The sequence below is a fragment of the Corvus brachyrhynchos genome, unplaced genomic scaffold (assembly GCF_000691975.1).
Source record: "Corvus brachyrhynchos isolate BGI_N302 unplaced genomic scaffold, ASM69197v1 scaffold166, whole genome shotgun sequence".
In the NCBI taxonomy this organism is placed as follows: Eukaryota; Metazoa; Chordata; class Aves; order Passeriformes; family Corvidae; genus Corvus; species Corvus brachyrhynchos.
In genome coordinates this window covers 3,100,425-3,161,822 of record NW_008239671.1, presented here as the reverse complement: position 1 = coordinate 3,161,822, position 61,398 = coordinate 3,100,425, and the positions used below count along the sequence as shown (strand labels likewise).

General features: G+C 39.6%; 1 long non-coding RNA gene across 1 annotated transcript; it reads right to left on the bottom strand.

The window, feature by feature from the left end:
* Positions 1-2,980: 2,980 nt before the first annotated feature.
* Positions 2,981-24,849, bottom strand: LOC108448659. The gene is made up of 2 exons (XR_001864620.1): positions 24,604-24,849; positions 2,981-3,415 (listed from the first exon to the last, which is right to left on the bottom strand). It is a non-coding gene; the product is annotated as an uncharacterized LOC108448659 (long non-coding RNA).
* Positions 24,850-61,398: the final 36,549 nt, after the last annotated feature.

The following is a 61,398-nucleotide window of genomic DNA, read 5'->3' as shown; positions in this document are numbered from 1 at the left end:
CATGCTGCCCAGCCCAACACAGGATCCACAGGCTGATATGGCCTCAGCACAGAGGATGCAGCAGCACAAGGAGCTTCTGCATCAGGAGATGACACGGCTATGGCAGGAGGTTGAGCAGACCAGGTCCCTGGAAGAAGCCCTCCTCCATTCTGTGATTAAGAACTGGCTCTTTTGGGCCACTGCAGCAGCCATACTCATGGAGGTCTGCTGGCTGGCCTGGCAAAGGAAGCTTGCCTCCAACAGCAAGGAGGAGGATGACAACAAGGGGGAACAGGGCCTCAACCAAGCAAGCAATGGTACCAGACTTTTGGCTGAATCCACCCGATTACCAGTGCAGGACCTGCCTGACCCGTGCAGGAATCTGAAGCAGCTGGTGCGTGACCTCCTGTATATCAGCCGAGAGTTTTCCCGGAGGACTTTCATGCCAGAGATTTACCCAGACAGTGGAATAGATGGCAGCCATGAATCCTGGAGTATCTTTGAGAACAGAATCTTCTACCAGCTGCTCGTGTTCCTGCGGCCACCCCCTGGTCACTCTTTCATCCTGGAGCGGGACACTGTCAGGCAGCATCCAGAGAGGTGCTCTGACATCCGTGTGGTGCTGGAGTGCACATGCTCCATGGAGCGTCTGATGGGATATTCCTTGTGTTTTGTCCATCGCCGGGGCAACGAGCTCCTGCAGGATCACAGCTCACTGCTCCTAGAAACTCTCTGCACAGGCTCCTACTTAAACATAGAGCAAATCTCCACCTGGGTGCAAAACTTGCTGTTCTCAGCCTGGCTGCGTTTGCCTCAGTGGCCGCGCCGGTGTCTGATGCTGCTGCCCTGCTCCCGCTCCTGCAAGTTCCTGGTGAGCAGCCCCTCCAAGGAGCAGAGCTGCACTGAGATGTTCTTTGCAGTGCATGAAAGCAGCACAGGCAGCTTCATAGTCCTTGAGTAGGCAGAAGCTTCCCCATGGAGCAGAACACCTCAAGTGCCATCACACAGCTCGTACAGGACAAGCTTCTTTCCCAGTGCGGGCTTGGGAAAGACAGGTCCTGCTGGACACCCTGATCTTCTGTGGCAGGGTGCCTCACATGGAGAAGTGAGGGAAAGGCTGGGCTGCCTACACTTTAATAAAGGAGCAAAATTTAAGAATTTTTTAAATTTTTGACAAAGGCAAGGATTTTAGCATTTTTATGAAATGCTTAAAATGCAGTGACTTCTGCTGCACAAAACCAGTTTATAACTGTCGAAATAAACCACTGGTTGAGATTTCCCTTCAGTTCAGTGCAAAAACTGAATTCTGCTTCGTAGTGTAATAATATTGCCAGTTTCTGTTTTATTGACTTCTAACTTCATGAGAGCTTTCAGGTGATATTGCCCATGCATAGGGAATAAGGGAATACCCCAAATAAAGCATATAATCTGTGAATATTTGTTTCGCACATTAGTCTGTACTTGAACGGTGAGCAGAATAGTCCATGCCTAAGGGACTGGAAGCTGAAGGATCACCACATTTCTTGCCCTGTGCTGATGGGCAAAGGAGTTTTTGCCACAGCCATCATTATACAGGTGGGGCTGCATCATAATGCCATTGAGTTGGGGCTCAACTGCCCCAGCTGAAGTCTTGTCTATGCAGCATCTATTTTTTTCTCCAAGTAAATTAATGTATAATTTCATTCATTCTAAAGAATAATAAAGCTCAGCCCTTGCAGAGTGAGTTAGGGGGTTACACCTGCTGGTAGCACAGGCACATCTACATATTCACGGCGAGTACAGAGTGGAACATTCATGTAATGTCCTAACATTATATGAGGAGCAAGCTGCCTGTCTGAAGGGATAGAAATGCCTGGAGAAATTCTGCAATAAAAGTCACAGTGCAGGTTTTGGAATATTGGGCAGGATATCTCCTAAAACAAATCACAGCAGACAGATTTTCAATACCTACTGCTCTGGTAAGGCCCAAAATAGCACTGTTGTGAAGTTTAAGTCCATCATTTGTCAAGCACAGTAGTCCTATAGTGGCTAGTGCAGTGTAGTTCAGATTGTGAAATCAGTGCCAATGTGAGCCAAAAGCTTGGGGTAACAGGAAATTACCATACAGGAGAATTGCTTGTGATTGAACGCTGCCCAATAAAAATTCTTCAGCCACCTTGCAAAGAGCACTTTCGGAGAGACTGTGGCTTCATTTCAGCAAAGTGATTGCAACTGAGACTCACACACCCTGACTGGCATGAAACTGGATCAGGGGAGGTTTAGATTAGATATCAGGAAAAAGTTCTTCATCTAGATGGTGGTTGGGCACTGGAAGAGGCACCCCAGGGAAATGGTCACAGCACCAACCTGAGAGAGTCCAAGAAGCATTTGGACAAGGCTCTCAGTCACATGGTGGGATTCTTAGTGTTGTCCTGTGCAGTGCCAACGATTCTATGTTTCTAAACTACTAACAACCATTGAATAGGAAGGTGTAATCAGCTAATTTCTATATACAGCTGGATTTGGGTGATCTTTAAGGTCCCTTCCAACCCAAACCATTCTATGCTTCTAAGAAATCTCTTTTTCAAGTCTGTGTTTCCCCCAGTTTACTTAAACCAGCTCTTGAGTTTAGATAATTCAAGCATATGATTCTTTTTCCAGACATGGTGGCATGCCTTGTTCATTAGAGATCTGTATCAGTGTCTTTCTATGAGAACATCATCCACATTGATGTTAAAATATACATACATATAAAAATAAAAAGGTGAGGAAAAAGAAAAAAAAAATAAAAAGGTTGTCAGCCCAAGGAAAAAAAAGTTCAGGGATATTAATAAATATTTGTGTTTGAAAAAAAGCCTTATTAAGAAGAAGATAATCATAGAATCACAGAATGGCCTGGGTTGGAAGAGATCTTAAAGATCATCTTATTCCTTCCACTAGCTCACATTGCTCCAAGCCCCATCCAACCTGGCCTTGAACACCTCCAGGGATGGGGCAGCCTCAGCTTCTCTGGGCAAATGAAAAAGGACAATAATACTTTATTGATCCAGTGACCGTGATCAGAGAGAACAGGTAACAGGCTCCACTTTAAATGTGACACAAGTCAGAATGAAGAGTTCTCTTATGTATCCATCAGGATGAACAACTCAACCCTTGTTTTTATGAGGTCCAAATTCCCATTTTACAGCCCACAGTGGACCAACAACTTCTGCTGTGAGAGAAAATTCACATCCATACAAAGAAGAGTGATTCCAGGCTGTCCTGTGGATCCAGCCATGAGCAGGTGCTCCTCTTCTGTGCTTCAGGGCATTCAGCTACTAGGACAGCAAAATTGCCCAGAGGCTTTCCTGCCATCTCCATTAAGTGTGAAGAAGGAGGTCTGACAGAAGTTCCCAGGCTGTGGAATCTGCCAGTAAGTCACTAATTGACCTGTGACAAACAAAACATCTGCAAACACCTGTAAAAAAAAAGAAAAAAAGGTAAATGTGATTCAGCTATGGTGCAGACAAAGGAATAGATGACCTGCTGAGCTCTATTCTGTTCTCTTATAATTGAAAATGAAAGTGAACCACATGTAATAAAGGGTTTGCTTTATGCTTGTCTTAGTTATAAGCATGGGAATTTTTCTTATGTGAAGTGGCTATCATAGTCTATAGGGTGTTCTTTAAATAAGAAAAGAAACAAAAAAATGATCTATTTGTGTTTTTTTAATTATAGAGCTGAGTAATCAGGTATTGTTTTGGAAAGCACTGAGCATAAAGACAAATGTGAAACATACTGGGACTCCTTTCATAAAATTAATGAGAAAAAAAAAAGACATTTATTTCAGTAGTCCAAGGATTTCTCCAAACCCAGGGACACAAAATACACATAATGTTTTTTTGTAGTGATGCATCTGACTGTTGCACAATTTGCTGTGTAAAGGTGCGCCTCTTTTATGGAGAAGGGAAGATATTAGTGAGGTTTCAAGTACTGATGCATGAATTCCTTCATTCATGTTCTTTTACCAGTCACCTACATAGCATTTAGTAGAAAACTATTGTTTTCTACATCTGGAGAAAAAAAGATTAACATCACTTGCTTCTAAAGAGACCTGAAGAAAATGTTTACATACAATTTCTTCATAGGAAGCAAAAGCAGCAATCTAATGCCATTGGAAAGACTTGCACATTCCAAGGACAGCCTCTTCTGTCTACAACATCTCACAGCAGTGAGTCTTGTAATGGCAGTTCAGAGCTGACCTACACAGAGTATTAAAAATTGATTTCAGTTGAGATAAGACTATAAAGGTGCACATAAATCGTGCTCTTGGAATTGATAGAAACATTTCATTAGTTATCTGTTCTCTAAATTTGTAATGGTAGCACCCCTGGGATAGAAGGGGAGGCTGGTACCATCTGAAAATCCACATTCTGGCTGAGAGTATTTAAATAATGATTGACTATATTAATGTGAATATTATCTGGGGACGTTAAATCTCTTAGTCAGACTTCCTGTGGTTTGCATGCCAGTTGTTTTCTGAAATACAGAATTAGGGGTGTGGGTGGCATTCACTGGGAAGTCCATTTACATCAGGCAATTACTTTTTGAACAAAATCACACCTTTCATTTCACTGGGACCATGTAGAATTGCTCTTTTTCTATTGTCACAGCTGAATTATGTTCAAATTGTCCTCTGAGCAATGCAAGGAGTTATATCTTTTAAAATTTTAGATTTTGTTAGATAAACTGAGTCACATAGAAAAGTGAGTGATAAAAATTCTGTCAGCTATTGAGCCACAAAGCCCAGGAATTTCACCTTCTTCATTCATTTGCCCTGTTAATTATATAGACCTTAATTAAACAGATCTTTGGAGATGAGTTGGAGCATAGTAAACAGACAAATATAAGGATAAATCTACCACAGGGAAAGAATCATGTGCTAGCTGCTCTTTAGGGCACTTACCAGGCAATAACAAACTGTGGGGAAAAATTTTCTTGACAAAAAGAATGTAAAAATGTCAGTACAACTCAGCTGCCCAGAAATATGTACTCGGGGTTAAAAAAATCAAAGAAATTGAGCCAGAAGTCGTCCGCTCTTAATTCTATCTCAATCCTTGGGACTAATGTATCTCACTAATTAAGCCCATCTGGAATCCTGGAGCCAGATGATAAGAAGTATGGAGCACAGGGGTTCTGGCCAGGTAAATTTGGGCATTGGAAGGAGCACTGGCTGTCCATTCCGTGGGCCAGCAATCTGGGAATTTGGCCTAACCTGGTCTTTATGTTCTTCTCTTTTTTTTTTCCCCCCCAACTACAACAGCCAAGCATCAAAAAAGGAATGAACTGCAACTGTCTTAAATTTTTTATAGTGATGAGGAAAAGCTACAAGGTCATGGGGAATAGCATAGAAAGAAGTGTTTTGGCATGGTTTGTTTTAGAAAATTAAAATATAACAAAACTGCATAAACCCTAGTAAGGCAGGTGCCTGTGTTAGCATTCATAGAAGGTTTCATAGAATGAGGAACAATGCAAACCATTTTAATTACAGCTGGTGCATTCTGGTGGAACATTAGTTTTACATCATGAAACCCACCATCACTTTCAAAGCTGTGAGGTTACTAAAACATTGCTTTTCTGTTCAATTGTGATTGCCAAGTATGATGTGAATTTCCCCTCCTAATGCAATTTCATGCACCTTTAGGGCAGCATCTCTGTGAAAATTGACCTATAATTTGGGTGAAATATTATTGTAATATCCATGTTGGAAATGGAGCATAAAATTATACTAATATGTACACACAGGCCACATTTGGTTATTTTCAGGGCCTTGTTTCAAGACTATTGTTTTATCTACTAGATTATTTTCAATAGGAACCTTTTTGAATAATTTAGTAAATATCTGGAGTATTAATTTTGATCTGAGAAGATTGAAATCACTATGACTCCATTGCCTTTCTTATATCAAAGCAAGTGTCTTAAGAATCAAACCCAGGTTATAAACTCTAGAGATGCTATTTAAAGACACAGCTGGATTCCTCACTTGTAGCTGTGACATCTGCAAACACCAGAGTTTAAGTGTGTTACACTTTGCCCCTTTGAGGACCTCTTTTCTTTCATTTAGGACACTAAAACACTTTCTTAAGTATTGACCAGTGGAATTCTAGGACATACCCTCAGGGCTTTTATTTGTGGGGAGTTTTTTTACTAAAAATAGAAAGTTAGAATCATAGAATCCTAGAATGGTTTGGGTTGGAAGGGAACTTAAAGATCATCTGGTTCCAATCCCCTGCCATGGGCAGGGACACCTTTCACTAGACCAGGTTGCTCAGAGCCCCATCCAGCCTGGCCTGGAACACTTCCAGGGATGGGGAATCCACAGCCTCACTGGGAAAAGAAATCTTAAATCTCTCAGCAATCAATGAATACAGGCAGGTGCTCCTGTAGGATCCCTCATCCTGTCATCTCCAAGCTGCCTGAGAAAAATATTCTCCAGCTTCTGCGCAAATTCTGAATGAGCAACTTTTATTTCTAATGTTTAGCCCACTAAAGTTGTGTGAGATGAACAAAACCAGAAGTGTCCAGATCCAGAGAAATGTGTAAATACTTCAGTCTAGCTGAATCTCATAAATTTCAGAGACTTCGGGTTTGGTTTTGAACCCATGTAACTTTCTGGGAGAAACCTCCTTGTGGTTCCTAGCATGCCCTGATTGTTGTGCCCAAACCATAAGTCTTAACACTATACAACTGCTTGTGAAAAATCCCTGATGGGGAAATAAGTTAAGTCTGAGCAATATTTGCAAATCGCAGAGATGTTATTAATTTTTGCAAGCTTGCCTAAAACTTTTATTTGCTTATATTCCTAAAAATTCAACAGAAATAGAGACCCAGTGATCTCTTGCATGGCTACAATTTCCAAAGTCTTTTTCTGCCTTCCAAGAAAGTTTCTGCATATCACAGCAGGGCTGTAATTACTACAGCACTGCAGAAATGTGCTCATGCTAAAGAAAGAGCCTAATTATCCTCCTATTTCCAGCTTGTCTTTCTTGGTGCAACACTTGTGTCAGAGCATTGCCCATAATCACACATGATCAGTTTGGGTCTATCTTTAGGTCTCTTAGCACCTGTATTGTGTAACTGAGTTGATTTGAGGGGATGTTTTACATTCCAGGTATCTGAAACAGTGCATTTTGGACCTAAAAGACTCAAGGGAGAGAATGGATGATCTCCACATTCCATCAAGCTGGACAGGAAGTAAATATTTACAGGAAAGAATTGAATTAAGAACAAATAATGTGAATTATAATAAGAAAAGAAATTTCATTAAATAGGAGTCTGCTTGACAATAAGAAAGAAAAGCTCCTCTATCAAATTGTCCCTGTGGGACTGTAGCCTAATGCTCCTCAGGGTGAAATCCTCAAGCTGTGAACATTATTGTCTGTATAAGAGGGGTATCTATGCTCTGTGTCACCAAAATATTTTAGCAATGTGTTACTCAGCACTTTTTTTCCTGTTTCAACAAGATTTAGTCTTAACTTGGACTAAATTTAGGACACTTTAAATGAAGAAACTTTTTTCTCTGTACAAAGCAGAACTGTCACTGTAAAGTTGGAGAGTGGCTCAAACACTGACCCAAAGTGATGCCCTGAGAGAGAATTAATAGCAATGCATTTTTTCTGTCATACCAGCTTCTACATCAGATTTTAGAGTTGTCTCTAAATTTGAGATTTATCAACTGGATAGTGATTAAGATAAACACAAAGCAAAACATTCTGACTGCTTTTGCACTCAGACTGATCAATTCCTTCAGACCTTCAATCTTGGAGTATAAATCAGAAGAATTATAAAAAAAGGAAGGAGCTTCTCAGCACAATTTGAAAAAGGGTCTTCCTATTATACTTTAGTTTTTTCACCTGCTGCATCATTTTAACTGTTTCCAGCCTTCCCCGCCTCAGCATTGTTACCAAATATGCAGTGCATACTTACACAAATAAAATATACTGAAATCAGAGGACATTTATAAATTAGATTACTGAGTAAAACAGTCTTTATGGAAATCCCCTCCATGAGCAAACCTCATGCACATGGTTGACCACATTACAAGAATTTGGTGGACCTTTACGAGGGGCAATAGAAGTTAAAAGTTTATGAGTAGCAAATTGATTTTATCTCAAGTGCTTTAAATTCACCACTACTAAATGTCAGTTGCCTGTTGAATAGCAAATGGGATCCTTAACAGGAGTCAGTTAATCTTTGTGGTGAATTATTCTTTATATAATACTCAAATACTGTTAGTCTCTACGTAGACAAGGATGGTGAGGACACGTCCTCGCCTCACACAGTTCAAACTGAAAATCTGATTCTGGAAAATCACTCTCGCATGAATTTATTGTATCAGTCTCACTGAACTCAGGGTTAAAATTCTTCTATACATTTAAGCACACATAAAAATTTTGTATATGCATTCAAAAGTATCACTTGAATCTATTTTTTTATTCCATCTCTATTTGATTCCACCTCTGGTTTATTCTTTCTGTTTAAAACACCCAGACAAGGTTTTGGAACACAACCAATAAATTTGTGCCTTGTAAGTCTAATGCTACAGTCAATTTCTTTATTATTGAAAAAATGAAATGGTAAGAAGCTTCCTACAGTCAAGACAAATTACAATTATAGACATGCTTGGACTTCACCTTGAGGGGGTTTGCACTTTAAGGAATAAACAACATTTTTTGACATTCAAATAACAAAGGTGGATCCAGCACACATTCCTGAGTGACTGAAAACCTGGATCCTTCCCCTTCCTTTTTCTACCCTACCCTGTATTTCTTCCTGTCAGTAAAGGCATACATTTCTAGTTTGATGGCTGAAAACCAATCCCTTTAAATCAATAGGATCCTTGACACTGAATTTAAGAGGAATAGGCTTTGGCCTTGACTCTTTCAAGACAGGAATATATCATTATTTAAAGCCATCTCTGCAGAGGAAGTGGTTCAGGTGTTCTGATGTGCCTGTGGCTGAACTTCCAGACAGCAGACATTGAACCCCAGTACTCTGGATTTTAATGCATGAGCTCTCCTGCCTGAGGTATGGAAGGCTCCTCTATTTGCTCACTGACCTTTGTAGCTGGGCCAGCCAATATTAGCAGGGGAAAAAAAGGCACCAGCAGATGGGCTACAAAGGCCAGCACCAGCTTGGAGACTGTGCTTAGAGCTTTTATATTAACCAGAATTGTGCATTAAGAGGCAGAGGAGAAATGAGCACCCTAAGAACAAGCAGCCCTGCAGCCACTGCAGCGAAAGGGGAGAAAGAAGGGGAAGAAGGAATTGTTGAGGGCTGTATTCCCATTTACTCCAGCACTTGTCTGCATGTCTCTCTTCCCTGGTGGGATGGGAGCAGTGATGCTGCTTTGCTCTCCTGGATTCCCTGGTTTGTGAGATCCTTCCTCCAGCTCTTACAGGTTTGTTGGAAACTGCTGCATCAAGGAAGTAGCTGTGGTTTCAGAGGGCAGAGCATAAATGGGAGTGGCATTGGAGGAATGGATATCTCCAAAACTGCCCCTAGTCAAATCCATGCCCAGAGAATCATGGAATCATTAAGGCTGGAAAAGAGCTCTAAGATCATTAACTAACACTGCCAGGTTCACCACTAAACCATGTTCCTAAACACCTACATGAGTTTTGAGCCCAAACAATCTAGCTATTTCACCTAAGGCAATGTTATTTCTTTACCAGTGCTAAGGGAAATAAAATTAAATGATAAAGACATGAAGTGATTCAAGACCCTTTGGAGGCATCAAGTCCACTTTGAGAATCTTTTGTGCAAACCATCTAACAAAAACATTAGAGGCATTAGTTAGATAATGAGTACATATATGCTGTGGTGTGCGAGTTTATATATGTTCATGCACATCCACACATCCAGTTCTGGACCTTTTATTCAGACTTTCACAATCAACATATTTGAGAGAGTTATTCCCACAGAATCTCTTAAAAATAGTGCAAATTATGATACTCAATGGCCAGTTTTAATTTTTGGATGACAGCCTGCTTTCAGTAGATGTTGTTAATGTAATTAAGTGTAAGCAAAGCAGAAAGAGAGAATACTGGAGAAATTAAAAGAGTAATTTTTGTGCCATCACTGCAAAGCAAATAAAAATAGTATTTCCTTTTCATTTAGGAACAAAGAAAAGCATATCTTCCCCCACTCCTTGCAAGTCTGAAATGTACATTATTGCTCAGTCCACCTCTTGCGTTCATTTCCTTCTCTCTTTACTCCTTTGGCTTTGTGTTTTCAGCTGGGAGCCATCCTACCTAGTAGACCACTCACATATTTATAGCCTGGCAAATTGATTAATCCAGCAACCTGAAGTGTTGCCTGAGAGGCACAAAGATTGAACACTGAGGAAAGAGACCTAGAATGGGGTAAAGTGCATAAACCAGTCTGCTGCTAAGGTGGTCTTGGTAAGCTAAAAAAGTGCAGTACCCCTTGTGACTGTGATGATAAAAGTGAATATAAATTCCTTAGGCAATCTTCATCTTTTTATGCATTTATTTTCTTTTTCTTTTCTAAGATGTTTATTCTTGGCAATTAAAACCCTGGAATCTTTGATTTGCTTCTGTACATCTTCTGCAGGTATCATGAAACGTTCTGCTGGTCTCTAAGATTTAATGCAAAAAAACCCTAAAAACAAAACAATCATGACTTGGTTCTTATTCTGGTTGCTGGCTGTAACTTCAGGAAATTCAAAGTAGAGTCTTTGAAGAAATATTCACTAATTTAAATAAATTAAGAACATTGGAATTGTTAAATTTGGCATTCAGGGTTTCTGTTGGTTCCTTTGTTACCCAGACGGGATTGATCCTCCAGGAGGAAAGGTCAAGGCTAGGTGAGAGGCTTAGTCAAGGAGCTGAAATTGCAAGGGCTTTATCTGCATGTGAATAGCTTTTCTTTTCCCCCTCAGCACTAATGGTTTCCATTTCCAGCTGTCTGCCCTGCAGAGATGAGCCAGCTGTTAGTGAAGCCACTGCTTGAAATTACTGCCCCAGATATAAAGATAAACCAGCACTTGGGTCGTGTTAAAAGCCTGAACTCCAGTGGGGTCAGCAGTTGCTCTACATGTAAATCAGTTTTCTCAGAAGCAGAAATGGGGTCAGTGAAGGCTTGTGGGGGAGAGCAGAAAAGGGGACCACCACAGATGATTCATGGTGTGTTGTGATTAAAATGGGTGATCTATGCAGAACAGAGATGAGACAGATGAATAAGATGAAATATTATGAATACTAAAGAAAGAGATAAGGACATGTTTGTATATATTAGAGCAGTCAGTATCACTGATTTCTAAAGAGTGCCAAAGGCTGTAATCAAGTAGTTAAAGGTTGCTGCCTTCCTTCTTTTTTGGTGAGATATATTTGCATATTTATTTTGCAAAATCTCTTGCAAAATAATTTAGGTCTACCAGACAACACAGAGAAAATGATGACGTTTGATAATAGTGGATGCAATGAAACAATGAAATGTAACAGACACACACTTGCATAAATATATTTATACAAAACTTACTACAGTGATTCTTCAGCCATCCTCTTCACTTGGATGGATTAGAAGGAAGATTTGACAGACACTGTCCCTGTGGCTGTAGCTTTATGACAATGTGCTCACACATTTTTGGGACACGTTAGGGCTGTGTCTTGTAGGTGATAAATATGATCGAGTCTTTAGCACTAGACAAGATTTTGCTTATTTTCTGTGAAATAAGATTAGCACTGACACCAGTGAGCAGCCCAATGCAACAGCACCAATAGCAGTGAAGCTGCTTTTATTGAAATCCTGACAATTCCCATGTCCTGCAGAGAGCAGCAGTCGCTGCGAGAATAGTGTTGAACATAAATAAAGTGAAAGTACGGAATCCGCCTTATGAAAGGTTTTCCATGTTCTGCCATTTTACACACCAAAAAATATGCTTTATGTATAGAGCCCCATATGTAAAGAGTCCTGGGAAGAATAACCTCACTGATCAAAAAGGTTGAACTTTTGGGCTGACAGCTCATGAGGCATTGCCCCATCCCTGGAAGTATCCAAGGCCAGGTTGGATGGGACTTGGAACAACCTGGGATAGCAGAAGGTGTCCCTGCCCACGGTTTTTTACTTAGATTGGCCATAATAATGTTTGCCACCTATTATTGTTACCAAAAAATTGAAACAGAATGTCCTGGTGACACCTCCAAATAATTCAATCTTTCCATCATCACAGGATGGAATTAAAAACAAAACAAACCACAAAACAAGGAACATCTTGTCCTTTGTAATTAGTGCCTTTTCCTGTTTCATTTATATATAGAAACATTTCTACATAGAGAAGTTAAAAAATAATGTAAGGGATATAAAATTGGAACTGCTGCCAGGTTTTAAAATGTAGTTATGATATGCCCTATAATTTTGAAATCCTGTTGTGAAAGAGTATTTGTTGTACCATCAGTTTTGTCACTTGTACTTTGTCTTGTATATTATCACGTGATAGAAAAATAAAAATCATATAAAAGTTCAACTTTGAAAAAGTGAAAATGGAATAATGTATATTTCTCTCTCCCCTCCAACCCAAAAATTCAAAGGAAAATCAACTTTTTTTGGATCATTTCCATTTTGATGGAATTGTGGCTTCAAAAACCAAATGGTTCTGTCAACAAATTTCACACTGGCTCTATTGCTAAATCAGTCATTTGAAATTAGAAACTGCATTATGAAGGAACTCTTCAGTATGATCACACTCTAATTCTGTTTGGGTTTCTGAGTTTTTTTCTTTTCCTGCAGAGTCCCTGCCCCTTTGAAGGTACAAAGTGGCTGTTTCAGATGCCTTCTCCTTCTTCATTGCTTAAGTGCATTTTCTGCTTGGCCTTGAAGGCAGAACTATTAATTACTCACTGGAATTTTCATGTTTTTTTCAGCCATCTTACATCTGTGTTTCTCCTGAAAAACATGAAGAAACCTTTGTGACTTCCCCAAGAAATAAGCAATGGACTGTTTTACCATCATAAATTTAAAGAACTAATAGATGAAAATATTACTGATTATTTTGAATGTCTAATTTAAGGAACATAGTTGTGAAGCTATTAGCACTTTGGAGAATTAAAGAATAGCACTTATTTTGTCCCAAACCATGACTTAAGAGTGTACAATTCTTCTGAAAATCAGACAGTTACCAAATCAGACACCAGAAAATGAGGCTCAGAGCACTGTGAAATTTTAGTTTGAGTATTTTGACAGCTTCACACTTGGTTTCAGGAGAGGGTTCAGCATCCAAAGAAACTCCCTGCCCAAATCACCTCCTGCTTCTCCTCATGGGAGGTGATGAGCCCTCAGGACAGGCAGGGCACAGCACAGCAGGAGCAACACCCTGCCCCTCTGACATGGTACTGGCTCACAGCATTCCAAGAATGGCCTCAATCAGTTTGTGCATTTCGAGAACTCTCCTTCATGTGAAAGCACTCTAAAGTGAAACTAATCTTCATTTTATTACATCTTTTCTCCAGTGGTATTTGGCAAAGAAATCTGTGTTTAATAGCAATAGGAACAGCAATGGTCAAGCTACTCAATCTGGTAGTCCCACCTTGGTTCCTCGTTTTTGTGAATGCATGTGTGGCTTTAAAAAGAAGGTTGGAAGACTGTTGTGTCAGTGAAATGTGTCATCCTACAGCCTCCAAGGAACGGACACACTGACAGGCTATCACCTGTCACTGGTACCTTCCTAAACATCATCATTTTGAGACAGGAATAAGACTCACAACTGCAGCTATGTCCATTAGAAATGAAGGTAACTTCAGATGTGGAGAGGCATTTAGGGTGTGAGCAAAAGTCCATGTTTCTGGACAGTGTGAAAAGAAGACAAATGGGCTCTCAGTAAAATCAGTAGGATATTGATTTTAGGACTTCTTGACTCAGCAGGTAGTGAACTTCTGAATTTTTTTCTTACTACACAGAGTTGTGAAAACAGTCTTTTTAGATTCGGGAAAGCTTTGTGAACAACAGAGGGTGAAAGAAATGGACTTGGATGTAGTTTCTAACATCACCAATCAACTGGAGAAGGACATATGAGAAGTGACCAGAGCACCTTAAAGAGTCTGTGATATTGCATAGTCCTGGACCAGATGGACTGTTGGTCTTATCAGAAACACACTTCTCATGTTCTCAGGGATAAACTGCTGTACTTATCTTCTGGCTTATCTGAGCCTCTGTGTCTGTATGGCCTTTTCATGTGGACAAAGAAGGCAAAGTCTCATGACCGAGTCCAACCATCTTTCATTACAGACTTGGCTATGTTATAGCACCTCACCTCTTCTGAGGTTTTGAGAGAGCAGACAGGAAATTGCCACCACTCAGAGGACAACAATACCTTATTGTAGCAAGGAAAATTGGTTGCAGGTGAATTTGAACAGAAAAGATCCCATTTGTGGTCTCCAGGTGCATCCACACAGGTAAATTATTCCTTCTTCACATTCTGGGGCACGTGTGGCTGTGTACTTTGTGCATCTCAGCAATGACAGATTCTCTCTGTCACACAGCATTGAGGAATCCTCAGATTTTTTCCCAAGATTAGGTAATGAGATCCAGCTCTCTTGCAGTGCCCCTTTTCAGTGCACTGAGATTTGTTCACCCACTCTTGAAATAGATAGAATAATTCTTTCAGGAAGACATTTAAGGACTCAAAAGGAGCTAGTTCTTATTCTAGCCTTAGTCATCTATCCTTGCTAGTCATTATAAATGTACTTAAAATGCTGTAGAGTCTTTACAATTTTCTAGCAAATCTTTTCCTTAATGACTCAAAAATTTTCTCTCACAAGAAAAATACTTCAAATTTATCTGAATTAACCTCATTCTGTTTTGATTGGATTCATCCACTTCTCTCATTCATTTATACACTGTTGCAATTCAGCCGTTTTCTGCAGTTGCTACTCACTACATTAGTCCAAGAAGTCAGCCAAAGTACTTTTTTATTATTTTTACTAAATGACATATAAATAAAGATGTGTAGTTATATATGCAGATGATCTCAGTTCTCATACTAAAGATTTATACTGAGAAGTCAAATGTATCTGTGAAGTTTCTTTTTTCCAGTGGAATTCACAGTGCATGGAAGATAGTAATAAAAATTTTGCAAAAGAAAATGGACTTCTTTTTGTCTCCAAGCAAATATTTCTATGGACAATGTTTGAAATAGGTTCTTCTTTTTTTTTTTTTTTAATTCCTCCTCCAGAAACAGTACTTCACAAAAGCATTTGTTTTTCTATTACTTTATATAGCAGTTGAGAAACAATTCATGGCAATTCCTTGCCTCGCATTTTGATACAACTCACTATTACCAGCTTTCACAAAATGAATATACAGCAGGTTCTCTGGCCAGCTCCTGTGGTTAGTAATCATCAAATCCAAGAACATTTCAGTGGTGAACATTATAACAAATCTTCAGGGCCTAATTTCTTTAACTCCATCTCTTTTTCTTTCTTTTTAGAGGTGTCCTGGGCATATTTGTTGTGTCAACTACCTGCAATCTAAATTCAATGACTCTTCCCTTAAAATAAAACCTGGTGCTAAGATTTTGTTGGAAAAAATTGAAAATGGGTTTTGATATGAGAGGATGAGAAGAATGAGAAGGAAGGTATCTTAACTTTTTCTCAGCAGATTAATTGTTCCCAGTTTTCTGAACAGCCATTGAATACCATACAAAGAGCCCTGGGAGACTTAAATCTGACTTCCCACATGGCTGCCCTGTGCTGCTGGGATAGGTGTTGATATGAAAGAGCAGAAATCTCTTCCCAAGAGGCTCATGAGTCTGTTTTTCCCTGAGCTGATAGAAATGCCCAACGTGACCTTGTGATACTTCCTCCAGTTTTTTTCACAGATTGTCTCATTTATTGGTTCATTGCTCACTGATTCTGTTCTTTCCATGGTTAATAAAGAGCAGTCTTTTATTGGAGAGCATTCACTGCTGTAATGCTGACCTTCAGGTTCCTAAATACATTTCTAGTAAAAGAGCAACATCTCTGTCAACAAGCCAGGAACCACACCACTAACATTATCACTCAGATCAGGTAGCTCTGGAAATATCAGTGGTTTTAGAATTAGAATTTATGCCAGCATCTGGTAGCAGGAATTTCATTACAGCAAACAGGTTACTCTAAGAAAAGACGATGTAATTTTGTCTCTCCCTCCACTGAAAACTCAATGAATTGCAATGAAAATAACAGAATTGCTTTCAGTGATGTCAGGGTTCTCACCTCTGCAAATGAAATGAGCTTCAGCCTGACTCATGCAGGGGCTTATCAGCATTTTGTGGCAGTGGTGGCTTTGGAGATTGCATGAGGGAACCTGCTGAGTGCAAGTGAGGAGTGCCTGGCCTGCTTCTACCCCTGGCTTCACTCTGGAGCTGCATTTATAGATATTTACCAAAACTTCTTCCATGCCACAGTGAAGGGGTGTGGAAAAAATGACAGGAGAAATTCTCTACTGGTTAAAAAATGAGCCACAGAATTTCTTTCCTAGGGATAAAGAAAATGTGAGATAAAATGTACATCCTCTATCTGATTTCAAGTCTGTCTAGGGCGTATTTAAAGAATTCTCTGGTTTCACTCCACTACCAACAGCCCTAATTGGCCCTGAGGAGTGATGACCTGCCTCAGCTTTGTCACAGCTCTGTCTGTACTGTGCTACCTCCTCTCTCTTCCTCCTGTACCTCATCCTGCCCACTCCTGGAGTAGAAGGGACTCTGCCAGGGATCTGTGAGACAGCTCTTGTGCAGCAGTACGGGCATCCTGCATGAAATTCCTCTCTGATATCTCTTCATACTCCTAGATTCGAGCGGGATCCTCATAAAAGGAGCCTGGCAAGTACAATAGGAGGGAACCTCCTCCTTCACACGCCTTTCATTTTGGTTTCAGAGGAACAGAAAAGAGGAATTATAAAGACATAACAAATCTCTCTTTACTTTAGCCTTGATAAATTCACACAAAAACCTGAATGTTTTTTGATCTTCTGCTTTGTATGGAAACAGCTGGGCTTTGAAATTGCACTGTACCTTCCAGCTTGATGTTCTTTATGAATAAGCAACTGTCACCAAATCCACCACTGAAAGAAAATTACCTGAGTGGCACTTCTTAGGGCCTTGTGGAAGTGAATGCTCCTGGACAGTTTCCAGGTGTGTCCTCATGAAGGCATAACTGAGTATCTGTGGCTACAGAACACTTGAATAATCTTATTGGGAACATCAGTTACATGTTTCAAATTGTGAAATAAAATTAGGTTAAAGCAAAGAAGCCAAAAAAGTTGAAAGAGTTAACTGCACATCTCTTACTGAATATCAGCTCTTGATGCTTTTGCAATTCTCATTTACATCTCTGGTTGAGTACAGACAATGTGCCATGTGCAGGTATTGTCTTTGCAAAAAAATATAACTCCTTCAGACATTTAGCTACCCTGCATTCTCTTTTAATTCAGTGTTAGACCATATCTCAGGAAAGCTAAGGCTTGACTTAAGACTGATGCAAAAGGGGCATGGGGACTGTTAGAATAATTTTTAAATTACCACAATTTGAGTGAGTAAAGGGGAGCTACAGAAAAAGCAGCTACAAAATACACCTTTTTCTAATTGCTTTAACTTATTTTTAAAAACATATGAAATTCAAATACCTGAGTTTATGCTGTTTAATTTACATCTCAATAGAAATTGTAACTGCAACATTAGAAAGAGGTCTTTAACACCACGACTGCCAGGCACTGTCATGCTACAAGTTGCAAGCTCTAATACAGACATAAGGAAACCCACAAAGCAGATGGTGCAAGATTAAGGAACTAATCCACGAGGACAAGCTCATTTTTCCCTTCCTCTTTTCCATTTCATTCTACCTCTTCACTTTGATCCTTCTGAATTCAAGGTCTAATTTTTTTTTGGTAGTAAAATCTTCAATGCTTACTTGTTAAACCTCTGGTGTATATACTGTTAAGCACATCTGTCAGGACATTATATTACAGGACAGAAGTAGACTTAGAGCTGCTATAAATCACCCTAGATCTATCAAACCAGTAAAAAGTGCTAGAGAAATTTCATGTCTGAAAATCTAGCCCTTCCATTTTAATATTTAGTTTTCATTCATCTAAAATAATGAAACAGGATATATCAATATTAAAAAAAAAATTCTGTATGTGTGACCTATAGAAAATAATTGATGTAAATTATTGTGGATTAAAGTTGTCTGCACTGGATCTATCTGACACAGAAGTGAATAAATTTGAATGACTATATAATCAACCTGCACCAGCCCAGACTCAGAAAGCAAAAGGTTCCCACCTGAGCTGGCTCAAATTGCCTGCAATACAGCAGTGTTTGCTGCTCCTGCCTCATTTAGGTGTTTAAAACTTTCTTCTCTCCCACTTCTTTCTCTTTCTCATCCAATCACCCCAAAAACACACACACCTTCCCTCCCTTCCCCTCATTTTATTTTCAAAGAATTAATGGGAAACTTTGCCCATGGGAAACTCAGTAAGAAAGCGGCCAAAGTCCTGCTTCCAAACTGGTTTAAGATCTGATCTGGGGTTCTGAGTGACTGAGCAGCTGTTTTATCTGTCTGCTGTCCAGCTGGTATTTTACATCACTGCACTGAAATCACAGCTACGTGAGTCAATTAACTTAAGCAGGTAAACTTTCTTTCCCCCTCCTTCTGCCCCCACAATCAGCTCTTTAAGGTAGGATTTTGATTTTGTTGTATTTCAGTTATCTTCATCTGACATCCAGGCTACTGTGGTGTGATGCCTTTGTGGGAGGTCAAACAGCAGCAAAGAAGAAAATCAGAGAAGAGGGAAGAAAAGAAAAAGATAAGCTGAGGAACAGATTGCATTAATGCGTGTGCATTAATTGTTCTTGGTGTGTGAGACTTTACAGTGATGAAATGCTTGGTATAATGCAGCTTTTCATGCAGTAAGAAGCAAATGAAGGATGAAGCCAGAGACAGAAGTTGTTAATAAATACCTTTCAAATGCTACTGCCCGTGAGGCTGCTGCACCGACAAAGTGCATTGCTCCCTCACAAAAGCTTGAATGGATGTAAAGATTATCAGAGTGTTTTTTAAGAAAATATAGAAAATAATGGAATTAGGTGTAGACTACCTAATGAAGGGATAAATATAAGGGGACAGCTAAAAGGAAGGGAACGACTGTCTTTGTGACCTGAATTTTTGAGAGAACCTGTAGCAAGGTAAACACACAACAAAGATTTGCAGTGTCTGGGCAATGTGAGTTCTTCTCTGGCATTTGTGAAATTTGAGTTCTTCTCCTGTATTTGAATTTTTTTTTTTTTTTTTTTTTTTTTTTTGTCATCTAGACTATAAATGGGAGTTGCCCCTTTATACATTCATATAACACCTGTCCATTTTTGGCCAGCATGATTCTGGTACCAATATTCTACTCACAACATAGGCTCAGTCCACTCAATAAGAGTAGCAAAACAAATCATTTTTTCAGTTGATTTCTATATTAATTTGTAACTTATAGCATATTTGCCTGTTTCAAATCATTTTTTAAAAATATTTCCTTCAGAGTTTGGGATTTTTTTATACTGTTATGCTGATAGACTGCCTCCATGCCTGGAGTTGAATATTATACATATCTCGTTAAAGGAAAACAATATATGAACAATGTGAAGTACGTTTTGAAATGACACACCTATTTTTTCTTCATTTCTTTAACACTTTAAAATTTTGCAGTAAAAAACTTTACAGAGAAAGTTGTCAATTTTTCCCCTACTTTAATTTTAATTTTGGGTTATTTTCAGCTCAGACACTTTCCCCACAATTGCTTTAGATCTTCCTCCTCACAACGCTCACAGTCAGCGCCAAAGTCATTGTACTGGGAGTCTGTAGAGCAGAAAAATAATAATCCCACCATTTGCCCTAATTAAATATCTGCCTTTGGTGCTTTTTTTCCCACTCCACTCACAGATGCGAAGGCCATCTGTACCGAGCTCTTCATGTTGGCTTTGACATAGCTGTCACAGTTTAAATGTGACAAAAAAAAAGTATTTAGTACAAACTGTACAAACCTCTCAGGACTCTAAGTAAATCTCTGAAAAGACTGCCTTTAAATCCTTACTAATGTGGCTTCAACTCTTCTATGCTTGCAGGCTCGAGGTCAATTGGGTATCTCCTGCTTCTACCAAATAACTCACCCTGACTTCTGTGTAGCAGGTAAGTCTAGAAGATGTTGGAAAAAATTCAGTGTCATGTAACAGAGGAGTAGGACCTTGGCTTGGGTGCTTTCTTCTCTGCACATGTGTTAGGGATGAGCCTTGGGTGTCCAGGCAGTGGAAATACATATCACTGCCTTGTGACAGATGGGCCATTGAAAATTGCCAGAGGTGGAAGCACCAGGTCAGAGCTTATCATGTCTCTGAACTTGTTTAAAATTACAATATCAAATAGAGTCATTCAGGATGGTTTTTTTTCCTCAAAGAGGGAATTTTTTCTTTAGATGTTTCTCTTCTGAACAAAATGGGAAGGAGATGGGATCCAACAACCCCAGCTGTTACCATTAAAACCAATCCCTCCTTCAAGTTGAATGCAGGGGACAGGAATGATCCCATCCTTGGTCTTTAGGTACGGAAACTTTTCTACTATGGTCAACAAATAACTACAAATCATTCTGTGGCAATGATGCTTAATGAATTGCCAAAAAAAACTTTGCTAAAAGTGGTTTCAAGGAATTATAGTAAAAAAAACCTGTCAAATCCATAATGCAAACCACACAGAATGTCTCCACATGGCCATTGAGCCTGATGCACTCTCAGAAGGCTCTGTGCCTTTTGAATGAGGAGATTGACAGCCGGACTGACAGTCTCACAGAGTCAGACCTGAAACCAGTCAGAATTTACCTGTGAGAATATTACAGTGAAATTCTGCAGCTTTAGTAAAACCCAGAGAGAAGGCCAAGAAGATATTAATGAGAGAAGATGTTCTGGACACAAGGGGAGGATGTTCTTGTTATGGGACATTGAGAGTGTACAAGGAAGAACTTGTGGATAATATGTAGCAACTATACTTTTGCTTGTATAGCTGATTGTTTACTGCCTGAATGGTCATTGTTTGTTAGACAGCCTTGTCATTGCTAAGCAGCCAATCTTAAATTAGGCCACAGCCATTGTGAAGAGGTATAAGAATAGCAGTAGAGGAAATAAAAAAATCTCTCTACCTTTCTCGACTATGGATTACGACTAGTGTGGCTTTTATGTCCACCTCGACAACAGCCACATTTGAAGTCAGCCTTCAGGTGAGGTGTGCCTTTGTGCTATTGAAACATCCCATTTTAAATGTACTTCAAATACAAAAATGCTTCTTTTTCCGATTAGTAAGTCTTAAAAAGAAATGGGGCAGTTGGAGATGGTTTAAAGCATAGCAGAAGGCCGAGGAAAACTTCCTTCTCCTGTCTTTGGTTACAAAGCACTAAAATGCATTTGACATTTTACCTCAGAGCCAAACCCTGCTATGTACATAAAAGGAGAAGGAGGAGCAGGAGGAGATAAAGATGAAGGAATGTAAGATTCAAAGTGCTTTGTCTCTTAGGTACCCTCTAAGGAGCTGTAAATTTTTAAAAAAATCTAAAATTTTCCTTCCTACACTTACTGAATTCAGTCCTTTTAGTTGCTTTCTTTACACCCCATGTTGAGCTGTAGATGACTCAAATAGTTTTGTGAGGGAGGTTAGGATACCCAATATGCAGCCGCATTCAGAAACCCTCTGGATTCATGTATGAAGAACGATCCCAGCCTTGGCTGCCTTGATTATGCTACTGCCCTACCCTTCAAATGGAAAAAGGATAATTTGCAGTGAGCCAGTGAGATTATTGTTCCACTGAAGACAAAAAAGAGTTCCATCAGTCTACACCTTCTGAAGATTTGGATCTATATCTTTGTAGCAGTAACTTTACAAACAATTTAGCTGTGGCTTTTTGTTTCCAATTTCATGCCTTGTATGTCATAATTCTTCTGAAATTGTCTGAAAATTTCTGAGAGTGTAAGGCACAGCAGAGAGCTGGAGCACTCACTGCCCAAAGACAGACACAGGGCAGAGCTAATGTGCCACAACCCGCAGCAGATGAATCACACCAGCACGTGGTTTCTGAGGCGGAGATGTCTCTGCCTGCTTCCAAACACAGTCAGGACAAATGCACACAATGGTTTCTTGTCATTGTCACCACCTGGAAAACAAAAGAGACTAGAAAAGAAGCCCCTCCTTGTCTTAGCAGTGTTGACAATGCCATGTTAAGGTGGTGCTGAAAGCCTGGCCTTTTCCCAGGCCAACAGCAATCCTCCGTGGATGTGTCAGCATGCTGAGAGTTGCCCAGGGAGCTCCAGCCCACGCTCCTTTGCTCTGTGCTCCCCTTTCCCTCTGGCATTTTTATGAACCACCACTTCTTTTCAGATGCTGTCTGTCAGTTGTTGACAAGGGGACAGATGGAACCCTCCAGCTCATTTGTGATTTATAGTCCAGCATGCAGTCCTGACCTCCTGTGCTTGTGCCCTGGATCTCCTGAAGATTTTAAGTCACTCGCTCACAGTGGTGAAGGAACGAGGGCCAGGGAGCTGCCTTCAAAACCATCCCAAGGTGGCTCCTAATGCTTTATTACTTGTGTGCTCCGTGGCATGATTTTGGCCTGGGTCTGCAAGCATTCTCCCAAATATAAATTGCAGGATAGCATGGCTGGAGATATTTATTAGTATCCAGCACATATGAGGCGACACTGTTTTCAAAGGAGGGAAGACAGTTTAGCCACCGTGAGACACCACTGGATTTCAAGGACAGAGGACAGACTGTTATTTAACAGCACAGGCACAGCTTCAGACAAGCACTGCAGAGGTCAGGAAATGTGGTACTGTCATGTTTGCAGCATGGCTTCTGCATTTCTTTCATAACCTGCTTTGAGCAGCTCTGTGATTACATGCTGGGTAGATAAGATGAGGTGAAGAGTATAGCAGGGTCACTGCATCTCAAGAGGGGCCACTGGAGTAAATTTCCCCTTGTACAACAGGTTACTCTCCTTTTCTGGCAGGGAGGATCTCAGTTTCACATTCTCTGTCTCCTAATTTTTAACCTGTCCTTGGAAGTCTGCTCAGAAATGCATCATCATCCTCATGTCAATGCCATTTCCATTTCCTTTGGCAGCCTGAACCCACATTTGTTTATAAAAGCAACTTATTTCAAATATTAACTGGTTATCTGAATAGCTGTTTTCAAGGTCAACAGTTTTACATTAATAGGGGTGGTCCAAAGAGGTAGAAAACGTGAATTTTTTCAGACCAAGATAAAAAAGACATTTGAAGAGTATCACTGTAATGGTATGAAAACTTACCTGGTAAATGATTTTTTTTCCTGCAAGCACTGTTGTGAGGGGATGCAGATTAGTGGGGTACTGGGCTGGCAGTGGGGTCTTCAGTTTTAGTCTCTGTTTCTGATTTATATTGAGACACTGAACTGGACCATCACCACTTCATCCACCTCATCTACATCTTTGGGAAGGCTCTGACACTCACTAGGTGCATGTTCATTTTTCAGCACAGGGTGCTGACTTAAATGAAGCACAAATTTAATGCATAAAAAAGGAACAGTTCAAATGAGACAACTGAGTCCTCAGCTGGGATGTCCTACAAGTTTCAGATGATGTAAAAAGATCTAACTGGAAAGGCAGAAAAGAATAATATAAAGAAATGAGTGTTGTGGTAGCCTGTTAACCCCCTGATTCTGTGATGTTCCCTCTGTTCCCTGCCCTAGCCCTGGCCACTCCCTCGGTTTCTCCCTATTTGCTCCTGTACCCCAACCCCGCCCTTGAGCCCCTGACAAAACCACCCCGGACCCAGAGCCCGGTGTTTCTCTTTCTGCCTCCGAGGGTGCTGGGACAAGATGTGAATAAAGCCATCTTACCACCCTCATGGGAGACCCTTCTCCACCTCCTTTGGCACCCACTGCGCTGTAACGCTGCTGCTGCCGGAGCCAGATCGCGGGGCTGTCCCAAATGGACTCAAATGGGATGTGGCTGATCACACGGCCCTAGGAAACCCCCACTAGGAAACCCCTGCTAGGAGAGTCCAGCAGTTACAACAGAGTGTCTCCTTAATCAGGGAGGAAGATGACTTAACAGAGTGGTGGAAAAACTCTCTTGTTCCCTGTGTTTTGAGAGAAATGATACACACTTTCCATGGTGTTATTCTGAATTGCACTTCACAGGGTTGTCAAATACTTTAATAACCTCGGAAATAACTGTACAGCCTTGAGGATGCAAGATGACACCCACTACACAATGCAGCCTAGCCATCTACATGGTATAATGATGAAAGGTTACTGGTTTATTTATAAAATCAGTAATGAGCTCGAAAATGATGGTGTCATAATTGATTTAAAATTGCTCTATTAGAATGATTTATGCTCATTATACGAGCTCAAATTGGTTTGAGGGTTCATAGTCACTGTCTTTTGTCTAATTTCAAAATACATTTAAAATACCTTAAAGCAGAAAATTATTTGAGTAGGTACAGGATACAAAAGCAGGCTTGAAATAGAAGTAAATTTTGTTCTAGCAACTTAAATATATACTTCAAGAGATATGGGAGGAAAAAAGCAAAATTATATTGTTTACCTTTAATTTATAGGTCCAGATGCTGAATAAAACCAGAAAAAAGTCTTTCCTCTCTTTGTAACAAAAATAATATTTCATTGTGATGGGGAAAGAAAGGACTAATTTCTCAAGGATAGGTGACATCTTTGTCAAAGGAAGAGCACATTTAATTTCAAAATAGCACCGTAGCTGCAGCACTGGTCTGAGATGTGTCTGGATGTGGGACTTGAGTGAGATGCTCTGATGCTCCTCAGCAGCTGACCCAAAGAAGCCTTTCTCCAAAAGTCTCCTTTCTGTTTCACAGCGTGGGATTTTACCACTGCTGAACTGTTCATGAAATTAAATTATTTCTCTTATCTTTCCTGAGGCAATACCCTAAGAGGATTTCTCAAAGTAAATCCAGCCTTCATTACATCCTGTTCTTTGCTAGACAATCTGGGCATAATTCTGCTCTTGATTTCACCAGTGGAAATGAAATTACTCTGAACAGGAATGGGTTTAGTGGAGGCTGACTCTAACTGCAGGTTTTTTCTACTCCTGGAAAAGAAGCAAGACTCCAATCGCCCCAAATTTGCTTTGAGTAGGAGTCCTGCTGCAGTTGAGTGTCAGCTGGAGATTGAACTACCCAGAGAAAACACCAGGAATACCAATACCCTCTGCTGTGCTCTGTGGGGTGGTTTCCTTTAGGAAGACCAAACCCAGGTCTGCAGAAATCCATACAAAGGCAAATAGCAAGAATTTTAAACCAGTCATGCACACAATGTACTTGCAAGAGCCATGCCAATGCATCATCAGGTTACAGAACAAACCCTAATTTGTATTTTGTGCATATGAAAACCCATCTACAGCATACAATACTCAATGAGTAGGCATGGCAATGACTGTCCTTAAACGAAAGTTAGATGCAATTAAAGGGAAAGCAAAAAAGCCTGGGAGTCCATGTGGCCTTCTGTGCAACTGAAAACCAGTATTTTTGTTAACAATATAATGATAGAATAAATCCAAGGCGTGGAATGGCTCACCAAATTACATAGCACATGTGAACATCATATGTTCAGGAAATGCCACTTTACTAAAAAAGTTATAAGAAAATTGCTTTTATTGAAGTATGCAAAGCCTGGCGAAAGAAAAAGAAAATTTTAACAATTCCTCCCTTTCTTGAAATGTGTGGGATAATTCACTATTAAGCACACCAGATGTTCATTGTGAGGAAGCTGTTGCTGAAGAGATCAAAATAGCTTCCATGAGACTTTTTGTCAATTTTCTAACAAGTTTCCATCTGCAGGTAGTTTTAGCTGCTAAACACAGATCCACTAACTGGGTTAATAATAAAAAAAAAATCTTCAAATCCAAATCAGTCGTTAATCTTACTCTGATTATTTTTGTGTTTGATCATATCAACGAAACATTAAGGAACAGGTAGTGAGTAGTTGTTTCTAGGGTAGATTCTCAAGGTAGACCCTAAGATTTCAGGGAAAAAAGGCCATTTTTAACCTTGAATTTAATCAGTACTTTTTTTATCATTAACTTTGAAAATTTCCCCAAATTGTCACAGTTTTAATGCACATGGCTCAATCAGAAAGTCATAAGGGAAAAATGCTCCGAAAATTCACTTTAAATATATCAACTGTCAAATGTAATTGACCATATTTTACAAAATTTGGCCTGATAAGAAAAAAAAAAAGTTTTCTTTCCTGTTATATTTGAAGGAAAGGTAGGAAAAGAGAACGACCTTTATTATGGGACACAGTAATGGACCAATGATAGAAGAGTTTTGAAAGTACAGTTTAATAATCACTGTCAGTGTGGAAAAGGAGTTACCAAGACCTACCTGACCTTTGTCTGACAATCAGACATAATTATCTCCAGTGCCAAACCATCTCTTTCCTGCATTGTGAAGCAGAGGCTGTTCCATTTGTTCAGAAAATTCTGTTTTATGGAAACTTTTCCCAGAAAAGACAGAAAATGAGGAGTGAGTGCACTGCTGTCCCTCAGAGCTGTAGTGCCTTCTCTTTCGTGGGCAAGGAACACACAGGCTGAACCCATCCCTGGCTTCCCTCCATGGCTGTGCCATCCTCCATGCAGCTGCCAGGTGATTTTGCTCACATTGGAGTTCCATGAACTGTTCATCAAAGCCATTTAGCAGCAGCCTGCCTGCTGTGAGCATGTCAGAGAGCTCCTGAGATAGCACAGGAAGGAGCAGCCTGAGCTGGGTGGCATTTTTTGCTGTTTTATAAAATTTTTGTCCATAAAAAGTGTGTTGTTGTTACCACGTGAAGATTGGTTTGTGTTCATATTGATGCCTACTGCCATCCAGGCCATGAATAATGGACCCACTGGCACCACTGATTGTGCTTTCTAATGCAAATGGAATATAATTCCAGAAAAAATTGCATATTATATGTTTCTTCATTTCACCTCTCAGTGTTACTGAGTGTCAGACATACCGAAATTATCAGCTTGTTCCTACAAACATAGCCTGGTATCTCAGTATCATTCTTAACATTTAATTTGGTCTGTTCCATAATTTCATTAGGAAAAAAACCCTAATATAAATACAATCATTGTGAAAAGTAAAATTGTAATCCTTTTAAAAATCCAATCTACTCTTGCACAGCTTTCCCTATGTTTCACTTCCAGCTTCTTTTAGTGGTATAAAATTTCCTTTGTCTGGCTTACAGTTTATGGTAATAACTTTGGAAAATGGACAATCTTTTGTATGGCCTTTTAAAATATTGAGATAAATTCAGACTTGTAAAGTTCAGATTTTTGACTGTGAAGTTTGTGATTTAGAAGACAGATTTTTCTCCTCCCCAATGTAACTCAATAGAACCCTACTTAGCTGTTTTTTGGTAGACAGCAGACAGCCAAGTGTCACTAGGAGCAAAACTAAAGTAATTGGACTATGAAGAGAGACACTGATACTGCTGCCCTTTATTCAGAGGGAATGAAGAGTACTGGGAAGAATTTATTCTGAGGTCAGCAAATTTTCATTCAGCTGACATCTTATCTTCCAGATCCTTCTCCTTGAAAAAAGGCAAGTTCAGACAGGTAATAAAATCATATTTTCAGCAGAAGATATGTAAGTATCAGGCTTGTTCTAGCACAAAACCCTGAAGATATCCATGAGTAGTTTGGGTTTATTTCCAAGCTATTTTAAGGAGACACAAAATGTATCTCAGGCCTTGCAGCTCTAGTAATTCTAGTCCATTTTATGCATTGTCTTCAATCTTGTTTTATGATACTAAGCCTAAAATAGAATCCTTGTAAGTGAAACTATGAGTTTGCCTGAAGTCCTCCATGATCTACTGGGCGATCCCAAAGGGAAAAGTGGCTGTGGGATGGAGCTTGGCTCTTAGTAAGTCTCACCAGCAATGGTCTGTACCCTACAGCATGGTATTGGTATTTTGTGGCATGCAATGATAACCAGAGCCCTCTGAGCTGGAAAAAGGATGTGTCATCCCAGTGCCAGGTGCACAAGCTGCATCAAAGCATTCCAACCTTTACCTAGAAGCTCCTAAACTTGGGTGTGCTGCTATTGTACCAACCACCTTCCACACAGTCATGTCTGGGGCCTCTTCAGCTGGCACCTCTAGTACTCACCCACATTAGTAAATACTCTTACATATCCAAAGACATTTGGAGGATTTGGTTACACTTCTAATTTTTGGAGGTCTGAGTTTAAGCTCAAACTCTCTGCTTGAGGTTTGTCCAGCATTCCCACAGCTTGATCCCTCAGAGGAGAAAATCTTTATACTGAGGTTCATTGTTAAGTCACATTTATTTTGGTGCTATCAGGAACACTGAACCAAAAATAGCACATGTAAAAATACCTTTCAACTCTTCAAATCTATTCTCTCTCTGGACTTTTAAGTGCTTTGTATCACTCACTTGGGATCACATTTCTGTGCCTTTTCTGATGCTCTTCAGCTCTGAGGACTCAGGGTTCTAAGTGTGAGCAGATCTGTCAAATGTCTCCACTAATCTATAGTAGCACAACTAACTCATACCATATTTAATTTTACAACTCTCACATTGAAAATAAATGTGTGTCTTTAACATTATTGTTAATTTCCAGGTTGCTACTTGAAAAATACCAAGGTCCTGGAGTAAAAGTACAAGACCCTTGAATATTCCATGGCACTAAATGTTGCATTGAAACATTTAAATAACTTATGATAACGTTAAACATTCTCAGTCATACATAAAAGGTTCCTTCCTTCCTTCCTTCCTTCCGAATTCCTTCCAAATTCCTTCCAAATTCCTTCCTATTACAGAATTCTTTAGTAGCATGGTAATACAAAGGAGGGAACCTCAGCCTACCTGCAGGGCTTGTTTTGTTCCATTGTTAGGTGAGGGATGAACAAATTTTCACCTGTTTCAAACAACTTCCCTTTTCTGCACATTAATGCCATTGAAAAATCTGAACTTTTGTGCTTGAAATGCTGCTTAAATAAAAATAAGTTGGAAAACTGCCTCCTTGTGTAGTATAGCTTGAGGGAATGCAGTGGGAATCTCACTGAGTTGTTACTGGTGATTACAAAGCAAGAGCTATTGACAGACAAACTAACAGCTGTTTAAAAGTGTTATTTTAGAGATTAGTGCAGAAACGCAGGTAAAATACAGGCATTTTGTAAACACCTGCAGCTGTAGAAAAGAGGTGACATTCAAATATTGTTAAAAAATACTCATTTAGCCACTTAACACCCAGGGCTTGTAATTTATTTAAGAGCTAAGTGGCATGTGTGCTTTAGACCTTCTTCAATTAACACAGGCTTCTAATAGAAAGTTATATTTTTGCTTCAGTAATTCTCAGTTATTAGCACTGGAAAGCAGGGAGGCAGATGACTGTGAATGATCATCTGTTACCTGTGTTGCACTGGAAATAACCAATCTATAAAAAACTTAGAGATTAAAGTACAAGATTTTTAAAGTACATTAACATTTGCTAACAAGCTATAAAGTTGTGTTCCATAAGTACATCTTTTCTTAAGGATAATAAAACAAATACCTCTGTCATTAGCATTTTAATTTTTAGTTCTTAAAATTATTTAACTACTTTAAGTTCCTGAAGACAGCTGTTAAAGTGATTATCTGCAAATTAACACACAGCATCTGAAAAATAACATCTTCCTAAAATGATACTCTATTCTTAACAATCCTGAATTATAATGTTAATAGGATTAGATTGGGTTGTTATTAATCACAAACTATTCAGCCTTTAAAACATGCTTCCAACACCTGCTTGGAAATTCTATTTCTTGGAATTCAATCTTATCCTTGCCTTGCAAATTCTGATGTTCTGTGGCCATGAAATCCATGTTCTCCCTGCCTGGTTCCCAGCTTCAAACATGTTCTGCAGTGTCAGGTTTAAAAAGAAAACCTGCAGGTCATGAATACACTGAATAAATTAACAGAAAGCCCCAAATGTATTGCTCCCATCTTTCTGAACTCCATTTGCCAGAAGGGAAAAGCAAATCCAGAGTCTGATTTCCAGAGGGCCTCCTTGCTGTGTGTGCCACAAATGAATTTGGCAGACACCAAATTTATACTGAAATAAAGGGCTTTGGTACAGGCTCTCATAAATGATTTGCATCAGGAAGGTTGTGCTGCTGCATATTCTGGATAAGTGTGGGAAGGCCTTCAGGTGATCCTCAAATAGCAGAGCAGGCAGACTTTAAGGAATATAGACCTCAGTGTACCCAGAAATCACAAAATGTGCTAACTTTTTGAAGCTTTATGTAGAGCAGCACAAAGGGGATCCTCACGTCCTCTCTCCCCTGGGGTACTGGCATCTCTCCTGTGACTCTCTTTTCTCTATCTCCTTTAGCTCTTTATCACTCACAAAGAACAGATGTTTGAGACTGGTAAATCCTTAGAGGATAAAGGCCTTCCTAAGGAGGTTTGTATCTCATGGGACATTTCAGGCAGTACAAAAATGTTGTCAGTGTTGTCAAAAACATTTTTCAGAACACTGGGAAGTAAGGAGGAGAATAAACCAGATCAATATTTTCCTTTTTTTTTTTTTTTTTCCTTCTGGTCAACTCAAGTGAGAAAGAATTCAGTCACTGCAACAGTTGAAATACAGATGCGGGATGTTGATGTGAGCAGCCTGGTTAGAACGGAGGATTAGTGAACAGAGAAAGGCCGGGCAGCCTAGGGGCTGTGAGTCTGGAAACTCAGCTTGGGAACCACAAAGATCCTTGGAAAGTGCTGCTGGGCCTCTTTGAAGTACAGCTGGGCTATCTGGAAGCTGGACACCCTGAGGTATTACCAATAAACACAACCCCAACAAATTGTAGTGGCAATTTATCATCTGAAAAAGTGGAAATGGAGAAAATCAAGTGGGTCTGAAGGAAAAGGAAACATCATCTGTTGGCTGTTAACAGGTGAAAATTGAAATTGCAGCACATGTTGGCTGCTTGAAGTGATGGTGTCCTCCATCCTCTGATGTCTCTGTGGTATAAAAAAGGGCCTAATTTTTATCCAAAATGAAATTTCTCTCTGTGAGGACTTCTCATGCTGTGTGTACTCCATTACCAAACAGGCTGCATTCTCCACATGAGCTTTCCTCAAGATCTTGGACTATCACTGGGGACACCTGTCTGACTCCAGACTGTGCCATGGATTATCTTTGAAGGGAGTCTGTCCTCTGATTCATTTCCCTCTGGACCCATTGTTGGGGTTGGTTTGCCTCTGGGCTGGTTAGATCCCTCTCTGGGCTATATATGTGCAGCAATCTGTACTAAAATAGAGAAATTCGGAGGATAGAATCCTCTGTGTCCCCATCTGTTATGGAATCCATGATTTCTACACACCTGTATGCTGGGTAATCCTTTAGGTCCTTTAGGTAATCCTTTAGGTCATGACAGATGTTTGTTAAAATTCTGGGGGAAGGAGAGGAGGGAAAAATAAACAAATAAAATTTAGTATTTTCTTTAGGCAGAAATAGGATGGTCTGTGTCCCGAAAAGTCCTGGAGGAAGTAAAAGCCAGCAAAAATCGGTAGAAAGGTAAAACAGTAAAATAAACAGGTAAAATTCAGCACATGCCACATAAACAGATGGGAATCTCTGGTGGCCCTCCTGCAGAAAGTTGGGTTTTCAGGGGATGTGGAAAGGAAACAGCTGAGTGACACTGAGTGAGTGCCACCAGCTAGAGCTGGGGTTAAGCACCCATTGCTTAAAGGACAGCTGGGAAATCTACCATCCATGGCTGAGCAAACTCAGGCCCGTGAAAGCTCACTGACTGAAAAAGCAGCAGCTGAAGACCAAATTCACTGAAATTAATAGTAGTTAGGGAAATAAAATCCTTTCATTAGTTGTTGGGTTGATTTTTTTTTTTACTTGTGTGTTTTTTGTTATGGGGCTCTTTTTTCTTGCTTGGAGGAAGAGAAAGTAGAGGTGCAGAAGTTTGATACTGGTCTTTTTAAAATACCCAAGCCCACATATTCTATTAAAAGAATTGGGAGGATATTTTAAAGTCTAGAAAAGCTAAAGCAGTTTCTAAGTATTTTAGATGTGATCATTGATACGATAACTGTGAATAAGTTACAGCTATAGGTTGCTCCCTATCAATGAAACAGTTCAATATTTCACTTTTTAATTGCATCCCTATTTTACAGAGACTTTCAGAATGAGGGATTTCCTTGCTTTGCACAGGGTTTGGTAGTGGACTTAATTCCCACTTCAGCAGATGTGACTGGGCCTGAACTGGGAACACACTGAGCAAGCATAAAAGGACCTTGTGGCATTCTGTGAGACAGATTGGCACACCCTGGGGCCCTCTGTGCAGGATGCTCTTCCCATGCACTGGTGCCTGCAGGACACAACCAACTCACAGAACCCACACTCCCTGCCCCACTGAGTCTCACAAGGCCTTTCCAGCCAAAAACTCCTTTCTGTCGAGCCCCAAAGGCCTCCAGATGGGTTTTTTTCTCCCAAAGGTCAAACAGAGACAGATGCCCCAAGTGACTTGTCCTGCTCTCAGGGCGATGTGAGCCTGGCACTGACCCAAGCAGCCTCGGTGGAAATTGGTTCATGTGTTAGAAATGTTCAGAGGGCTGACCTGTAGCTTAATACATGGTGGTGCTTTGTTCTTCTGGGGCCTTATTCCAGAATCACTGCATTCATCATGACTCTTTCTATTAAATTCATGACTGTGAATCAGGCCTTATATTCATATTTTTAACCTAGAGCTCTTTGGCATTTTAAACAGCATCATTATGTTTCTCATTTTATTCCTTGATACTGGTGGAATTATTTCTGCTGAGCTTTGTCAAAAATGCATTAAACCTTCCAGTTAATATACCTCTGCATCAAGGCTGCCTGGTTTGGGAGGTCACATCTATTCTTTCCTTGGAAAACAGTTTGGTAATGTAGTTCTTTATATTGAAAGGCTTTGGAAATTAATAACTGAGATTGTCTTGAGATTATGAATTCACAGAACACGTTTTTCCCCCGTTTGTTTGCAGAGATTGCCTGCTATGGGGAGCTTGGGGGGTGTTTCTTGGTGCAAATTTTGGAAAAAAAGGGCTTAGTGGTGTTGTGAGTGGGTGATTTGGATCACTTAAAGAATCACTGTCAAAGGTATTAGCAAGGATTTAATATGATGTTGTAAAAGTGCAACAGAATGGTCTGGGTTGGAAGAAAACATGAAGATCGTTTAGTTCCAACCCCCTGCCATGGGCAGGGACAGTTTCCACCAGACCAGGTTGCTCAGAGCCCCACCAACCTGGCCTTGAACTCAGGGATGGCCTTATCCCAGGTATGGGGCACCCACCCCTTCTATGCCAGGGCCTCACCACCCTCACAGGGAAGAATTCTTTCCCAGTATCTACACAGATATTAGAATATCCTTCCCAACATCTATTTGTTCCCAATATCCTCCCAATTTCTTCACATATTCCCTAGGGAATGCTAAGTGTGATGAGACACCTGTGTGTAAGAAACTGAATCCTAAAGATCTACTGCTGGTAAAAGGTCTCTGACTTACAAGAGGTGGAGATGTTTCTGTCTAGGTCTGTGGTACAGTTATAGCTGTAGCACCGTAGGGTCAGGGATTGCTTCTCACTATTGAGGTTCTCCTTTGACACTCAGGTCTATCTCTTCAAAGTATTTAGGTACTTAAGGGTGAATATGGATACTTTCGGAAATCATTTAGGAGCTAAGTGCCATCCACTTCAGAGGGTTTGAAAAATGCCATCTCACTCTTATTTCCTTGGGTTGACTTTTTCAAAGACCTGACCCAGAGCAGTAGGTCCCATTTGACATTTTATTGCCTGCCATGATCCTTCAAGGTCATGTTTTAACAAAGATGCACAGCACCAGCTGAAAGCTGCCTTTGGTAGCCCTTCTGCAGGTCCTTCCCCTGAGGCTGGCTCAGGGAGCTCTGCAGCACAGGGCAGGCTTTGCTGGCATCTTTGCCGTAGCTTTGGAGCAAACCTGACCCTGAAGAAAGTGCATGCTCTGAAATTCCAAATATCTCAGCACTGCAGCAATAATTCAGGTCTAATACAGTGCACTTTTCTCATTTAAAAATGGGAAATCACATCAAATGTGAAAGCAATCTGCTCCCATCAGGCTGCTAAATACTGTTTTGTAGCTGGATTAAATAAATCTTAATTAGGACTCTCAGTGTATATTTTAATTTATGCCCTTCCTTCCTCTCTCTTCTGCCTCTCCCCACACCCAAGAATCTGACTAGAATATAGTGAAAAACTGTTAAAATTAAAAAACGTGAGGGGAAATACACAAAAACTAAATTTGCATCTTTTCAGCAAGTGGAATATCAGGAGTCTGTTTCCCTCATAAATGTAGCACATTTATTTGTGTGTGTATTTTTGCACATACATAAAAAAATATATGCATAGAAACATATAATGAAAGGATGAACACATTCAAACACATTCTCTGCATCTTATGGGGCAGAAAAATCTATAGAGCTTCAAATGACCATCTTCTGCAGTTCAATTTCCTTTGTAATGAAAACTAACACCACAGAAGTATGTACATTGTTCAATTTAATATGGTCAATGAAAATTTATATCCCTCCTCTTATTTTATTCTGAATTATGTTATTGCAGAAAATGAGCAGAGCACATGTGATTCAAAGGGAAAATAATCAGTTTTCATTTCCTATTGGCTTAAGGATACGAATGAGCAAGCTTGAAAGAGAAATTTCTTTAGCAGAGCAATATTTTGTACAGAGGTTCTTTGGAGACCTGAGTCACTTAAAATGATTCCAGCCGAGTGTTGAGGGCTAATTTCCGAGTCAGAAGCATAACTGAATGTTTACACTCCTGTAAGGAGTGCTGTTGTTCCCAGTAGTGGATGTGACATTTCAGCTGCACCAGCCCAAACCCTAAGTAGAGGGTTGTGTTCTTTGAATCCAAATAGACTCAGGTTTTGGATAGGCTGAAATGAAAAGTGTATTTTCATTCATGGCATGCTCTTTTCACCCTTCCCCACCACAGGCACAGACACTGCACCCCCCAGATCTGTATTCTTTTACCAGAGGGGACATTGAGGAACCTGGCAGTGGCAGGGCTGGGAATAAGCATGGGCAAAAGACCTGGCTCTTTTCCACCTCCATTTTTGTAGCTACAGAATGGGGGTGATGGGACTGAGTTTCCCAGTGGAGGGAGGATTTGAAAACAAGGGAATTAAAAATGCATAATTACTTTTGTAATATGTGTAGATAAAATATTGCTGGTGGTTGAGTCACCTGTGGATACACTAGATATTCCAGGGAATGTGGTTAGACCTAAGAAACTGACTCCCAACAAAGTCTTCATTGTGCATTTTATCTTCATGAGGGACATCCCAGATGATTGTCTCTGCACAACTCTATTTATATGTCTTCAGGCAGTGAGCTGAATCCAACCAAACTGACTAAAAGACTTGAGAAAAAAATGATATTAATTAAATGCAATATGGGATCTTCCTCCAGACATATGCTATCTGCAACCAGTACATATGAGTTAATCATGAATTATCTTGAATAAAAGTTCTTAAAGGAAAAACTTGCTGTGAAAGGGTAGCAAATGAATCAAAATGATACAGATATCAGGAATCTTTCTGTTTGCTTCTCTGCTACGCTCCAGTATAAATAAATTTATAGTCTTTCATTAATTATTTCATAAACTTTTTTTTTATTATAATTTGCAACATTTTGCCATCTCTCAATTTTTTTCTTCCAAAAGTGGGTACAGGCAGCCTTTGACTGAGGCTAACCCGGAAATATGATATATTTGGGCTACTAAGGCCAAAACAGGAAGTTGAATTTCTAGGCTGTACCACCCTGCATATCAGCCAACTCAGGCATTACTGTGCCGTGATCCATTATGCAATGTAAACAAACAAAATATGTTTTCATTAAGGGCTTTGAAGTCCTTGATGAAAGGAATGATCTGAAGGAAGGTATTGTCGATTCTATATTGAAAAAATCAGGACACTTCATGTACACTAGTTTTCAGGAGTGTTGAAGTGCTAATTGGAGTGGCAGTGAAGATTTTTTTAAGCAAACCAAGGAAGCACACGTTTATTTTCCCAACTGTACCAATTAATGGTGTCTGGTGACATGTTTTATTCCCCAAAATATTCCCTGTACTTTCCAGGAGAGTACAAGTCTCCTGTATCTTCTGTCTCATGTCTGCCTGCCCCATGGGCATGGGGTTTCACAAACTGCAATCAATGCAGCCAGAAAGTTATTCAGACCCCTCTAAAGAAAAGAACTGAATTTCAACAATTGATCAGACTCTCTTAATCCCATTTGCCTACATTTACTAGATTTCCATTGAGTTCCTTAGTGCATGTTTTAGCTGCCCATGCCTACAGCCCCTTTTTATGCTCTGCACATCCTTTCAAACTTTCAAGTGCCCTTTAGGGCATCTTTCTTCTGTAGGTTCTGAGGGCAACTCAGAGAGCATCAGAAATCCAGCTTTAGGCAATTAAACCCCAGTCTGGGTCACCAACTGAGCTATAAATACCTTGGTTGTGGATATTAATGTGTCACACCCTCGGCATCCCTGTAGCATATGGAAGGCAGAGCTCTGCTGGTCCCCAAATTCAGAAAACAGGCAAAACACTGCATAGCTAAACCCCTGCCACCTATGGAGATAGATGCATGGTGTGGAAATTTGCATTCACAAGTACTGAAAACTATTTACATTTACAGTAAATCCCACAGGTTTGCTACCACAGGAGGGTTTTGCTCCCTAAACATTTATTAAAGACACCGAGACCAATGAAAGAAATTGCAAATTAAGTTTTTAATGCAATTCTAATATACATTTAACAACTCAGTTGTGTAAATCATCCACCTACAATGCCAGAATAATGGATGCTATAAAGAATATGGAAGTACAATGAGTACAGTGGGAATAACAGGGTTTAGCTAGGCTGTTTTGTTCTTACTGTGAAGAACATGTACAGTGACTCATCCCTAATCCTATTTCTAATACATTTTTAAAATTTTGAGTCTAGCAGAGTGCCATCCACTCCTCCACTTGATCACATTGTCTTTGACTCTAACTGCAATTTGATTTGTATGTGTCTCTTAAGACCAGGTTGCAAAAGTTTCACGTTTAAACCCTCTCTGCAGAGGACTCTTTCACGTCCTCTAAAATCATCCCTACCATAATGCCCGAAGAAAATTGTCATCTGAAACCCACAGAGCAGGACAGGAGGTATGGTTATTGCTGCTTCTGAATTGCCTACACACCCAGGCTTTGCTAAAGCAGCTCAGCATCTTTGCTGGATTTTGTCAGATGCAACTGTTATATATATTTTTTTTAAATTTTTTTTTTTTATTTTTACCTGTGGGCTCCTGGTTGGAGCTGCTATCATGCTTCACCTGTTCGGGAGAGCTTTTAACAGAACCACCCTCTAACCTGTCTGCGGACCTTGCCTACCTCGGGCTGCCAAGAGAACTGAAATAGAAATCTCTCCCTTAAAAAGGTCAGTCAAAAACAGAAAAAAATCCCTGAGTGCCAGCTCTTTCAGGGGGAACAGGTAGGGCTTGACTAACACAACAGATGCTTCACTACTCATTTCTAAAAAGGCTCGTGGTGCAGTTTATTTTACCCCAGAAGGAATCGGTTCAGCTAAGAAAGTCCTAATCTCAAAACAAAACCCTGACAGTGTTGCAAAGGATCCAACAGAGAAAAGCACCTTGGAAGGAAATCAAATGCAACATAAAAGCTCCTGAAGCTTGATAGCACGTTTTAGGCTCGCCAGAAATCAGTAAATAAATAAAAAAAACAAGAGGCGAAAAACAGATTGGAAAGGTGTTTATTTTCCCCAAGGAGAACTTGAACATCCACTGGAGACCAGGGAAGAGTGTTAATGAAGCAAGTAGCATCAGGGGAGCTACTTGATTAATACAGTCCTTTATTTTATTTATGGAGAACTGATTTTTCAATCAAAGTGCCTGATGCAGGCTTACAAAAAGCATCCATGGGGGGAAGAGAGGAAAACTACAGGGACTCCCACCTTGTCACAGGCTTCTAACTGATGTGTTAGTGATTTTATTGGAAATGTGCTTGGGAAGCTCTGTCAGGGTGCAGCTCAGACATGGGTTACAGCTTTGAAAGCATGGCTGACAGTTGCACAGTCCAACATATGTGCACTGTTTATGACATCATGGGCAGCACTGCCACAGGAATTTCTATTTGGGACAATGAAAACTGGAAGAGGGAAAGAAAGCCATGGCTGCAGAACCATGGTGTTTTTGTTTCTGTATTTGTCAATAAACAGACCAGGACTTCTTTTTCCTTTCCTAAAGACAAGCGACATGGCCCATCTGCTCTTTCCTCTCCTCCCAGGAGGAGGTAGCTTTGCTCTTACTACATATTAGGTATAATCTCTGGCCCCTTTCACCTCTCCTTATCAGGCATTTCCTAAGAGTATTAATTAAATGGCAATTAAACCCATGTCTTTGGCCACGAAAAGTTTTGATGTAGCCATACACAGTCAGGGCTCTAGAAGAGAAATTATCAGTGGGGTACTGGTGTGTGACTTGATGTTTTCTTGCTCAAAGCTGCTGTGACACAAGGGCACAGCTGAGTGCCCTGAAAACCAAATGAAGGAAAATGCTTTGCCAAGGAACCTTTGCAAAAGGACAGATGGTCTGGAGCAAGTGGTTAACTGTAGAGAATTGATACAGTTCCCTTCATAATCGGCAATAAAACTCTATTTTACCTTTGGGGGATAAATTCTTGAAAGAAAGTACCTGATTTGAGTTCCTAGCAGAAAAAAAAATAGTTTATTTATCTAGGTAGTGCTACTTGTTGTGTGATTGTAAATAAGCTCTGGCATCCTTAAGAGACTGATGTGTGCTGGGAATTTAAAAGAAAGGCCATTCCCAAAGCTCAAAACAATTGCCAGACTGACAGGTTAGGAGGGAAAGTGCTACAAGCCCTTCAGTCAGGTGAATCCTCAGAAGAAATCCCCCCCAAAAATCCAGGCAAAATCCCACCTTAGGTGATAAAAGATAGGAAGGAACTAACAAAAATATGGAGCCAACATCTAGAATTCATTGCATACACTTATATATGGAACTTGATGTAAAAAGAAAAGAGGAAGTTGATGAAAGTGAGTAAAAATTGTAACCTTACCCAAGTAGGTGATCGGTGAGGAAACTTGAAAGAATCATTTGGCCATGAATGACCAAAGAAAAAGTTTGTATCAGCAGCCCTAAAACCCAGCTTTGTTAGAGGACACAAAAAGAAGGAGTGGTAAAGGAAAAACAAAGCACTCAACACACTGAAGTCAGGTGACATATTAAATCCATGAAATGAATTAAATACTCATTTCTCTGTTCAAATGGAAGAAGATGTAAGTTGGAGGAGAATAAAACCTCATGTTTCCTGAATCAATTGTTGGAGGCAACATGAACCCACAGGTCCTGTAGAAAACAGTTTTGATTTAGTCACTCACCTAAAACATACATTACCCTGAAAACCTGGTGTGTTGGGAAGGAGGGAGATCAGGGAACTAGAAAGGTCAATCAAGAGGAAAATAATGGATTTCACAGTCAGAAAACAGGATTTATGTGTAGTGTTTGTCAGTGTGCCATCATGAAAAATAGGTATTGTCACCCAGGTTTCCATTGTTTGTTTGGTAACTCAAACATTTAACCAGCCAGTTAAGGAAAAACCTGTTCTTTCCAATACCAGGCTGTGATTTATTTTCTGCATATATGTAGTGAAATCACAGAGTACATAACCACTGATGGAATGAGCTGCCAGACTACTACCAAAATATGTGTTTTTTTCTATTTGTATTTCATTTTGAATGCTCCAAATGAGTCTTCTTGCCTTCCCTTCCAAGTCCCATTCATTTCTAACACATTAGGGCAGGAGCTGTGTCAGAAAGTTCCTTTTCAGACTCAAGCACATTAGTTTTTCTTTCTTTCACCTCCCCCAGCTGCAAATGACATTTGTTCAGGCTGCTCCCCAGGTGAACCCAGGTGTCTTTCCAAGCTTAAAGGCCAAAAGCTCACAGATGTCATATGTCTTTTCTGATATTTCCGAACAAAATGAATGTTCAGAAGTAATTTCCATTTCTCTTCTTGTATTGTCTTCAAGTGCACTTTGCCCCCCTCCTCATTTTCACTCCTTTTATTCATTTTGCCCACTTTTCCTTTTTAGCTTGTATATGTTTCCATTTGCATGTTCTCCAAATGTATGCTGAGAATTTTATGGTGACTCCAAAAGACATATGAGAAAAAACAGGTATCATAATGCTCAAGGGCTAAAAATACCAATATTATCTATTGCAAAATATCTTGCAGACTCTATGCCATGGCTTGCCTCTGTGCTGGAGGCTGTGGAGCAGGACTTGAACTTCTAAAAACTTCAGAATGTGAATATACTAAACCAGCAGAAAACTGTTTCTGGGTTTGTTTTGGGTTGGGTTTTTTTTCCCTTGATTTTTTTTTTTTCTTTTTTCTCTTTTTCTCCTTTTTAGCTTGGTGGCCTAGTTTTCTGACCAGCAAGTGGACAGAAAAGGCTCAGTGAAGGTCAGATTAGTACCAGAGCTGCCACAGAGGAAGTTGAAAGACAATGAAGTCAAAAGGAGGGAATGGGAAAAGGGCAGGGAAATGGGACCACAGAAGGGAGCTCTTAGATCACCCCTGGCATTCATTTGGCCAGGGTTACATGTCAAGACTACAGATTTGTAGCAATACTGAGTATTTTAAATCCTAGTAAACTATTTTCATCTCAGACTTCTCCCTTTTATGAAACAATTTCATTATTCCTCCTGTAAAAGGACTTGTTTAAGAATGTAATTTTAGTGATGACCATGAAAACAAGTTCTCTTGTGGGTTATAGAAATGTATTTTCTTCCTTCCACTTCAAGCATCACCAAGATTCCTCCTGTTTTCACAGTGTGTCTCCATCTCTATTCCTATTCTGCTTGGTGTGCACAAGAATCAATCAAGGGGTATATTAGAGGTGTGCACTGAAATAAATTAACAAACTTTTTTTGCTTCACACTGTTAGACAATTGTATCAAATTCCTTTTGAAAATCCCTGCACAAGCAAAAGTCAGACAACTTCACCTATCAGTCCTTAGTAAGACACACCCCACTTTAATCCAGAAACCATTTTTGATGAACTGCTGTATTCTTGAACATTTTCATTTGACTATATCTTCAATATTTTATCTGTCACCATTTGTTCCAACAAGCCTGACGTTGAATTAAATTAAACCCAAGAATGAGTGGATATGTAAAGAGAAGTCATGTTTCTTCCTAAAACTGGAAAAAAATTGTTTTGAGTACATCAGCCTCTTTTCTGCTCTGGGACAGAAGCAAAGGTCAAGCTAAGCACAGGTTAGAAACAACTTTTTTAGTCCCCAGTTTACCTTAATTAACTTAGGCAATTTGACAAAATTTCCCTACTGAGGAGAAAGGAAAGTATTATCAGTGTGACAGATGCTCACACTGTTAGTTCCCGCAGGATAGAGAATTTTAATACCCATGGAACACAGAGGGGAACAAACCTCAGCCCACAAAAACATCTACTCAGATGTCAGTGTAAGAAAAACTAGGATTGTGATCAATATACAATAAAAGCAGAGTTTGGAGAGGTAATTCAGTGAAAATTATTTTGCCTTCATCAATACCACTTCTAATGAAAACTGAAGAATGATTTATGTCATTCTTTGACCAGACCCCAGATTATTTCCTTCTCTCATCCCTACTGTCAGGCCGAACATTTTGTGCATTTGGAGACACAGCAGAAAAATTGTTGGAAATTTCTCAAAATGGGAAACTCTGATCTTGAGGTAAATTTAAGATTTCTTATGAAAAGTTTTCAGAATACATAAAGATGCGTAGAAGTTGATCTTTGACCCCAGAATTATCAAATACCATGTAAGGTTAATACTAGAGCTGGGTGTTTGCCACTTGCAAGGTAATAAAATCTGGCCTAAGAAGTTTCATAATCATTCCTATGATTTTCCAAAAAAATCAACAAATAATTACCACTAATAGAATGAGGGAACGGCTGCTTTGTTTTTCAGAGCCCTTGGGTAAAATGAAACTAAAGGATAAAAGTCTGTCTGTTATGCTTGTCCTGCCCTAACATCTCCCAGGCAAACAAATGTGAATTCTCAGGTAATGTCCACTTGAGTCCTTTACTGGCTTAAATGGATCATGCATCAGTCACATTTTTATGAACTGTATCTGCTGCTCACCTACACCAAACAAGAATTTTGCCATTAAACTTCAGTCCATTACTGTAGCCAGACTGAGTAATTGATGCAGAACTTCTGAAGATCCAAAACTAATAATACAACTAAAATAGCTTAATTGGATACTTTGCAGTTTTACCAAATGACACCTCAGGCGTCTTTGATAATATGGAAACAAGAGGCAGGACTGGAAGATGATTTGTCCTGGATACAGGTGGTGTTGAAGGACACTGGGCACCAGCATGACTTTTTCATTTTATATCTCCAGCTTCTTATTTTTCTTCTGATAATCAGTGTGGCCTACATGCAGCTTTGTTTGTAGTAGTTTTGCTTACTAAACAGTACCACTCTATTTTTAAAAGAGTAAATTATGGATCAAATCTCCCATTTAGCTTTGATTTTTTTTTTACAAGAGAAAAAGAAAGAAGGGTAAAACCTTACCAGGAACAGAAGCAGTATCATAGAATATTCTGAGTTGGAAGGGACCTACAAGGATCGAGTCCAAGTCCTGGCCCTGCACAGGACAAGCCCAAAAACCCCACCCTGTGCCTAGGAGTGTTGTCCAAATGCTCCTTGAGCTCTGTCAGGCTTGGGGCTGTGACCACTGCCCTGGGGATCCTGTTCCAGTGCTCAGCCACTCTCTGGGGGAAGAACCAGGATGATACAAATGATTCTCAGAAATATGAAGGAAAACTACTTGTCCACTGGGTTCTCCTTCCTCCCAGCTCATTTGCAATATAAAAAATTGTCCCCTGGAACTCTGTAAATGCAGTCCAGGAACTTAAAACTAGCAGATATGCAGACATCAGTAACATTGATAAGGCTGTTAGAGTCACCGGAGCTGGACTGATTAGCTGGTGGGACCCTTTATCAACCTGTCACAATTAAGTGTTGCTTTAATAGTCCCCTTTTCCCATTTAATTATTTCTCTTCCTCATTAACAATGTATGAGGCCTAATGCTAGGAGAGTGGCATTCCTTCCAGAGGGATTAGCACTTTCTGCAGGGAATTGCCTGTTCTGCACACCCTTCCACTGTGCATTTTATCACAGCCATCAGCTGAAACCTGCTCTTGGTTTGGGCATCCACTGAGTGCCAGCCCACGGAGATTGGCAGGATTCACAACAGTTCTCAAGTGTGAAGTGTGAGTTTGTTTGGTCTCAGACTGGTTCCCACCAATACTTGACTCCTGTCCAAAAATGTTGGGGGCTGATGCAACAGCAAACTCACTGTGGCAGCCCTCAGTTGTCTTTATTTTAGGTTGGCTGTGAGAAGTATTCAATTTTATTTAGATTTGTCTCTTTTACTGTTAAGAAAAAAAGAATATTTGTAAAAAGATGCTTCATTAAAACTAGAAATGGTTGAATATTTCCAATTCAAAGAAAGAACTTGCATGTTTTTTAACAGCAGTTTTATTTTAGCAGGAGGGATGTTTCTCAACACCAATAAAAGCCCAAGCACTTGCCATCACATATTGAAAGGGTGTGACAGCCAAAAAAACACTTCATGCCCTTTGTGGTTTGGCTTTGACACATCGATCACATTTTCTACTGTTTTTATAACATCTGTCACCATTTTTACAACATCAGCCTTCTAGATATGTAGAATCCAAATCCCGTCCCTAAGATCCCCTTTTCAGTCTATAGGAGAGTTAATGATCCATGAAAAATGTCATCATTCATGAAAAAATCACATCATTCATTCAAAGGACAACAAGGATAATTTGTGACCTCTTTCTGTCTCAGGGGGTGATGACACTTCGCTCTTGCTTTTATTTTTTGATATTTTCATGCAGGTCAAGGTATAGGTAATTAAATAGTTAAACTTTGTTACTAAGTGTCATGTAGTGCTTATTCTCCTTTAAAAAACTTAGGTGAAATCCACCTAAGCAGTGGCAAATCATTAAATATATCAGAAAACATTTCAAAAAATACGGTCAAAAAGAAAAATCAGAACTTTGAATGCATGAATGCTTTGACTTTCCAAGGTAGGTAAATCCTTAAGCAACAGGGCTGCACACAAAGCTGCTATTCCAGCTCTTGCAAAACTTTCCATTTAACCAGGACCATTCAGTGACAATGGTATGATAAGGAAATGTGTGTTGAATGTGTGCAGCATTATCAAAGCTAATCATGAGGATTAGAAGGGATCCATGGAATCATCTACAGAAGCAGCAATTGATGGACTCTGGCATGAAGGCTTGGAATGAAGCAAAGAATATTTCAAATACTGCTGTGAGGTGAAAGCATTTTCTCTTTAAAAGGCTGCTGTTAGAATGCAGTGCTGGATAATGATCCTTGAGGCATCATCTGTGTGTTCTCCTCTGTGGCCTGGCAGGGGGTTGGAACTGGATGAACTTTAAGGTCCCTTCCAACTCAAACCATTCTGGGATTCGCTGAAGCAGTTGTCCCACGTTTCTGGGTAGAACCTGCCTATCTGTGTGCAAACCTTGCCAGTCACATGGCATCGATTCCAAGCTGTAGCACACTCCTAACTGTCTTCCAAAGCCAGTCTGCACTGGTCTGGCAGCTCCATGTCCAGGGTCTTTGGACATCTGCATGGCAAGTCACCCTCAGCAAGAGGCTTAGTAGCCCTTTGTTGCTCTCGGACCTATATGCCAATGACTTTCTCTACAATGTGAGCTCCAAAACTGTGCTTTCCCAGCCTGAAACTCCAGTAGGGGTCTCATAAATGCAATACAGAAAAGAAGGATCAATTCCTTCCTGGAGTGATTCTGTGTTGTGATCCAAACAGCTGGGGTGAAGTTGGTCTTTGCAGGAGGGGCACACTCCTGACCTTTGTTCAGCTTTTCTCTAGGCCTTTTCTTTTCCCTAGTTGGAACTATTGCAAGAAGATACTCTACTCTAGAAGCAGGCCTTTAAATTGAAGCTTTCGAACCTCATGAGATCCCTGTGAGCTCATTTCTCCAGTTTTCTTTTCCCCCTGGCTACCAGCACAGCGGCTGCTCCCAGTTTGGTGGGGCGGGGTCAGTGCACCAGGAATGTGCTACATGAATAAATGTTTGCTATCTCCACCCCAGCGTCACTTGCTGGGCTGGGAGAGGTGCGTTTCCCCTCCCTACTGCTCTGGCCTGTTGCTGTACATGGCATGAAACAATACCCAGACTTCTCTCAGGAACTGCCTAACAGGCCCTGAGACAGAATTCCAGTGCTGCTTTAGAAGACAGCTCTAACCTCAGTGCAATCCCATGTTTGACACGTTCCCTGCTGACTATTTCTTCTCCTCCAAGTAGTAGAATGAGAGCCTTTAAGCAGTTTAGTTTTGGAAGCTCTGGGAAGCAAATAATTTCAGAGATGGAAGAATATTGTTGGAAAGCATCACCAGATGCTTGCCCGGATCTAAAATTATCCTGCAGACACTTGCTGCTAAGTGCTTCTACAGACAGCACCTTGGCTTGGGCTGATCCTTCCTCTTGGCTGGCTTTTGAAGGGTCTCTTTGCTTCCATGTCCCATAACTGTTGTTCCAGAAGGACTCAGGATTTTCCCAGTTACTCTGCTACTGGTGCTGAACGGACTTGACTCAGAACAGAATTATTCCTGAAAACGCCATGCTGGCCTCTGAACGGAACCACTTCAGAGGCTCCCCTGCTTTCCAGAGAAACACAACTGTTCTTTTTGGTCTAAAAAAGAACAAAACTCCTCCTTTTAGTCTCAAAAGATCAATCTCTGTGCCAAGAAAAGCTTTCAAAGCAGTGAATTTGAAAGGAAAAAAAGGAGAAATTTTAGCTTACCTACACACATATGTCTCTGCTCTTGGCAGTGCACCTTTATTAATGTATTCACAGTTAATAGTGGAGATATATACAAGCCATTTAGCAAGATGAAGTGGACATCTTTTATTAATTGTTAAATTAATAAACCATAATCAGGCACAGACCCTGGGGCACATACCACTTTGTCTGTGGAAAGCACTTCTTATCATTTCCAGTACCACTTATTTTCATTTCCAGCAGCTTTTATGCTCTGTTTAGGATGTATTTAGGGCTTCTTTTGCTGTTACCTTTGGGGAACACAGTCTATCACCAAAGTAATCAATAACTACAAGCTGATTTCTCCTCTGCATATCCTGCTGCTAACATAGACATGAACCAGGGCTTGCCACAGTTTTGAAAATTTGAAAAATCATACAGTTTTAGAAATAATAGAATAATTAATATTCAAATTATTATCTTAATCACTATTATTCTAATAGTAATATTTCAAGCTGAAAAGAAGCTTTTAAGTTGAAAGTTTTTAGAGTTCAATTTGTGTAGCCGAGCAAAAATTTAAACATAAAGCTAAATGAGTTGAACTCTAACACTTCAAATTTAAGATCAAGAAGTGAGTTGATTATGGTGTATAATTAAATATCATAATAAAGAGCAAATTAACTCTGCCAGGGCTTTCCCCTACCTTTTTTCATTTCAGTATTTCAAATGTACCAACCAGAGAAATAACAGGAACCAGCAGCCACAAGTTAGATATTGAAATTATATGTATAGCATAAGATTATAACTAAGGAACTATTCTGTAAGAGTGGTGTTGACTAAAAATCAACAAAGTTTTCCATTTACATCTTGTGATTACTTCAGATGAAGATGGGGTGTATTTCTGAATTATTAGTTTCAGAAAAGCATAAGGCTTTGGGAAAAGAAAAAAAAACCCTGTGTTGTATGGGCTGTGAGATATATGAAGTCAGACAAAAAAAATCAGACTAAAAGTTATAAAAATTTTCTTATATTTTAATTAATCAATCTTAAAATGATGTAATAAAGCTAACTTTCAGGGAGGTCATTTTTTTAACATTTTTTTAAATAATGGTCATCTTTCTAAAAGATAAAAAATTTTCTAAAGATATGTTTGCTTTTTAACTGTGGTAAGAAGTAAGTAAATATGTTATTTAAGGAAATTTAATAAAAATGAGAAAACTGATCTTATTCCAATCTTTTCTTTAATTTTTTTTTTTTTTTAATTTTTAGGAAATTTCTTCCAGAAAGTCCTGATGAAGGAAATGGCTTTTTCTATAGCTTTTCATTGCAGTCAAAGAAAGGATTGTTTTCTAATTGTGGTGCTGCTCTGATCCACAGGACACCTAAATACCACTTGAGACCTTGTGGATAAAATGTAGGCACTTAGTTTCTTTTTCCTAGATCCCATCCAAGGTGGAGGTAATGATATTTCTTTTCTCTCCCTCATTACCTTTACTGGCTGATTAATTCAAGAGCTCTTAAGCAGGTGCCTTCTGGTGTTACAGCCGAGCACTAACATCTAAAGACAAAGTATTGCATATCCTGTGCCAGTATTGCAGTGTGCAGAGAGGGGCCCTGATCTCTTCTGGCAGCTTCCAGTCCATGAGAACACAAAATGATGGATACCTGCTTAGGCAGCAGAATGCCTACATATTTTCATTAATTTCTAACAGTTGTAGTGGCCACAAGATAACATTAGGAAACCCACTTAATTATTTTTCAAACCTCCTATGAAAATGCCTTCTTAACATTTTGACAGAACGTGGTATTTTGCTAATCCTCAGCTTCTAAAATATATCTGCAATGCCACTTTTTGCATGCTTTTTTTTTTTTTTTTTTGTGAATCACAGCGTAAAAATCAAGTGCAGAAGGAGAAAATGGAAGTCCTTTATGGGACTGTGGATAAAAGAAAGGCACCCTCCTGCTGCCTTCTCAGGTGTTGGGTGTGACAGCTCCCCAAAACACACAGGTCAGCAGAATGTGATAAATAGAGAAAAGAGGAAGAAATGCTGTGATAAAAATATGTGTGACTGGACAGACATACAGCTGAGTTGCCTTATTCTTTTTCCTGATGGAGGAAATAAGAATTAAGTTTTATATTTCAATTTGTATTTTCTTTGGGATAGACTCTGAAATTCATACTTAGTTGTGATTGAGGCATGAGAAAGGTTTTTAATTTGTTCATTGTAGAGTAAGTGACCACATCTGGAAATTTTTAGGTGTGAATTGAGGTCCACGGAGAAATTCCACTATCAAAAGGTGTTCACAATGGAATACTGCATTTTTGTAAAAGCAGGAAACCCTTGAGTCACGGGTTTCATTCTCCACAAGTGTCTGTCAAACTGGAAGTACCTCCACAATAGCCTTTTGGATGTAAAACTAAACATATTCATTTGCTGTTTTGAACTTAAATGTTGTTTTAGTTTGTTTTATTTAGAAAAGCTTGAAATAAAAAATTAATAATTAAAAATTTATAATGAAGATACGTGTTTGCAGCTTAATGGAAGGAAGCTCATTTTCCACAAATATGTACCCACTCAGGTTTTCCAACCACAGATGTCAATAAAAAAACCCAAGAAACCCAAATCAAAAACTTTACCAAAAAAAAAAAAAAAGGAAAAAAGACAAGAAATGAAAATCTTTGAAGAGTCTGCCTCTGAATTTCTAGGTGCAACTGAGATGAGAATGACTGATTTTCTTTTAACTCATTTCACTGTTTATATTTAGGCTAGCACAGACAAAACTGGGCAGAAACCAACAACACTAACCAGATAACATCCCAACAAACAAAATGTTTATCCATTTTATCCTTTTTTGCAAAGACATTGATGATGAATTCCTGATGCTCATCCTTGAGTGTAGAAGGAAGAAGGGCTGCCATAGGGGTGAGTGGCTGCTGCAATGGGATGCCCACACTAGTACTGCAGATCCTAAAATTCCATACCTTGAGGGCAGTTGTGCCTCTTCTCACTGCAGCAACATCCAGGCACCCAAATTCCCCATAAGCATTCAATTTTCTTTGTCAGTGATGGATCAAAGTTGAGATGTGTTTGGAAGGTTTTAACAAGAATGAAGAGTGACACTGCCCTCCTCTTAAGAACTTAATATAATTGCTGGTCTCCATCACATGTGCATGTTTTACAGCTGTGTGAATGACAATAGAAGTAATTTCTTGCCCATTTTATGTGCCATTTTTCAGAAAGCCAAGAAGGTGCCTTCAAAGTAACCATTAGCATGGGTTGTTAAGTTTGGTAGATGGTAACTTTGAGCATCTCCTGTTATTTAGGATTTATGCTGCTAGAACTTTTCATGAAAAATAAAATAATAGGCACTCTGGAAAATTTTTAAAGGAAGCTTAGAGCATTTCTATCAGAAGCAGAATGTGTGTTTGATAGTTATGGCAATAGAAATAAAAGGTAAATTTAACGGATTAGGTTTTAAACCGGCTCCCCAACCAGATACTTAAGGCTCTTCCTCTTGTTACACATTTTTTGCAGTATAGCACTGGTAAAAGGCTTTTCCTCTCAATTGTTAAGGATTTTTTTCTTAAAGATTCAATAGGAACACAGTTTCCTAAGGCCACAAAGATGGAAATAAAGTTATGCCATGATTTAAACTACAGACTTGGTCACAGTCCTTCACTGAATACTTATTTAATTACTTTCCCCTGCACTCCATCTCTACAAGGCCAGGAGGCCTTATCAGATCTTATCTGATAGAGCAACTCAGCTGAAAATGATACCAACTTTCCAGTAATAGTGATGATTTGCAGTCTGGTGGTCTAAGGTGTAAATTAAAGTGGATTTGCAGGTTGTAACACAGACATGAATTAGGGGCATTGATACACCTGCAAAACAAACCCAACTTCCCCACACACATCCCCAGGAGGGTTTGCCTTGTTTGCCTCACCTGTTTTGCCCAGACATGAGGGTTTATAGAAGAGATGTTTATTACCTTTTCTTACAAATCCTGCCTGGCTGATTGGGGTTATGCTCCTGAATTCCATGCTCACTGCCTCCAGCTACAGCTCTGACTAATGAGCACTTCCACAACTCACACAAAACAGGACAGAGGATCAACTTAAATGTGCTTGGGCAATCAAAGAACTAGACACGGCCATTAGACCCTCCCTACATCCCCTCATCTCAGATTGGGACACCATATATTAATCCAAGACATTGAAAGCAAATCTGATGATTCAGGCTGTAAGGGTCTTTCTTGCTATTCCTGTGTGTCCACCAGCTATGGAGAGAAGCCAGAAAACTTGTCTTCCAAGATGGATAAATTAATCCCCTTCCCAGAAGAACAGAAGTTTCTTTAACCATATAACCTATGTGAAAACTGTCCAGTAGAGAGAGGAGAAAGAGCATCAGAGGACACACTGATAATCAGCCCTGCACAGGCTTTCCCTTCCGCCATCAGGAGCTGGGGTCAGTTTTCTCCAGACAGAACAACTCTGATTTGTGGTACTGACACCCACCCTAGGGAAACATAAAGAAATTCAAATGTCTTGCACTGAGGCATATAATCCTTGCCTGACTGCCTAAACTAAAGCAAACATGGAGCACAGCAATAATTCAAACATGGGGAAGTGAGCCAGGTGGAAAGAATGCAAATGGTCTTTATGATCTTGTTTATTTGGCTATATGGAAGTAAGGTCTGGGTGTGATGTTTATCATCTGATCTAATATAGTGGTGTCAAATCTTGAGCAAGTGTTCTGCAAATCCTTTAAAGCTGTGCAATTACTCCTGACAGGATAGGCTGAAAAATTCAGCTCTGCAGTGAGGCAGGAAAGGCTTAGGCAAAACAAGAGAAAGGAAAAAATATTCTTGGAAGGTTTGCATGTGGGTGTTGTGGATGTTCAGGTCTCTTAAATTGTCTGTGCCATATTTCTGACTATAATGCATTAAACAGGATTATTATAGGAGAGCACATCTGTCCTTGAGGACAGATTACAGGGTGCTGGCTGGTTTAGTTCGTTGTTGACGATTACTACAGAATTCAGAGGCTTTTATTCCCATTTAAGGTGACTTTATATAAAAAAAGTAGAATTGTGTTTCCCTATAAAAAGTAGAATTGTGTTCCCCTTAATCACATTATATACAGCAAATATTTAACTTTCTGTACATGCTGCTCATTTTCCATCAAAAAATTTCATTCATTTAAAAGAGAATCTAGGAAAGAAGACCAGAAGGTTTATATTGCTTCAACTACTTCTTTTAAGTTGAGAGTGTGGAAGATAAAAATTACGTGATTATACTTAAAACCCCCTAAATGTTTATATTAGAAGCACACACCAATAGTCTTGAAAATTCTCAGTTCTCAACTCCATGAGGTGCAATGAATTGTACTCTCAATGTACATATTGATTCAACACAACTCCACACAAACACACACCAAAACTGGCACTGGATTTAGGAAAACGAGGGGTATGGGAGGGATTTTGTAATTACTTTCTGTGTAATGAAAAGGGCTGGATCCGTGCTGATCCATTCTGTACATCTCTAAAGCAATTTATCACTTTTCAGCCAAGTTAATAAACTTCAGTGGGAGCCAGGCAGTCAGAACTTGCATTATTCTGCTCATGTCAGGGGCTGCATTTCACAAGATCTCACCCTTCTCCTCACATTTCTTGCTGCCACTATTTCTAGAGCAGTTTCCCCACAGTGACCAGCGTGACCAGTGCCTCTCACCCCATCACTGAGCACCACTGGCAATTACATGCATTGAAAAGACACCTCGGAGCCTTAATTCCTCCAGGCTGAGCAGTCCAAGCTCTCTCAGCCTCTCCCCAATGACAGATGCTCCGATCTCTAATACTGAAATGAAAAGTAAAGCCAAAATTTAGATGGCCATTATCCAAAATAACTACACTTCTTCTTATAAACTGAAATAACAGTTTTCATAACCAGGTCCTCATGAATTAAACAGTGAGATAATGACAGAGGCAGATCAACAGGAAGATGTGGCAATACATTCAGGGGAAGTTACTACACTCAGTGTTGGATAAAACTTGTCATTCAGTGAGGTGTGTGCAAATTCGTGCATGAACAAGATGATAATGCAAGCTCTGCAATTATTACCAAGAATAAAAGGTCTTTATCAGCAGATCTCAATGAGTGTGTTACAAAGAACTAGAATAATTTGTAAAATTGGGAACTGGGACATATAGCTGCAAAGTGACTGACAGTCATTCAGAAGGCCAGTGTCAGCCCTGGGAACAGAACCAAGGACATTCTAATCCCTGGACAGAAATACTATAAGTTATCACTTTTTTCTCCCAAAATGTGGTTCTGTCAATGGGTCATTATCTTGAGCTAGGAGCATTGTTTTTGAGGTCTTTGTGCCCATTAATTTCTTGGTGTTCCTGTGAAACAGATGATTTTTATCCCCCCTGTGGTTCCTGCCACAAGCACATCTGTGCGTGGGGACAGACAGAAAAGTCCCCAGTGTACAGATCCTATTATCCAGCTACCAGAACGTGTAATGTTCTGCTCCCTGCAAATCACAATGGATTTGATTCAAAAACCTAAATATAGAAACCATCTATTCCCCAAATGGCTAATTATTTTTGAAAGGGATACATTATTGCTGCTATTTTTTTTTTAGAAAGGCAAATACTGGGGAAACAGCTGTTTTGCACCCATGATACTTTGGAAACGTTCAGGATCAAAGATGACTGCTACTGTTTAAGACACAGTAACTGCTCTTTTGGCTTCTAGGTAGCCAGCACACCAGGGCAATAAAGAGTGGATTTAGGAATACTTTAAATTCTAGCAGATGCTAGAAACTATTCAGGAAACTGCTAATATCTAAAGACTAATGGCACTTCAGCTGATCCTGGCCTCCTTCAGTACCAACATCCCAGCAGGCAGTAATGAGTAGTGAAGTGTTAAGAAACCATTCTTGTTTCCAGCTGAGTAGTTTCTTGACTAAAGCTTCTTTCCATAGATCTTTGGAACCTTTGGAAAGAAACTGAAAGTGTCAGGCAAGGTGAGATGGTGATATCCATCTAAACTGCATTTGCTTTTCTAATCACAGTGTTCTTTAACCTATGAACTGGTAAAGCCCTATTTCCTACGGATTTCTATGGATCTTTCCAGGGAATTATAGCCTTGAGGCTAATATTAAAGCTGGATAATTACCATTGCACACTTACGGCTTTGCTAGATTTGCTGCCTTCTTTTATTTTCCTTTAATTCCATGCTTTTTTCCCTTCTCTTCTTTCAGGTGAATTTATTCTCAGTTTTAAATGTGTTTCAGAAATATGGAAGCCTTCAACTTCTGGTTTGAAAAAAGAAGCCTGAAAGCAACAGCAGTGGTGATAAATGGGGCTGTGGTGATAGCTGGGGCTGAGGATTACTGTGCTTACAGGGATTTAATTATGCACCTCTGTGCTAGTGGAAAACTGCAGCAAAACCTGCATCGAGGGTCAGTCTGCAGAATTTGTACAACATTCCCCTGTATGATCCAGACATGAATAAAATTATCTGCCCAGGGCACAGAGTAACACAGCAGTTTGCCCACAGACATCACTTGGGATGGACCTTATTACTGAATAACTGAGCCTTCACCTGGCCAGGTACATCCAGAGGAAAAGGAGGTCCTTTAAGGGGCATCACTGCTGCAAAGAATTTGAGAAAAGGCTTTTGGTGGGAGGATGAGAGAGGAAGGAATTGGATAATTAAAAAAATAAGCCTGAAAAGTTTTAATTGAGCTGCTTTTTTATTTCAGTGATACCATTCTCTTCAGGAGAAGATAGCTTTGCTTTAGGAGAAGGCAAACAAGGTTGAACCCTCATTCTAACACAGATTCTCCCAGTGATGCTCTGCATATTTTGACCTGCTGATATTTTGTCCTCAAAGCTGTTAACTCCTGAGCTTTCAACTCCAAGATCTGGAAAGAAATACTTTTCAAGGGGTATGCTTGTTTGTTTGTTTGTTTTGGGGGTTGTTTGTTTGTTGTTATTGTTTCTGGTGGCTTTGTTTGTTTGTTTGTTTGGTAGGTTGGTTGGTTTTTTGGGGGGGTTGCCCCTGGGACTGCCCCATTCCCTCTTGATTTACTGCTTTTTACCACTGCCTACACTAAAGGGATTGCTGGGCTCTGAGCCTTGCCATCCTTCCCCATTCCTTGGGCTGCTGTTACCCTGCCACCAGACAGCTGGCAGTGACATCAGGAGCATTTCTGACACCCCTGGAAGGTCTCTGCTGCTGTGCACAACAGAGCAAACGGGGGCATAAAAGGAGTTGATGGACCAAAGAGCTCTGCCCTTTCAGGAAATGCTGCTCTGAAGCATCCCATCAAATTGCATTTCACAACAGCAGGTCGATATCACCCACCTTGCCAGCAAATGAATCCTCCAGCCTTTGTGAGGGCTATCAGGGACTGGGAGCAGGGACTGTCTTTTATTCAGGATGTGGTGACAGAGTCCTGATATGGAGTTTATAAAGTTGCATCTTCAAATTTATGTTTTCCAGTAAAAGATTCCTTTCATGAAGCTTTCCAAGACTAAATGTGGGGGAAGTAAGTGAAATTGTTAAATAGCAGTAATTAAAAATACAGGCAGCTCATAAAATCAAAATGGGATGAAATTATCAGTTGTTGTTATTTAGGGGAGCAACAAAATGGTTTTCTTGCATTTTTTCCAACATATTTTTTCTTGTATGTCAGAGAAAGCCACTCAAAATACACCAAGGAAGTTCCAACATGAAAGGGGGAAATGATATATAAAAACCTTAACTCCTACAGTAACCACTCTCAAAAATAAACTATTAGAGAAATGTGATAACTCATATCATGGGCATAATAATTTCACGTTCTACAGGATAGAGAATAAGTCTATTAATAATTCTTAATAATTGTGTTTCTAAAAGTAAATTTTCAGAATATTAGAATAAAAAGGCTGAAGTTTGTTAAAATGTAATTAAATATTAGGAGAACTTTGCATTTCAGGCAAATAGCCCTGGATTGAACAGAAGATGTGGAACGATGTTATCACCAGGAGACTGTTTGCTATTGTTTGAATAAAAGGTGTTCTCATTCACTTGAAATACACTAACAGTCAAGCACTATTAATTCTGTCCAGTGAGCAGGCTTAAAGCAGAAGCACGTAACAAAATGTAATGATTCTCTGGGTCACAAAACACCATTATCTGTCTTAATTTCCAAATATTTTTTACAAAAAACCCCACTTTTAAAAAGAAATATAAATTTTTCTATTGAAAAAACCCGCGTTTTGAAACTTTGCCTAGAATTGTTACCGATAAAAAATGGTGATGTAAGCAGAATTTTAATAAAAGAAAATTCTGAGGCCATGTGAGAGTAACTGGTGGTGACCAAATATTCTGGGCACGGTTAGAAAAATGTGCTCAAAAACAAATAGAAGGAAAAAATGATGGGTGAGAGGATCATGGTTCAGAAAATCTGATCTGAATGCAAAGGTGAAGTTATACCATGAATTTGCATTTAAGGCAGATCAATCATTCTTCGTGAAAACACAGCTCGATAACGTTTGCCAGACAAGCTTGTGGAAATGTACATTTGTCACCATTAAAACAACTTGGTTAAATGTCCTTGTAAACGTCTGCATCCTTTTCAGCACTGAAAATAACTGTAATTTCAGTCATGAGTACTTTTTCCTGAGTCAGTGTAAAGTTAGCTGTGGTGAGTAAATAAACAGTGCTGGTGAGAGCAAAGGGACCAGAGGAGAACCACACACCACAGATTTCCCTTCCATTATCTCTACAATCTCATGACTAGAGGAAATACAGAGACATATTAAATTCAATTCTAAATATTCCAAAAGAAAAAAAAAAAAAGAGCTTGAATTATTTAAATTTTTCCTTTCACACTTTTCCTTTGTGCTTTTTTTCAAGAATATTTTTCCTATTTTTTTTTAGAAATATCTAATTGCACAACTTTATTTTAATGTTAATGTATATAATGCCCCCCCTTCCCCCCAAGCTGTTTCTCTAGCTAAGAACACAGCTTTAAAAGTCAATTATAATTCTGCAAACCCTAAGGAGTTTTCAGTAAATTTCCAATGTTCTTAAGAAGTATTTTTTTCCCCACAGAAATAAAGTAAAAACTAATCTATAATGCAGTTCCTTTGGTTGTTTTCAGCAGCTTTTCTACTTGCATTCCCTGTATTTACTGCTAGATCAAATAGTGACATAGATTTTGAGACTTTGGTTTGCAGAGTACATGCCAGGTAAGAAATCTTATTAACTCGTGCCCTATAGTTCTGAATGCTCTGAAATAATGAGCTTTTAGAGATAAAGTCTCCTAGTGCTAAACAGAACGGGTGCATGATCCCAATGGTCTGTGCAAATGTCACTGCTTGAGTACCTCCAGAACGTCTCTAATTACTTACCAAGTGCCACAGAGGAGAATTTGTACTTGTCCTTTACCTGGGGTGAAGGCTATGACAATTCCTGAAAATTTCTTTCAGTTCAGTCAACTTCTTCAATACTATTCAAGTTAACATAAGACTCTGTGGAAGACTTTGCTTCCAGCTTGTGATTTGCACATGCAGTGACATCTCCAATTCAATGTGAAACTGTACATTATTCTCCAGGTATTTAAGGATGCATGAGGCTTTTAAATTGGTCTGGAGCCAATTTGTACAATTTCTTTTTTCTTTTCCTCTTACTGTAAGTCTTGTCTTTTTCTTATGTCATTTCCGTCTAACTTAGCAAGTGCCTCTGACTTGTTTTCAAGTGACCCTGAATTGTCCTCTTTACTCCCCATGGATTTTGATGTGGAGAACAGGTTATTCCAGGATTCCTGAACAGTTTTAAAGAGGTTTCTGGACAAGGAAATAGTGTAAAATCATGTGGGAAGTATTAAAAATGCTTTTCTGTTAAATTCTCTTATGACATAGGTAAAGTTGCACTCCCTTTTCATGTCTTTATTTCTTCATATTTCATCTTGATGCCTTCTACCTCTTTTTCCCCTTGTCCTGACCACACTTACCACACTAGAGATGAAGGCTCAGATGTTGTGCATGTACTGGATCTGTGGAATTGAGCACAGCAAAACATGGAAGCTCAAATCCAAGTGGCCATTATGACACCCATGTTCTTAATATTTCTTCACTTAAAAAAACCCCCAAAAACTTCATTGGGAATTCAGCTCATTCAACACTTTTGTTGCCAACTCTTGCTTTGTTTTTTTTGTTATTTTTTTCTCAGTGCGCCAACAATCACAGTATAATCACTGAGAATCTCCTCCTTCAGCTGAAAAGAAAGGACACAGAATTATATTGAAGACATAAACCAAGAAATGTTGAAGTGCAAGTGTTAAGCTTGAGTAATCAAGGGTGTTTTATGTTTGGCTGAAAGTCTCCTAGTATTATTATTGCTGCTACTACAATAATACGCAATCATTAGAAATATATTATAATATAAATAATACATTATGAGAATGATAAATCTCTTTTCCTCAGATGACAGTGTATTTGTTTGAACAGTTTAGGGGTTTCACCAGTATTTACAGAACACAGAAGACAAAAGGGGAAGGGAATAAAAAGGGGAAATGTTTGGGGTTTTTTTTCAGGTGAAATTTAATACATTAAAAGATATCCATCAATCAATCACTTTTCTCAGTGGCAAAAAGTGAACATATAAGTACCTTTACAGAAGAAGAAATTGACAGGCAAACCCCACTGTATTCACAGATGAGGAACAACCTGCTAATCAAGACACGGATCCATGTGTTTGTTGATCCATGATGTTTGTTGGGGCTCATTTTTAACTCATTAAAAGGACATGAACAGTCTTGGTGGACGTGCCCTGGGTGTGCTCTGCAATTTTCTTGCCACTGAGCCCCATCGGGCCTCCAAGGACAGCTTGGAAACCAAACTGCCACGTGTGGGGCTGGCTGTGCCCAGTGTTGTGCCCGATGTCTGTGCACAGGGGACCGAGCATCGGGATGTATCCGCAGTTCAGTTTCCTGTGCCTGTGAATTTGGCACTCAGCAGATTTGCTGCTCATCCAGCATAATCTGGAGTGAACAGAAGCTTTAGTCATTTCTAAAGCTGCTGTTGGCTCTCAGTGAAGAGAACAGTGGGAGTCTTGCTGTCTCCAGAACAGCAGCATTAATCTGAGGTTCTAAAAATTAAAGGACTTCACTTAGAAAATCTTCCCCTAGACATCCAAGAGTCCAGGTTTCCTGCCTTGGATTTGTGGAGTAAAGCATTTCAAACACTTTCTCTCCTGTAGACCATTTCCTTCAGAATACAGCCAGGGATAATCAGAGCCTGTGACAACACCTCTGCTCAAACGACAGGGAGAAAAGCTGCCCAAAATGTGTGAACACCGTAGCTAAAAACATTTTCATTTGCCATATATCATGGAAAAAGCAATCTGATCCTGCCTGTCAGAGAAAATAAAATGCATTAGGAAACTGTAAAATCATTTGCCTTAAGTGGTTTGCCACTATAATAGTGATGCAATTTTCTTTAATTCAATCACCAAACCGCTGCCTTAATCTCTGCACTTCTGCAGAGGACAGGTCAGAGCAGCCCGTGCCAGACTGGTCAAGCTAATCAGATTATTAATGGTGACTTTTTCTCTTCCTATCCTCTAGGAAGATAAACACTTTTCCCTCCTTTTACTCAATTCTTCTGGGGACTTTTGCATTTTTCTTTTTCCAACTGTGAATCCATTTACTCACCAAGGCACCATCCTCCAAGTCCATTTCTAAAAGCTCTTCTAATTAGCATGAGGTCGGCCATGTCAGCTGCTTTCAACAGTCCTCTTGCACGTAGTGGAAGGAATAAGTAACTGATAAAACATACAGACTGTAGCCACAGGCAGCCTGAGTTTAGTTGGGGGGTTTTTTTAATACTTTCAAGCAATACAATGTACCTTATTTAACTTCTAAAATACTAACAACTTTACATATATTTCCCAAAGGCACTGTATCAAAAGTTACAATCTACACTGGATATAGTCTAAATCCTTTTGATATCCCCACTCAAGCATATTGCAGCTGAATTTTAATGTCTGGGTTTGCTTTCCAAGGGAGTTTACAGGTGGTTTGTTGGTAATGTGTGGCACGTGGAAGATTGACAATTAGGAGGCTGGATGAGAGGATCATTTCAACCCCTGATGGCTTTGTGAATGGGTAGGCTGGCTCCTCTGGATCCCAGCTGGCACCAGGGTCGCTTTGCTGATTTAATGTGGGTAAGTGCAGAGCCAGTTTGTCCTGCAGCACACATGAAGAGGGAATGTGTAAAGACAGTCGCTGGCTGTGGAGGAGGGGAAACCTTTCCTCTGTACTTACACATACAGCCTCAAGTTGTGCCAGGAGAGGTTTAATTTGGATTTTAGGGAAAAAATCTCCACTGGAAGAATAGAACATACTGCCCAAGGAAGTGGTGGAATCACCACGACTGGAAGTGGCCAAAAAACATGGAGAGGTGACACAAAGGGACATTAGTGCTGGGCCTGGCAGTGCTGGGTTAATGGTTGGTCTTGATGATCTTAGAGGGCTTTTCCAACCTTAATGGTTCTGTGATCCCATGATTCTGTGGATGACAGGCTGGGACCCCACATCATAAGTGAGGAGAGACAAGCCCTCCATCGGTGCAGTTTTTGTGGAGACTGTACAACAGTTTTGTGAAGTTCTTATGTAAATAGGAACACCTGTTCTTAAACTTGCAGAGATTTAAGTCCAGATGGATTTTATAATTCACATTCCTAATTTTAAATGCACTTTATTTTTCCTCATTTTAAACCAATGTAATTTCTTCTTTTGATTTTCTCCCACTGGCTGTACTTTACAGCTGTATTTACTTCTTGTCCTGAGTGCACTCTTCGATAGCCAAGGCTGCCATGCCCCCCTGACTCACAGCTAATTTCACAAAAAACAGAGTTGAATAGGTTTTGACCCTATGGCACATGAAAATGAATAGAAAGGAAAATTGAGAAGAAAAAAAACTCCATCAGTTCCACCCTAAGACATCAGAGAGACAAAGGATCAGAGAAATGCACATAATGGCCCTTCAAATAAAGAAACCCCTAAATTGCTGCTGTAGCTCCTCTGTTGTACTTTGGTTTTTTTTTTCCTTATGAACTGAAAAGCTGATACCACAAGAGGGAGAGACAGGGACAGTTTTCCTCTTTCCTTTGTGATTTTCCCTTCCTCTGCAAGTCTGACCTTGGGACTTAAAAAAAGACCTCAGGAAGCAAAGTCACTTCCATGGATGGACTTGGCTGATGCAGAAGTCAGGAAGTAAATAGAGCAGCAGTTGTTGAGCTGCAAGAGATGTTGGGAATCCTCACAGATTCATATTCTTCTGCTCAGAGGAAGATTTCATCTTTCATGGCTACACCAACAAGTATAGAGTTATTTGAGGTGGCTAAAAAAATTTATATTTGTAAATTTGGACTGATATTGAGTGGGTTTAGCTGCAACAGTTTCATTTGAACTTCTTTCCCTCTAGACTAATTTATATCCACATGTGCAAACTGTGGATTAAACTAAATTTAATTTCATTTAATTTTTCCAAGAAGTAGATAACCTAAACCCATTACAATTCAATTTGGCTTGTTTATTCATCTGTTTAAGATGCATGGAGATGACATACAAAGATAGTTAAGATTAATGAGTAGCTGATTAGTAGTTGAGTTCGCATATGGAAACAAAGCACCTGAAATAATTGCAGCAGGAAACTCATGACATTTATTTTAATTGGTATGGGATGGTTTTGTTTGTTTTTGTAAGGACCAGATTGCTTACAAAGCCATTTCCCTTGTGCCACTGAAATAAAACACAGAAGTGACCTTAATCCAAGAGAACGTGGTAGACACAGAAGTCAGAAATGATTCTGGTGAGTTTTTCCTTTAAATTAGGGTAAATACCTATTAAAAAGGTCTTTATTTTTGAAAGCATGTAAACATCAGGTTAGCTTTTGGTATCTCCTTATCTTTACTATCCCGAATTTTGGCCAGAGAGAGATGTAAGCACAACAGCAGTCAAGAGGATCAGATTTTTTTTTCATTTGATTTGAGTAAACATCAAGTCTTAAAGAAAAGCAAAGTGGAACTTATTTAAATTAATGGATAACACTGGAATTTTACAAAATGGGTACAAGCTCACCGAGGAATAACTTTAAGCTGGTGAATAGAAGAAAGTTTGCAAATGTCAGATGAAAAGAGAATACTACAAAAACTGCAGTTGGGAAAAACAATCCTCAGGAGGAGATAGAATTTGAGAAAATGGTGATAGAACAGTCACCTGCAAAATGGCTCAGTGTCCTAAAAGGTGTCTTCCAAGCAACCCCCAAGGGCCTTGAAAAGTGAGTCAGAGCCTAAAACATGCTTTTGTATCACCCATATTTCATATGGCTGGTTTCCAGGA